Source organism: Zingiber officinale, chromosome 5A (assembly GCF_018446385.1).
Source record: "Zingiber officinale cultivar Zhangliang chromosome 5A, Zo_v1.1, whole genome shotgun sequence".
NCBI classification, from domain to species: Eukaryota; Viridiplantae; Streptophyta; class Magnoliopsida; order Zingiberales; family Zingiberaceae; genus Zingiber; species Zingiber officinale.
In genome coordinates, this window is record NC_055994.1 from 151,566,028 (window position 1) to 151,638,116 (window position 72,089).

The window sequence follows — 72,089 nt, forward strand, 5'->3', positions numbered from 1 at the left end:
CCTAATGGCTTAGTTGGAAGACACTCAGCGTTACGACAGACACAGAGTCCCTAGCTCCGTGCTAGCAATTCGCCTTACAACAGGCCCAGAGATTCATTTTCTAACTCCTTAGTTGGAAAACACTCAGGCTTTTGATAGGCTCAGAGCTCCTATCCCCGTGCTGATGATTCACCTTACGACAGACTCGGCGATTCTCTCACCTATTTTTCCACAACATCACAATCCAGTCAGTTGGATTTATAACTATTTTTTTTAAGATCTGCTATCTTAACGACCACCCTAATGCTGACCTTACGGATATGGAGGGAGGTAAATGCAGGTACATAGGCATTAGACACATGATAGGGGTAAACCCCAAGTCATCAGTTCTTAAGAATTGACCTCTGGTCATTACGCCAGGGATGTCATGCGTCCACCGTCTGTGCTACACCTTGAGGGCTGGACTTATGTCTCTTTTAACTGAACTTGAGGGGGAGACTTGTGATGCTAGGTGGATATGAAGTCACATGGAGGAGAGGTTTTTTTGGGTCATTTTCCACGGCCCTTTTTTCTTTAGGGTTGGGTTTTGGAACAAAGGAGGGGAGATTACCCACGCGAACGCCACTGCCACAGGACCCTCCTCGCACCATTGCTCTCTTCACCCTCGTTGCCAGCTACACGTCGTCTCCTCTCTATAGGCAGCCTCCTCTCTCCCTATGCCGCCGAATAGCCCTTCCTCACTCCGCCATTCCTTCCTCCTCTCCTCCTTTGTTCTCTTCCACGCCCTCACCATTGCCTTCGTCATCTTCAACTGCGCTGCCACGGTCGGCTGCTCCGTCCGTTGGCGCTGGCACGATGCCCACATGGAGGTCACCATGTGCAATGCCATCTCCCAGGGTTCTATCGTGCTTGTCGCTGCCTCCAGCTGCGTCTCCGCTGCCATCTCATGGCCCTGCCTCCTCTTGCCGCCAGTGCCACTTCCGCCACCTCCTCTACCTCTCTCGGGCTATGAACGTCGTTGCTACCAGGTTCTTCATAGAGGTCACAGGCTCGCCGAGCATGATCCCCTTTGTCACCGCCAGCCATGCTTCCTCCTCCCCTTCGTTGTCACCGACCACGTCGCCTCCTCTCCTCCCTCACTAACGGTTAGGCCTTCTCCACCTTCTTCTCTCTCAACATAGCCAACCACCGGTGCCGCTTCACAGTCCACACAAGTAGCCAACAAACCCAACTTCCAAGAGCTCACAGTTGCGCGCCCTTTGCTGTGCCCCGCCTCTGTAGCTGATTCGACCTCTAAGCCCTTGTTGTTGCACGCCCTCCGTCGTGCTCTACTTCTCTAGCCGATTCGGTCTTCGAGTCCTCACTGTGTCTCACCTTCTGTCGTGTTCCACTTCTCGAAGCCTTCTGTCTCCGATGACCTCGCCACTATTCACTTTGAGGCAGATTCCAACTCCGACATCCAGGGTCAGCTTCCCCAACTCTACTATACACTCGATTCTATCTAGCTCTCTGTTAAATATCAACTCCAACCCAAATAAAGGATAAAACTAATTATCCAATAAAAGATAAGAGTTATAGATAAGATTTGCTATTTAATTATTTATTTTTCTAATAGATAAAGATGACGACTTGGTAAAAGATAAAATTAAATGTGTGGTCAAGAGTGTTTTCTTCATTTCGTGGATAAGAATTAGAATTTCAATGGCTAGGATTTAATTTAATTGAACGGTCCAGATTGTATGAAGAGTACTATAAATACTCTACCTTGTATTTAGTTTCATTCATCAATCAAGTATCAATTTGTGAGTCAAACTTTTTTGGTTTTCTTCTTTGTCTTAGAATTGTGAGTGATCCACAAAAAGGGTGTTGTAGTGTTGTTATTGTTAGTGTAAGACAAGTAATTTATTTACTTGTTTATTGGTCCAATTTTCAACACTCTCCACTTGGTCTAGCCTACCAGACACTCAGTTTATCTCTAAATCCCGTCGTTCGAATGCCCAAACTCATGTCCCACTCCTTCCTACTATAAAAAATCCCCCCTGCGTCATTCCTCCACAGCTCCACCTTCTTCTCCTTGAGCGCAACCGACCACCAGTGCCGCTCCGTGGTTCACACAAGTAGGAAACAAACCCGACCTCCGAGCCCTCACTGATGCACGCGCCCTCTGCTATGCTCTGCCTCCATAGCTGATCCAATCTCCGAGCCCTCGCTGTCGAATGGTCTCCATCGTGTTCTGCTTCTCTAGCTGATTCTACCTTTGAGCTCTCGCTGCAACGTGCCCTCTATCGTGTTCCACCTCTCGAAGCCTTCTGGCTCTGATGACCTCGCCGCTATTTGCTTTGAGGCAGATTCCAACTCCGACATCCGGGGTTTAGCTTTCCTAACTCTACTGTACACTCGATTTAGATTAGCTCTCCACTTGGTCCTGCCCAGACTCACATCCCACTCCTTCATATTATAAAAAAAAAAGTCCTACCCTCGCGGGCCAAGGTATGCGCATATCTGTACATACGATTACATACACATACTTACTACTGTTCATCTTCTTCATTTACCTCGTTAGAGACTGACTTGAACATTAGAGTAGACGAGCCGGGCATACTAGTCTCTATTCTAACTCTCTCCTTCGCTACTCTACTCCACGCAGGTTCTTTAGACGATTCAGTTCTCCCTGCGTCACCTGGTGACTCCCTTCTATAGCTCCACAGACATCTTTGATGCCCCACTTCCCTCCAGCTCACGGCGACTCTATCAACACAAAAGACTAGTACTCATCTTTTTTTTAGAGACTCCATGACCTGACCAATATTGAAGACAGCTCACCCTCTTTTTCTTCTGGTTATGATGATTTCGTTAACATCGTTAACATCAAGGACAGCTCACTAGTGACTCTTGCAAACGGAGGTCCTTTCTTCATCTTCCTCGATTATCTCCAAGGAGTAATGCACGTCAGCAAGTTTGTTGACCGGTGGCTTAACCACCCATAATATTTTGATCGGAACAATAAGTATACTACAAAACCTGACACTAGATGGTTTCATCACTTGTTGCCTTTTTTTTTAAGATCATAAGGTAGTAGTGTATTGCAAGTATTCATTCAAGTTTCTTGGTGATCCATGCCAAAATATTTTATTTAGAAACAAGTAACACAATACGATAAAAAAAGAGAGAGAGAGATATACATGTTTTTCCTTTATATGTGTGTTACATGGACTTTCATCATTCAGTTCCTATCGACCAGCAATTTCAGTGATCGATACTTGGTTCACGGACTCTAACTCTCGAATATTGACATCTGAGCTTACAGATGATGGTCTTGCAATAAAAAAGCCTGGTTGTTTAGGTTCTGGTAGGAGAGAAATATTATCGACACTTACCAACATTGCTAATACCGAAGACATTGTTGGTCTATCTTCTGGTTTCTTTTGGACACATAAAAGTCCAACTTTTATGCACCTTAGTATTTGATTTTCGGATAACAGGTGGCTGAAATTTTTGTCAACTAAATCTATGTATTTTCCTTCTTTCCACTTGATCCACAGCTGAAAAAAACAATTGCAAAATGAATTATGAAATCTAAGAGAATCATGTAGTATGTAAAATGATAGTGACCATAGAGAAATGTATGATTTGCAAAGAAATAATTGTGCTTACATTTCCTAGAAGATTCAATTGTTCCATTGATTGGTCAGCATCTCTGTTCCTTTTACCACTTATTATCTCAAGTACTATTACTCCAAAACTAAATACATCGGATTTTATTGAAAAAATACCATTAATGATATATTCGGGAGACATGTAGCCACTGTCATAATTATAGAAATATAAAATAAGTATATGTGATATAATATTAAAAATAAAAATAATGATGATTAAAATTGTTTATGCTCACTAGGTTCCGACGACTCTCTTGGTAATTGATTCAGATTCTTCTCCTCCAAATATCCTAGCCATACCAAAATCCGATATTTTGGGATTCATATCTTTGTCAAGTAGAATATTGCTAGCTTTAAGATCCCTATGAACGATCCTTAATCTTGAATCATGGTGAAGATAAAGTAGACCTCGAGCGACACCGAGAATGATGTTGTACCTCGCTCTCCAATCCAGTAATACAGTTTGAGCTTCACCTGAACACAACAAGCATTCATTTAAATCTAAGCTATCCTTTCAAACAGTTTCAGATTATGTAAATTGACAGAGAAGTTCAACTAACCAAATAGGAATGTGTCCAAGCTTCCATTGAACATGTATTCATAGATCAAGAGTCTTTCTCCTCCTTGGATGCAACAGCCAAGAAGCTTAACAAGATTTCGGTGCTGCAGTTTCGCGATCAATGTGATCTCATTTTTGAACTCATCGACTCCTTGCGACGATGTCTTAGATAATCTTTTCACTGCTATTTGTTGATCCTCCCCCAATTTACCCTGCACAAAATCAAATATCAAACTTGCTCAAACAAAATTATGTGCTAGTATTAAACCCCCAAATACAGTATTCTGTACCTTGTATACAGGGCCAAAGCCTCCTTGACCAAGTTTGTTGTATGTTGAGAAGCCATCGGTGGCATCTTTAATCGTATTCAAGTCAAACAATGGCAATTCCATGTCCTTTTCTTCTGCTTCATAGTCAATATGAGAACCTTCATGCGCAACAAATTAATAACTTTTAGAATATTATATACAAGCCAATTGTAAAAGCAGAAAGGATGAGAATGAATGATACTTCTCTTCTTCCACCTCCAGATGGAGTAAGCAACAGAAGCAAGGAACAGAATTGCCAGAGGAAGAAGCACGATCATTAAGATATTACGATTAGAATGACTGCGTAAAGCTTCAGATATTGCTGATGCTGAAAGATTACAACAGATTATAACTGAGTAAATATATAAAAAGGTTTCAACATGTATAAATTTTGATATATTTCAGTTCTGACTTAGCTCACCTAAATCTGCCGCTGCCAATCTGACATAAAGATCCTGTCCCAGACCACTCCGATACACTTTGATATCAGTGAGATCATCTGTCCAGATCAAGCAGCCACTTTCAATTCCACTTATGTTGGATGGAGCATATGCTCTGCACGAGCAGTTGCTGAAGCACAGAGCCCTGCACTCCACCAAACTCAAGTTCGCATTGACTGTCGATCTGGACGTGTCGGGCAGTTTGGTGCCACTCAGTGTGAAGAATCCATCGGTATTATTCTGACAGTCCAAGGGCGTCGTCCTCGTGCAGCCGTCTGACCAGTCCCACAAATCCCAATTACGTTGGTTCCTTGGATGAAAAGCCGGCAAGCATGCGCACTGCGGCGAGGTGTTGGAGCTGCAGTAAGTGTTGGGGCCGCACGAGGACATTAGATCGCACGGGTCCTTGGGTATGTCCCAACAGACACTCCAGCGCTGCTCAGCCTCGATCCACACGAGGATTTGGATATGGCCTGAGGAGTCCATGATCTCCCTCACTATAACTGAAGACTGGTTGATGGCCGAGTAGGAGATTTGATTAATATTTTGTTCCACGTTGACGTTTATGAGCCAGCTAGCGTTCTCCGCCACCTTATAACGAATCCAAGAGATCGAATAATTAATCTTGAAAGAATCGATAATCAATCTCGATCGAATGGAAATTAATGTTTTTGTTGGATCGCATGCATGCACACCTCTGGGATGCCACTGAACCAGCGGCCGTTCCATGGGCCTCCGCGCCAGAAGGGTTGGGTCCCTCTCCAGATGAATACTTGGGGGTCGCCTTGCACGTTTAATCCGAGGGTGTATTGGCCTGGAGCGGGGTCCGTGGAGCTCATCCAGGCCGTGAAATTGATGTTGAGGATGGCCCCTGTGCGGAGCTGCTTCTGCCTCAGCACCATGCCCGGCAAGAACGTGTCCGACGGGAAGTCGAAGCTCTGCCATGCGAAGCTGTTAGGGTCGTCGTCGTTGCTGCCGGCCTCTTCGACGACGACGAAGTTGCCATCGTCGAGGATCCGTGCGACTGGATTCCTGAGGCCTGAGGCTGGCGACCCGGAAGACCAGATGGCGGTGGAATTGTCTTCGCCGGTGATGATGAGTGTACCGTTGTTGGTCAAAGAGAGGTTGCCGGAGAGGGTGGCGATTGGCTGTCGACGGTTGGCGACCCACACGACTGTTTGGATGGAGATTTTGTTGTACCATATGCCGACGTAGCGGTTGGTGGAACCGTTGGGGCTGAAGAAGCCCAACCGGAATCTGCCGCCGGAGGAAACCAAAGCGGTTGCTCCGTCATCGAGGAGAGGCCGATCAGGGGATAAGGTGTCTTCCCCACTGGAGACGGAGCAGGCAGGCCAGCTGAGGAGGAAGAAGAAGGAGAATAGAGCGGAGGAGGAAGAGCAGCTGATTCTTCTCCTCATTGTTGATTGATTAATAACAACAAAAATATGCATCTCAAAGCAAATTAAATGAAGGCAACTTATAAACTTGGATCATGCATTTTAAACATGTTTTCTATAAAATAGGCGTCAATATAATTGTAGATCTAGTATTTTTTTTTCCATAACGATTAATTAATTAATTCTCTTTCTTTTGACTGTTTTTTAAGCTGCCATATTCCGTTTACACCTGCTAATCCTAGGCCTGGATCGGTACGGTATACCGTACTCAAAGTCGAATACCGTATACCGTACCGAAAAAATCGGTATTCTAAGAAATGATACCGATATCGTACCGATATTTCGGTATACCGAATTTCGGTATACCGAAATATCGGTACGGTATCGGTAAAATACCATCATGCCGAAGTTATATATATATTACATATAATATATAAAAAATAATTCTCTTGTAATAAAGGCAGTGATCATATAAGAACAAGAGTTGGGATTTCGGACCCAAATATGCAAGATTGAAGATTAAACCAGTAGCTAGTGGTCCCAGGGTGATGGCTCGCCGGAGATTTGTCGAAATCTTGCCAGAAATAACTAAATGCTAGCTGGAAAAATAGGTGAAGCATATAGGCTTCAATCCCTACTAAAAATACCATAAATCTACCAAAGAAACAAAAGCTAAAACTCATCGGAAAATCGGACAAGAATTTGCACAAGCATAACTCTCAAAACAGAGCTCGGTGATTAGATTTCTTCAGATTCAATGAAGGGAAAAAAATATTAGGGATGGAGAAGAAGTTTCTAAGATGTTGTGCATCTTCTCCGGCGACTACGTGCGGTGGTCGACTGTGGAAGAAAAGAATTGCGAGTCGCGACGTGTGCACCGACGGCGCAAGGAGAGAACATGGTTTGAGGCTGTTTAGGGTTTGGTTTAGGCTTTAGGGGAATCTAAATTAATCATTTAATCTATAGTTACTCGGTATTTCGGTATACCGAAATATTTTAAATCGTTACCGTTACCGTTACCGACAAATTCGGTACGGTATGATATCGTACCGAATTTTTCGGTATACCAAAAATTTCGGTATATACGGTATTTTTTCGGTATGATTTTTCGGTATTTCGGTATTTCGATATTTTTTTTCCAGCCCTAGCTAATCCTACATTGATAGGTTCGAATTCGATTTCATACAAAATTTTCAACTATCTAAATCGAAAAAAGTCAGGGGCCTATCAACTTAGCGCATTCTTGAGTTAACCATTTTTTAAGAAATAAAATTTCATATATATTTTTCTAAGCCTAGATCTACTTTAGATCTATAAGATTAAGAGGTTACCTTTGATGCGAAGCCCTTCGTGTAATCCCGCTTGTCCTAAGTTCGCCGGATCTCGAGAGTATCAAGGTAGATACTCTTCTATGCGTATCCACACGAACAAATCGATGGAGGAGAAACTTTAGAGTGTGCTAGCACTCTATGAAGTTTCGGCCAAAGGTGGAGGAGAGGGAGAAGTGGATGAGAGGAGGAAGAAGATGGAGTTACAAAACAAAAAATTGAAACTCCACAAGCACTAAAGTGGCCGGCCACTTTTCATGAGGGGTTATATACTCCATGGAATTTCAAGAGTCAAAAACTCTTGATCTCCCTCATGAGGTGGCACACACATATGCTAGCCTTGATGATGTGGCACATCACCATTAGCCACTTAATGTCAACTCACCAATGAGGTGGCAAATGGTCAAGTCAAATTTGACCCTTCATCTTCCTCTCAAGTCAAGTTAAACTTGACTACTTCTCTCCCTTGGTTGATCTAATTTAACCATTGGTTCAAGTCAATTTTAATTTAATGAATTTCTATTCATTGAATTAAATTAATTAAATGAGTCTAAGTCCAAATTAGACTCACTTAACACATGAACTAAATTGAGTCCAACTCAATTAGCTCAATTTGGATTACTCTTAATCCAATTTGGTTCATCATATGAACCTAATCCTTTAGGTTCATCAAATGAACCTAATCTCCATCTAATTATCCTTTGTGTGTGACCCTATAGGTTCTTGTAACGTTGGCAATGCTCCTAAATCCATTTAGAAACATAAGTAATGAGCGGTATCTAGCAACACATCATTACTACCTAAATTACAAGAATATTGAGACCCAACATCACCTTGTGACTACTAATTATAACTCTTCATAATATATGACAAGTGTCCTTCTATCCTTGACATCTAGATTGATCAATATGAGACATAGATCGTGTCATTCTCTAATCAATCTAAATCTTGAACTCCAAGTAGACTCACTCAATCAAATGAGCTCAATATCTTATATTGACTCACTTGGGCATGACCATGCACTTAGTGGTCTCACTCTATCAAGAATATCGATGTCACTCCCGTCATATAGGAGGGATAGATCCCATCTACATCACTCACATCCCTCCGCATAATTTGTTACATACCCAGTAATCGCCTTTATAGTCCACCCAGTTACGGGTGACGTTTGACGAAGCCAAAGTACGTAACTCCTTATGTAGGGAACCATGGTGACTTCAGGTCCAAGGACTAGTAGTCATACTAATAGCCACATGAGAAAGTATATGACACTCATATAACGATCCATGATAATTTCTCATAGCGGGTCATTCAGTATACATTCTCCAATGCATACTCATGTGTCAACTTGATATCTCCATATCCATGACTTGTGAGATCAAGTCATCGAGTTGACCTACATGCTAGTCTCGTCACATTAACATTGTCCCTGAATGTTAATACTCAACTAGGAATGATTAAGAGTAGTGTTCCCTATATCATCTCACTATCGGTTCAACTAACCGATTGATATAGGTAAGAACCCTCTACTCAAGGACGCTATTATACTTAGTTATTTGGCACCAATACAAGTAAGTATAATAACCAAAACAAATGTCTTTATTTATATACAAGAATATGAGAAACTTATTTTGACAGTGTCCAGATTGTCCGGTTCTGACTTCGGATTTCACCTTCGGAAATCCTAGGTCGAACCAACGTCTATTGTTCCCTCACTGGTGAACGCGTCCTCACTTACTCTACTCAGGAGAGTTTACCTATTTGTCAGATTGATCCTCTAGATCAACTGGACTTTTACTCAGTGTCCGAATCTCCAGGACTTTCTGTTGGATCGAAAGCGCTAGAGGGGGGGGGGGGAGGGTGAATAGCGCTCGTGGCTATTTCACGTTTCGGAATCGTAAATCGTTCGAGTAATAAAATACACAGCGGAAAAATGAAAAGAAAATAAAGCAACACAGAAAGACACGAGGAGTTACTTGGTTCGGAGCTTGTAGCGACTCCTACTCCAAGGCCCGCGATCGTTGATCGCTTCCGATGGGCAACAACTATAAGTTCGAATAATAGTTACAGAGTTATTACAATCTACTTGAAATGAAAAAGTATACTGACAACAAGATTGTGTAATTTTGAAGCTTCGGGTCGTCGGAATCTCGTTGCAGCACTTCGAGATTGTCTCGGTAGCAGTTTGTAGCAGAAAGATCGCTTGGAAGTCGTTGTCTCAAGCTGCTGGTCGAAGTCCCCTTTTAAATAGTGCTGGAGGTGCCTCCAAGGCTGTCCGAGGCGCCTCCAATGAGCCGATTCAGCCGCGTAGATCAGCGCAGACTCCTTCTGCGCTTATCTTCCTCAAGGCGCCTTAAAGGCCAGTCCAAGGCGCCTTGAACCCCAGCTCTAAGGCGCCTTCAAGTCCATATAGGGTGCGCCTCCAGCGTTTCTGGACAACTGGCTTCGGCTAGCACCTGAGGTGCCTCCAAGCCCCATGGAGGCGCCTCCAAGGCCCATGGAGGCGCCTCGGACACTGTTCATCCAAGGTCTAAGTTGCTCCTTTATTCCTGCACATTGTGTTAGTCTCAAACACAAACCCTGCAAAACAAAGTTAGCACAGAAATAATATGATAGATAAACTTGATAGTCGTCGGACTATCCGGGTCTGACTTCGGATTTCCAACCGGAAACCCTAGGTCAACCCGACGCCTACTGCTCCCTCTACGGGGAACACGTCCTCACCTACTCCACTCAGGAGATTTACCTGTTGCCAGTGCGATCCTCCAGATCGACTGGACTTTTGCTCAACGTTCGAAGCTTCCGGACTTTTTGCTGGACTTCCTCTTCCCGGCTGGTCTAGTCTTTCACCTGGTTCGCGACACCAGGACTTTTCACCTAGGGTTACCCCCCTAGGACTTTTGTTTGAAGCTCTCGACCCTCCAAGACTTTCTGCATAGGGTTATCACCCCCTATGACCTAGGGTTACCACCCCCTAGGGTTTTCCACCTGCCTAACCGCAACTAGGACTTTCCTGAAACACTCAATCAAGTGCATTAGATCACAAAACAACTTAACTTTGAATTCCTTTTCCATTATCAAAACAACGGTCGATCGTCGAATACTTCCCACACCAACAATCTCCCCCTTTTTGATTATGACAACTGAAATTCAAAGCTAAGTAAAATAGATACATAAAGTTTAAGTAAGCAAGTTTAATAGATTTTAAATGCACGCATGGTTAAGCTAAACACTTAAACTTTGTCAAGCTCTCCCTTAATAAAGGCATTCTTAAAAATTTTATTAACCTTTCTTTTGAATTTCCCTACTCTCCCCCTTTGTCATTCATCAAAAAAATAAGCACGTTTGAAAAAAGTCTTAAGTCTTTGTGAAGATTTTTAGGAAAGAGAAAATAAATCTGAACTTTTTAAAAGGAACATCAAATTCACTAAGTTAAAACAATTTGAGCTCGAAGTTTGGTTTTTTTTTAAAAAATAAATTTTGCTGGAGAAAGAGTTTTTTAAAAGCAACATTTCTTGTAAGTCAAATTCACTAAGTTAAAACAGTTTGAGCTCGAAATTTGGTTTTCAGTGTTCGTTTCACGCCGGGTTCACCAGTAGTTTTGAAATATTAGGCTTTTAATAAGGGACAAGGTATTTTGGTAATACTTGGTTTTGTATAATATTCTTTAGCTAAGTGAAACCAAGGTCTAAGGAGTAATTTTTCTTTCAAAAAGCTAAAAAGTTAACTTTGAAAAGTACTTAGTTAAATTTTCAAAAGACTTTAGCTTTTTAAAATGGCCAGAATTGTGAAAGCTTAGTCTAAAAATACTTAGCCAGAATTTTCAAAAAGGTACAAAAAAATGATTCGAAAGTTTAAGGTTTTGAAAACTTAGCTTAAAGTTTAAATTTGAAAGAATTTTTATTTTAGTCAAATAATTAATTTAAAGCTTTTGAGGGCAAGGGAGGAGCTTTAATCCTTAATGTCCAAGCATGAGTTGAGTTAGATTGATTGTTAATTAGTTAATTTCGCTTTAAGTAAGGTATCAGAGCCCTAATGTTCATGCCTAAAAAAAAGTTTAAAAATCAAGTACTTATGTTCGCGGCCACATGTCTAACCAGTTAGCTACTAGCTGATTACCTAGAGGGCAATAGCTTTCACTTGGTTAGCCAAGTTAAGTCACTAGATCCAGTTAGATTTGACTAGTGCTGGAAGACTTGACTTGATTACTGTTGACTAGGTGTTTAACACCCAGACTCATATTGATGCACAGATATAAGCATTCTTGAGTCCAGGCTGTACCCTATGCATCTCACGTCATTCTATGTTTTTCAAACACAAGCAAGGTAAGCCTAGGTGTTTGTGAGATGCTCTGGCTGAATTCTAGGGGAGCAAGATTTCTAGGGTAGAGCCTAAGCTAATTTCATATTTTTGAAAGTCTAGTAAAATTGGAATTTTAAAAACAATATTTTCCTAGAATTTTTAAAACATACGATGATTTTGAAAACTGTACGAAGCTGATTTGAAAATCCTATTCTACCGAGCACATACCTATTTGCCTTCTAAGTATACTGAACTCAAGTTCAGGTAAGGGTTTAGTGAAAATGTCAGCTAGGTTTCACTTGGACTCAACATAGCTGAGTACAATTTCACCCTTAACCACATGATCTCTTACAAAATGGTGTTTTACCTCTATATGTTTGGTCCTGGAGTGGTGAATTGGATTTTTGGTTAAGTTAATTGAACTTATATTATCAATTAAATTTTTTGTATTTTTGTATTCTAGCTGATAATCTTTTAGTGTATGCATCATCCACAAAAGTTGGGAAGCACATTCTCCTAGTGCTATGTATTCAGCCTCAGTAATGGATAGAGCAACACAGTGTTGCTTTCTGTTTAACCAACTTACTAGGCACTGACCTAGAATTTGACATCTCCCACTTGTGTTTTTTCTATCTAACTTGCACCCGGCATAGTCTGAATCAGAGTAGCCAACAAGGTCATGGGTGCAAGTTCTAGAGCACCAAAGTCCTTCATTTAGGGTGCCCTTAATGTACCTAACTATCCTTTTAACATATGTTAGGTATGACTCTTTTGCACAGGATTGGTATCTTGTGCATATACCTACTGTAAATAAAATATCGGGACGACTTACAGTTAGGTAGAGTAGGCTACCTATTATACTTCTATAGTACTTTGGGTCTACTGATTTTCCGTCTAGATCAGAATCAATGTTGCTATTTGTTGCCATTGGAGTATTTATAATTTTTGAATTTTCCATGCCAAATTTTTTAATTAGTTCTTTAGCATATTTGGTTTGGTAAATGTAGATTCCATCTTTGGTTTATTTAATTTGTAAACCTAAGAAAAAATTGAGTTCCCCACCAAACTCATCTCAAATTCGTTTTCCATCAAACTAACAAATTCTTTTAAAAGTTTAGTGTTGGTTGAGCCAAAAATTATGTCGTCAACATAGATTTGGACAACAAAAATGTCTTTTTCTATGGTTTTGACAAATAGAGTCTGGTCTATTTGACCTTGGTTAAAGCTCTTAGATATTAGGTAATTAGATAACCGTTCATACCATGCCCTAGGTACTTGTTTTAGTCCATATAAGGCCTTTTTTAGTCTAAATACATGGTTTGGATGATCTAAATCCTCAAAACCTAGGGGTTGACCTACATATACCTATTTTTTAATAAATCCATTCAAAAAGGCTGACTTGACATCCATTTGGTATAATCTAAATCCTTTATGTGCTGCATAAGCCAACAACATTCTAATGGATTCGAGTCTAGCTACTGGTGCATAGGTTTCATCATAATCTAAACCTTCAACCTGACTGAAACCTTTGGCTACTAGTCTGGCATTGTTTCTAACTATTTCACCTTGATCATTTAATTTGTTCCTAAATACCCATTTCGTGTCAATTATGGACTTATCTATGGGTTTAGGTACAAGTTCCCAGACTTGGTTTCTTTCGAATTGTGCTAGCTCTTCCTGCATAGCAATGATTCAGTCTGGGTCTGGTAGGGCTTCTTCTATAGTCTTAGGCTCAATCTTTGAAATAAGGGCAATCTAACTCATATACGAGGATCTAGTTCTAACTCCTAAGTTTGGATCACCCAAAATTTGGTCAGGTGGGTGAGAAGTACCTATTCTTGTTGGTCTTACATTTATGTTAGGAGTTAGTTCCTCTGGTTTACTAGTTTTAAGTTGAATTTCATCGTCTTCTATAATTCTTGGGTTAATGTCAATATTTTGATCTATATTTGGTAGATTATTTTCTTCATCAAATATTACATTAGTTGTTTCTTCAACTTTTAGGGTATTTTGATTATAGACTCTATATGCCCTACTGGTTGTAGAGTACCCTAAAAAGATTCCTTGGTTTGATTTGAGTGTAAATTTTCCTAAGTAGTTTTTAGTGTTTAAAATATGAACTTTACATCCAAATACTTTTAAGTAGTTTAAGTTGGGAATTTTATTATAATAAATTTCATAGGGGGTTTTATTATAAAGTTTGTTAATTAGAATTCGATTTTGAATATGGTTTGCCGTATTTATTGCTTCAGCCCAAAATTGATGATTTAGATTATATTCGTTTAGCATGGTTCTAGCGGCTTCTTGTAAGGTTCTATTTTTTCGTTCTACTAGCCCGTTCTGTTGGGGGGTTCTAGGGCATGAAAATTCGTGTTTGTATCCGTTGGTTTTACAAAATTGGATAAATCTATGATTTTCAAATCCCCCCCATGATCACTTCTAATCCTTTTAATTTTAGTATTTTTTCCTTTTTCTGTTAATTTACAAAAATTACTAAAGACTTCAAAAGTTTCATCTTTTATTTTTAGAAATTTTACCCAGGTGAATCTGGAGTAGTCATCAATTATAACTAAGCAATATTGGTTCTTGCTTAGTGACTTGGCTCCATGAGAATCAAATAGATCTAGGTGAAGGAGCTCAAGTAAAGAGTTAGTTCTTTCTAGATTGGTTGAGTTGTGGGTTGACTTGGTTTGTTTTCCTTATTGACAGGGATGACAAATTGTATTTTCTAGATTTCTTAATTTGGGCAATCCTCTGACTAAGCCGTTTTGACTCATTTTTGAAATGAGTCTAATATGAGTGTGACCCAGTCTTCTGTGTTGGGACCAAAATGTAGCTAGAAGGGGGGGGGGGTGAATAGCTCGTCGCGTGCTTCGTTGCTTGTTCCTTCAAGGATGTGCAGCGGAAATACAAAGAAACAAAAACATACAACGCTAACAAATGGATTTTACTTGGTATCCACCTCACAACAGGTGACTAGTCCAAGGATTCACGCACACACACACCCTCCACTATGAATAACACTCCTTTATGGTAACTACCAAAGGCGGAGAAGCCCTTCAACACTCTCAATACAAGAAGAAGGAAAGGGAAACAAAACACAAGCAAAAGCTTACAAGTTATGCAGCAAAAACCCTAACCCTAACTTCTTGTTGTTGCCCGCCTCTTGAGCTTGGATCACTAGCAAACCTTGCTCCAAGAACTCTTCAAGAACTGGCGGTAGAGTGGAGAAGAAGTGTGGAGAGCTGCTGGAGAGGATCGGAGATGAATCGTAAAGTCTCTACCGAAGGAAACGCTCGCCTGCAGCTAAATATGACGCCAACGGTCGGATCCCGATCGATTGGATTGCTCCCAATCGATCAGGGAGGCTTTGGATCGATCAACCGATTGATCCAGAGCGCCTCTGTGCTCTCTAGAATAGCCTGGATCGATCGGTGGATCGATCCAGGGCTTATCGCGCATAAACAGCAGCTCCCAATCGATCAGATCGATTGGGACCTCTGGATCGATCCACCGATCGATCCAGAGGGGTTCTGTTCGCGGGGACTCACCGGATCGATCGACCGATCGATTGGGCATGATCCAATCGATCGGCTGATCGATCCAAATCTACTGGATCGATCCACTGATCGATCCAGATCTGTTGGATCAATCGGCTGATCAATCCAAATCTGTTGGATCAATTCAATCAGCTGATCAATTCAGATCTGCTGGATCAATCGGCTGATCAATCCAGATCTTGGTTTTTGCCCAAAACCAAATCCAAAGCTCCCTAAACCAACATCTAGTCAACCATGACTTGTTGGTACATAAGATCTAGCATCCGGTCACCCTTGACCAGCTAGGACTCTCTCACCAAGTGTCTGGTCAATCCCTTTGACCCACTTGGACTTTTCTCTTCTTGCCAAGTATCCGGTCAATCTCTCTGACCTACTTGGACTTTTCTTCCTCGTGCCAAGTATCCGGTCAATCCCTCTGACCTACTTGGACTTTTCTTCCTCGTGCCAAGTATCCGGTCAATCCCTTTGACCTACTTGGACTCTCACCAGATGTCTGGTCAACCTTGACCCATCTGGATTTCTCCTGCCTGGCTTCACTCACCAGGACTTTCCCAATTGCCTAGCTTCACTCACTAGGACTTCCTTCTGCCTGGCTTCACTCACCAGGACTTCCTTCTGCCTGGCTTCACTCACCAGGACTTTCAGTCAAGTATCCAGTCAACCTTGACCTACTTGACTTTCCTTCACAATCTTAACTGGTCATCTTTGACCAAACGAGAATTGTATCAACAATCTCTCCAAATGAACAACTGCACCTGCATTGTCCATATCATCTAAACCCAATATATTGTCAAACATCGAAACTCAAACCAAGACTCAGGCTTGGTTAACCAGGTCAACCTTGACCTAGGGAATATTGCACCAACAATCTCCCCCTTTTTGATGTTTGACAATACCTCTTGTTAAGTTAGGAAATTAGGCTACTCCCATAGCCTCAACTCCCTTCATGCCAATATATGAATGATGGTTCCCTTCATTATCCTCCTTTCCTAGAGGGCAAACTCCCCCTTTAGGTACTGAAGGCCTAACTTAACCATGCATTCTCCCCCTATTGACACACATCAACAACATGCCCTTATCTTTGGGCACACATCAAGAACAAACTCTCCCCCTGAAGAGTTACCCAACGTTGTTTACAACTTCACTCGTTGCTCATAACACAATAAGAAGGTCTCATACCCTTCATTATCATCAATTTGCTCATCCATGAGCAATAACCACTTAAACAATGAGGATATCCACTCCCCATTAAATCCCAACGCCCAACCTTGAGCATTTCCTCTAAAAGAAGGTTAACCATCTTCCAAGGTGTATGAAAAGTAATTTTCATTTCCTTAAAGAGTACCTCCCCCTAAAGACATGGTCGTACCTTCTGTCATTGCACAATCCCTAAACCTTTAGGAAACCCAAATTTAGAAGTTTTGAGGTTCATAAATTCAATAATGAAACCAAACCTCAACCTAAACTTCAATTTAGTCTTCCTCAACCAATCCATCCTTGTCTTCAACATGAAAACACTCTTTTTATGTATACAAATGTATTTTGAGGGGTTAGGAATGGTTTTCTAGACTAAACTTGGTTTGGAATACTGAATTCAGGCTTTCCCAGCCAAAATCAGCATCTTCAATCGATTGGAGTTGGGTCCCAATCGATTGAACTGTCTTGAATCGATCCACTGATCGATTCAGCCAGTCTGGATCGATCCACGGATCGATCCAGCGAGCTTCTGCTCGCGAGATTTGCCTTCTCAATCGATCGCCCGATCGATTGAGGCACTCCAATCGATCAGGTGATCGATTGGAGTTCTGATAGTTGCTGAAATTTCATTTCAGTCAATTTCAGAAACCCCTAGAAAATTCTACAAAAATCCAAAAATTGTGAAAATTTGTGTAGACACTATTTAGGACATGTATTATCATGGAAAAATAGTTTTCTAAGAAAATACTTTATATTTTCAAAGATTGACACAAATTAGAGAACTTGTAAAAACTTTAGTGTTTTCCTCTAGTTTGTGCCCAAATATTCAATGATGATTACTATCAAAAGATAACGTTCACCAAGGTTTTCCAAAATCATTTTTAAAAATATTTTCAAAACTAATATCCCATCATGTTCATTGGGCTTAATGTACATGACTTGTACATTAGCTTTCCCAATGATGGGAAAACACATAACTATGTGTTTTGATGAACTTAAAACTCAAAAGAATGCACTAAATCAACATCTTGAGTTTTGTTCATCATCCTAACATCTCACTTGTATCTAATGTGTACTAAAACACATACAAGTCACCTTATAGGTCTTTGTGAGATGTAAACTTTGGTTTTGCCCTAATCTAGGGATCATGCATATCTATCTAGGCATTTTGAGTGATGAATATCCACCAAGGATAAGGATGTTACTTGTTGATGATCAATTGTTGGTACCACTTGTTGGTAACCAATATGTTGATAAATGCCTTTTATCCTTAATTTTAGGGAAATAAAGCGATGCATGATGATGTTATGGCATACATAAAAAAGAAATAGCTTTCAAAAGAAAGATTCCTGTAGCTACATGATGTATGTATGACATGACATAGTATTTTTGTATTTTTCATAATAAATCATGAATGCAAAATACAAAACTAAATATGATGTCATGGCATATAATGAGCAAACAATCATGGCAAGGTTTAGCATTAATAAGATACCTAGATTACCTATCTAAGTATCCTAAAACCTATCTATGTGCCAAAACCTAACTTGGCATTTCTAATTCTCTTGATTAATTTATGCCAATTGAAATTAAGCATATTCCTTAAATGTTGGCATATTTCATATTTCCACAAGAGTAACACTTTAAATTAAGGCTCAAATTGCCTTTAATTTCCTAAGAACATACCAAAATCCCAACTTGGTAGTTCTTATGATTTCCCCAATATGTGCCATTTTAAAATAAAATCAATACTTCTCAAATTTTGGCACATTATATTCTTTCAACGAGTAAATGATAAATTTTTTTCATTTTCAAAGGTTAATAATAACCTTGAAAATGCTCCTTGAGTGTCAATTTCTTCAAAGTTGGGTTAACTACCCTTTTTCTTTAGAGTTGACACTCTCTAACCCATCTATGGGGTAGAGAAAATGCTCCTAGGAACCCAAAACCTATTGGTGCTCCTTGGATGCTCTAGGTATTCACTAGGGATAACTTCCCTAGATACCTTCCTAGTGACCTTGTTTGGCTTCTTAGAAGCCTTGGTCACTTTTTCTAAGTCAACCCTAGGGATTGCTTTCCTTGTGACCTTGTTAGTGACTTTTTTAGACTTCTTAGAAGTCTTAGTCACATTTATTGCAAAAATACTCTTAGGAATAACCTTCCTAGTATTTTTGACTTGACCACTAGACCTAGGGTTGGTTCCATAACTATATGGAACCCTATGGCAAGAGGGCATATCCTTCTTAGCCTTGGGTTTGTATCCCAAACCTCTATGGCCATTAGATGACCTTTGTGCTCCTAGACCTAGGCTATGCTCATTTTGCCCTTTTAGGATATTTTCCATCTTTTTTAGGGCCTTTTCCATTTTATCAAGCCTTGACCTCAAGACTTGATTTTCTATCATTAAATCCTTAGATTTTGATTTTTCATTACACCCATGAGCATTTTTGTTTCTAGGCTTATAACTATGGTCCTTAGTGTGATTGTCTAGATTTTTATCTATCTTCCTAATCCTAGGTGTGGTAGTCTTAGCATGATAAGCTACATGATTTTCTTTAATTTTATCATGCCTCCTATTTTCATGGTAAATAGCATTAAAATGATATAAACTTGAATTAGTATGCTTTTTACCATTATGCAAGGGAATAGGCTCAATGAAAGTTACCTTTCTTTTTACCTTAGAGGCTCCCCCTTGACTTGAGCTTCCTCTTTAAGCCTTGACCATCTTCTTCCCCTTGGGGCATTGACTTCGGTAATGCCCCTTTTGATTGCAAGAGAAACATATAATATGCTCCTTGCTCTTCTTTGTATTGGGGATGGTCTCCTTGGGCTTCACCTTGCCCTTTTGTGCCACTTGGCCCTTCTTCTTGGCCAATTTAGGGCATTTACTTTTGTAATGCCCATGTTCCCTACATTCAAAGCATATGATATGATTTTTATCGTTAATTGAAATGTTTATACCTTTGCTTGTAGGGGTGACATCTTCTCCTTTTGATCCGGAGGTAGAAGCTTCCTCTTGATCCGAAGATATTCCTCCATTCGATTTTGCTTGACTTGCGGAGGTGGAAGCTTCTTCATCCTCATCTTCTCTTGACCCGGATGTGGAGGATTCTTCTTGCTCTTGATCCGGTGTCAATGAAGATTGCTCCCCCTCAATCCTAGAGGTGGAGGCTTCACCTTCTTCTTCATCCTCTTGTACATGAAACAAGGAATATGCTCCTTCCTTGCTCTTTTGATTGCACTCCTTTGAGGATGAAGCTTCTTGGACTTCCTCTTCTTCGGAAGTTGAGCATCTCTCAACTTCGGAGTCCTCCTCTTGATCTTGCTCCAATGAGTCGCCCTCTTTGGATTCCTCTTGATTCGGTACAGTGGAGGGTTCTTCATGGGTTGTTGCCAATTTTCTCCAAAGCTCCTTGGCATCGTTGAATTCTCCGATTTGAGCCAAAATGTGGCTAGGCAACAAGGTGACCAAAATCTTGGTCACTTTATCATTTGCCTCGCTCCTTTGAATTTGCTCCAAGCTCCATTTGCTTTTCTTGAGAAGCTTGCCCTTGGAGTTTGTTGGAGCTTTGAAGCCTTCTATTAGAGCAAACCATTGCTCTATCTCCATCATAAGAAAATTTTCGATTCTTGATTTCCAAGAATCGAAGCTTGTGGATGTGTACGGTGGAGCCACCCTTGTGTCAAATCCAAGTCCATCTTGGAATTGCATCTTGAAGTTGAGCTTCTTGAAATCTTTGACTTTTGATGAATTTGCTTCAACTTCTTCACCCTCTAGCTTTGCTTGTTTTGTTTGCCCCTTCCGGCGATGATTCCGGTGAAGAGCGACCTTGCTCTGATACCGCTTGTTGGGATCAAAATGTAGCTAGAGGGGGGGGGGGGTGAATAGCTCGTCGCGTGCTCGTGTGCTTCGTTGCTTGTTTCTTCAAGGATGTGCAGCGGAAATACAAAGAAACAAAAGCATACAACGCTAACAAATGGATTTTACTTGGTATCCACCTCACAACAGGTGACTAGTCCAAGGATCCACGCACACACACACCCTCCACTATGAATAACACTCCTTTATGGTAACTACCAAAGGCGGAGAAGCCCTTCAACACTCTCAATACAAGAAGAAGGAAAGGGAAACAAAACACAAGCAAAAGCTTACAAGTTATGCAGCAAAAACCCTAACCCTAACTTCTTGTTGTTGCCCGCCTCTTGAGCTTGGATCACTAGCAAACCTTGCTCCAAGAACTCTTCAAGAACTGGTGGTAGAGTGGAGAAGAAGTGTGGAGAGCTGCTGGAGAGGATCGGAGATGAATCGTAAAGTCTCTACCGAAGGAAACGCTCGCCTGCAGCTAAATATGACGCCAACGGTCGGATCCCGATCGATTGGATTGCTCTCAATCGATCGGGGAGGCTTTGGATCGATCAACCGATCGATCCAGAGCGCCTCTGTGCTCTCTGGAATAGCCTGGATCGATCGGTGGATCGATCCAGGGCTTATCGCGCATAAACAGCAGCTCCCAATTGATCCACTGATCGATTGGGACCTCTGGATCGATCCACCGATCGATCCAGAGGGGTTTTGTTCGCGGGGACTCATCGGATCGATCGGCTGATCGATTGGGCATGATCTAATCGATCGGCTGATCGATCCAGATCTGCTGGATCGATCCACTGATCGATCCAGATCTGCTGGATCAATCGGATGATGAATCTAAATCTGTTGGATCAATCGGCTGATCAATTCAGATCTGCTGGATCAATCGGCTGATCAATCCAGATCCTGGTTTTTGCCCAAAACCAAATCCAAAGCCCCCTAAACCAACATCTAGTCAACCATGACTTGTTGGTACATAAGACCTAGCATCCGGTCACCCTTGACCAGCTAGGACTCTCTCACTAAGTGTCTGGTCAATCCCTTTGACCCACTTGGACTTTTCTCTTCTTGCCAAGTATCCGGTCAATTCCTCTGACCTACTTGGACTTTTCTTCCTCGTGCCAAGTATCCGGTCAATCCCTTTGACCTACTTGGACTCTCACCAGATGTCTGATCAACCTTGACCCATCTGGATTTCTCCTGCCTGGCTTCACTCACCAGGACTTTCCCAATTGCCTAGCTTCACTCACTAGGACTTCCTTTTGCCTGGCTTCACTCACCAGGACTTTCAGTCAAGTATCCAGTCAACCTTGACCTACTTGACTTTTCTTCACAATCTTAACTGGTCAACTTTGACCAAACGGGAATTGTATCAACAATCTCTCCAAATGAACAACTGCACCTGCATTGTCCATATCATCTAAACCCAATATATTGTCAAACATCGAAACCCAAACCAAGACTCAGGCTTGGTTAACCAGGTCAACCTTGACCTAGGGAATATTGCACCAACATTCTGTGCCACAAGTTGGTTTCCTCTTGTTGTGTCAAGAGACACTTAATTGAGGGTAGGTCAATTGTATAGATGTTATTTTTCCTATGTCCTTTAAGTCTGATTTTGGGGTTGTCAACGTTTTCAATTAAGCATCCAGAATTATCAAAGGTAACTAAGTGTCCACTATCACATAACTAGCTACTCAATAGATTGAAGTTAAAATTTTCAACTAATAGAACCTTTTGAATGACAAAATTGGAGTTAAGTTCGATATTATCTCTTCCGATTACCTTAAGTTTACCATCATTGTCGAACGCAACTGACCCTAGATTCTTCAGTTTGAGCTTAGTGAACTTCAACCTATCTCCAGTCATTTGTCTGGAGCATCCACTATCTATCATCCATTGATCCAATTCTACACATAAAGTAGTTGATTTGGATTTAATGGATAAAAAATAGTTTAATTGAAATAAGCTCTCTACTCGTACTAGGTTTTCAATAGTTAGTAGGTTAATTAGTTTGAAAAATATTTTAAGTTGATACAAATTTATTATTATTTAAGTTAATTAATTTTGACAAATAATTTAAGTTAATTAATTGAGAAATAATTTAAGTTAATTTTGACAAATAATTTAAGTTAATTTTGACAAATAATTTAAGTTAATTAATTGAGAAATAATTTAAGTTAATTAATTTTGAAAAAATAATTTAAGTTAATTAATTTTGAAAAATAATTTAAGTTAATTAATTAAAAAAAATAATTTAAGTTAATTGATTTTGAAAAAATAATTTAAGTTAATTGATTTTGAAAAAATAATTTAAGTTAATTAATTTTGAAAAAATAATTTAAATTTGAAAAGTAATTTAAGTTAATTAATTTGAAAAAATAATTTAAGTTAATTAATTTTGAAAAAATAATTTAAGTTAATTAATTTTTGAATTAATTTTAATTACGAATTTAATTATGAATTTAATTTTAAATTAATTTTAATTACAAATTTAATTTTGAATTAATTACGAATTTAATTTTCAATTAATTTTAATTGTGAATTTAATTTTGAATTAATTTTAATTACGAATTTAATTTTGATTTAATTACGAATTTAATTTTTTATTCCTTAGTCATCTCACCTAATCTAAATTTTCAATCAGGGAATCTTATAATTATTGTGAGATGAATTATGGTTCAATTTTAGGGTTTAGTTTAATTTTATGTTAGATTCTAGTTTAGCTTTGGGTTCAACAAGTAGACATTCTTTGGATAAACTTCTGGGCTATGGTGAGTCGCAAGGACATCATTAAAGTAATCATGTCTTCGAGGTTTTCCAAATAGTCCTACCCATTGAACTTAGTACAAAACCTTGGTCTAACTGGTTAGGATCCATAAAGGGTAGTTTTGGTCAGTTCCACTTAGCCAAATGCACTAGGTCGAAGCCATATCTTCCTAGACATGCAATGACTAAGTTTCCCCAACATACTATCATCCAATACTTCACCAGTACTGTGGGTCAAGTTAAACCTAGCCCATTTTAATCTAACCTTAATTACTCGGCCGGGTAGTCTACTCTTGTTTACCGTTATCGAGTGGATTAATTTCGGAGGTGCCAGCTATTCTGGAGCCTTCCTTTGGATTTTGATTTAGTTTGAATTTAGTTTGATTTTATTTGAATTTAATTTTAATTTAATTTAATTTGGACTTAAATTTAATTTAATTGAATTTTATTTTATTTTTAATTCAATTTGAATCTAGTTTTATTTTTATTATTTTTCTTCTAGCTCCCCCTGGATCATAGCCTCGATATGGTTTATCGAGGTAATGTATTTGATCCTTAGGGACCCAATATTGTCCAAGTCCAACTTGATTGATCAGGTTGGACTTGGGGACCCATGCTTGGACCATTTTTCTATTTGTTCTTTGTATAAGTGATAAATATGATTTATATTTCTTTTTCGATTTGAATCCTAGTCCAGTTCTATTGTAAATTGCCCTTTGTGTTCCAAGAAGTAGGTCAAGGTTCTTGGAACCCAAAGAGAATCATTCTAATGTTTTCTCCAGATCCTTAACCAGAGTTTTCAAGCTGGAATTCTCTTCCTCAAGTTTTTGGACTTGAGTCGAGTTTCTAGTATGAACTGGCTCAGTCAAAGATTCGGAGTTAGTCACTTCTTTAAGGACAGCTACTTCCTTTAGAAGTGACTTAATTCTAGGATTAGACTTAGCTAATTTTTGTAACAAATAATTAACTAGGTTGTTAAGTCAAGGGATACTTACAGAGGGATCGGGCCCTTCGGAAACGCATACGGATCCGTGGCTTCTTTTTGATTCTGCTTCCGACTTGCTCTCGCTCTCGGACACATCGATCTGGTCTCGGGCCATTAGGGCAAGAAGGCTTGTCTGTTCGAGCTCGTCGTCGGTATCCTCTTCTGAAGATTCTTCAAAGGTTGCTTTTAGTACCTTCTTCTTTCTTTGCTTCTTTGCATCCTTCTGATTGGGGCAGTTGGCCTTGATATGCCCCTTCTGGTTGCATCCGTAGCAGGTCACCTCAAACTTGACCTTTGAGCTCGGTTGACCCTCCTTGGATTGGACTGCCTTCTTTAGGTCTTTTTTGTTGAAGCCCTTATTTTTCTTGTAGAGCTTCTTTACCAAGTTCACGAGTTCGGTTGTTAGTTCGTCGTCTTCATCGTTTGAGTCTGGTTTTGGTTCCAACTCTGGCTCGGTTCTTTGTTTTTCTTGATACACACCTTTCTCGGGTGGTTGTGTATTAGTCTGCTCATAAAGTTCAAATTCAAAGAATAATTCGTCTAATCTAATGGAAGATAAATCCTTGGAGACTTTGTAGGCATCTACCATTGATACCCACAATGTGCTCATCGGAAAAGCATTAAGTGCGTACCTTATGATGTCCCTGTTCTCGACCTTTTGCCCGATCGCGTGGAGGGAATTTAGGATGTCTTGTATACGAGTGTGAAGTTGGCTGGCCGTCTCATCTTCCTGCATTTTCAAATTATATAATTTATTGAACAAGAGATCTCTCTTGCTTACCTTAGTGTCGGACGTGCCTTCGTGGAGTTCGATCAACTTCTCCCAAAGTTCTTTTGCGCTGGAGAATGGTCCAACTCTGTTGAGTTCCTCCTTGGTCAGTCCGCACTGGAGGGTGCAGGTTGCTCTAGCATCAACTTCCACCTTCTTGATTAGGGTCGGTTCCCATTTTTCACAGGGTGTTGGCTTGCCATCTTCATCGGATGACAGTTCTAGTCCAGTCTTGATAATCATCCACGTGTCGAACTGTGTCTTGAGAAAGGTTTCCATTCGCCCCTTCCAATATCCGAAGTCTTCTCCGGAGAAAAGTGGGGGGCGAACAGTGCTGAACCCTTCTTGTTGGGCCATTAGCGATATGCAACAAAAAAAAAAGAAATGTCCCAAGACTAGGTCTTGTATTACCAGTGCGGGAAATAGAGTTAAGAATTTGCGAGCTCGAGTGGTGTTGCACCAGTCTCGAGCAAAACCGATTTGAAAAAAAAAATTAATTAGAATATAGCTATTAAGCTAATTCTAATTGACTCCGTAAAACTGAAAATACCACGTAAAAAAAATTGCGAGATTGGTGGTTGCACCAGATCAATGCGACCCCGCTCTGATACCAATTGTTGGATCGAAAGTGCTAGAGGGGGGGTGAATAGCGCTCGTGGCTATTTCGCGTTTCGGAATCGTAAATCGTTCGAGTAATAAAATACACAGCGGAATAATGAAAAGAAAATAAAGCAACACAGAAAGACACGAGGAGTTACTTGGTTCGGAGCCTATGGCGACTCCTACTCCAAGGCTCGCGATCGTTGATCGCTTCCGGTGGGCAACAACTATAAGCTCTAATAATAGTTATAGAGTTATTACAATCTACTTGAAATGAAAAAGTATACTGACAATAAGATTGTGTAATTTTGAAGCTTCGGGTCGTCGGAATCTCGTTGCAGCACTTCGGGATTGTCTTGGTAGCAGTTTGTAGAAGAAAGATCGCTTGGAAGTCGTTGTCTCAAGATGCTGGTCGAAGTCCCCTTTTAAACAGTGTTGGAGGCGCCTCCAAGGTTGTCCGAGGCACCTCCAACGAGCTGAAGAAGTGAAGTTCAAGGCTCGGTTGGTAGCAAAGGTTTATTCACAGAGAAAGGGGATTGACTATTGATACGGGATCTAGCGAGCGAATCTAGAAGATGACGTTGTAGTCAAAGTCAAGGTGATGTGGCGGTCAAAGTCAGGATAGAGAAACATTTCGTACTTGGTCCTGTTGATCACCCAGCCTCAAAATTCTCGAGTCTTACCTGCGCGGCTCTGAAGCATGACGTTCAGATAAGGCTGGCCGGGTACACATTTAGTCGAGTATAAGGACTCTAGAATTTTACTCTGAAACTAAAGAAATAATAAGCTCGGTCAGTAAATAGTTGACCGAGTTCAAAGGAGAACATAAGGCTCTTTATGTAGGCCTGGTTGGACAAAGTCCGGCCGGACTCAACACCACTTAGTCTCACAAAGATCTTAATATACAATTAGCCGAATAAGGGTTGGTCGGGCAAAGTTCAGTCGGCATCTAAGACACTTAGCCTCACAAAGATGTTAATATATGATCAGCTGGATAAGGGTCGGTCGAACATAAGATTTTCTGTGTATGCCGGGTTGGGCAAAGTCCGGTCGGACTCAAAGACACTAAGCCTAACAAAGATCTTAATATACGATCGGCTGAATAAGGGCCAATCGAACATAAGACTCTCTGTGTATGCCCAATCGGGCAAAGTCTGACCGGGTTCAAAGATACTTAGTCTCACAAAGATCTTAATATACGATCGACCGGATAAGGGCTAATCGAATATAAGACTTTCTGTGTATGTCCGGCCGAGCAAAGTCCGACCTGACTCAAAGACACTTAGCCTTACAAAAACCTCAGTATACAATTGGCCGGATAAAAGCCAGTCGAACAAAAGGTTCTATGTGTACGCCCGGTTGGGTAAAGATCGAACAGGATTAAAGACACTTAGCGTCATAAATCTCTTTATACTAGATTGGTCGGATAAAGGTTGGTTGAACAGAAAGCTCTATGTATACGCCCGGCCGGTCATAGACTGGATGAGCTTAAAGACATTTATCCTTAGGAAACTCTACATATATGGTTGACTGGGCAACTGTCGACTGGGTTTAAGTTACATGATGTTATATTGTTCCTAAAATAAATAAAGACTCTAACATACATAATTTATCATATGATTCCTTGAATAGATCTTTGGCATACTATGGACATCATACTAGTCTCTGAACAGATCTTTGAAATATGTAGCACACAACAAAGCAGATTGATACCAATACAGGTTAAAGGTGCTTCATTTCATAGGGTTTACTATAAATGTCTAGCCAAATCAAAGATCAGCCTGAAATAGATTTAATTAAAGACATTCCAGTTAAGCAGCCGGCTTAAGGACCGGCTAAGATATATTTAGTAAACAAGTTGCAGACAACATTTTGATAGACTGTCAAAGTTGTTGGGGAATATTCCTTGGGGATTTCCTCATTAATTGATCCGTTACAATAGTATATCTCAACAACCTCATAAAGGCCTAAGGCATAAGCAACAAAAGAGGTACATCTGTGGATAGAAAAAAGATTCCTCAAACTATCATTGTCGATCACCTAGACTGTACTCTTTTCATCACCTAACAAACTCTAACATAAGGGGTCATCTCATGATCATGGAGGTTGTGAGAGGTGGTATATAAAGGGGGGTCCTCTCCGTTGGCAGGGTACGTAATTCCCATCATCTAGACCTTACTCTGATGCATATCCTCTACTATTCTTCCTCTTCACCCACTCGTCGAAAAGTGTACTGACTTGAGAGTCGGAGGGCCTTGCTAGTGACCCCTTTCCTGGTCTTTGGTCATTAACATCTTGTTGGATTATATGACTATGCGTAGGATAGGAGGAAAGTTTCATTCCAAGCTAAAGAAGTCATCCGTCGGTCAACAAATCATCCACCAGAGACAGCGCGCCATCTCCCTAGCTTTCAAACAAGATCAACTATGAAGAAATTTTTTTCTCCAGTAGTAAGACATACATCAATTAGAGCTATGTTGGCTTTGGTGGCACATCACGATTTATAGCTGGAGTAAATGGATGTGAAGACGACATTTCTTCATGGAAATTTGGAGGAGCAAATTTTTATGTCACAACCTGAGGGATTTAGTCAGTTTCAATAAGAGCGGTTGGTTTGCAAGTTGAAGAAATCACTATATGGGTTGAAAAATCTCCTAGGCAATGGTACAAACTTTTTGATTCATACATGATTCAAACGGGTATAGGAGATGTGAGTATGATTATTGCATATATGTGAAGAGCCTTGAAGATTAATCACTGGTTTTCTTACTACTATACATACATGACAAGCTCATTGTTGCAAAAAAGATGAAAGAGGTCGATAATTTGAAGAGGCTACTGAGCAATGAATTTGACATGAAAGATTTGGGAGAGACCAAGAAGATTCTTGGGATGGAGATTCATAAGGATAGAGCTGCAGGAAGATTATGGTTGTCTTAATCCAGCTATGTGGAGAAGATGCTGGATAGGTTCAACATGAAGAATACAAAGTCAGTGAGCACACCTCTAGTGCATCACTTCAAGTTATCTAATATACAGTGTCCAAAAACGGATGATAAGATCCAAGCGATGCCAAAGGTTCCTTATGCAATGCAGTTGATTGTCTAATGTATGTCATGGTTTGCACGAGACCAGATTTTACTAAAGCAGTTAGTATAGTAAGCAAGTTTCTCTCAAATCTTGGTCGACCATATTGGGATGCAATGAAGTAGATTTTCAGATACTTGAGAAATACAACTGATTATGACATCATATTTAGTAGACAACCAAAAGATCTTTCAGTTGCTAGGTACATAGATGTGAACTATACAGGAGATTTAGATGATAGAAGATCTACTACAGGATATGTGTTCACTGTGGCAGGAGGACCTATATGTTGGAAATCTATGATACAATCTATTGTTGCATTGTCTACTACGAAGTCGGAGTACATGACAGCAACTGAAGCAGTTGAAGTAGTGAAGGAAGCTTTATGGCTTCCAGGGTTGGTCAGAGAACTAAGGCTGCGTTTGGTAGGACGTAATCTACCTTGTAATGTAATCCTGATTACATTACAAGGCAGATTATTTTGTTTGTTTCACTTTTAAACTTGTAATGTAATGTAATCTGGATTACAAAATGTAATGAAGTTTTGTAATCTGGATTACAAAGCAAATGCTATGTAATCCGATTACATTACGAGGTCACCGTCCCACCAAAATTTAAATACCGAATATACCCTTAGTCCACCGTCGGCCCCCGCCCCCCGGCCGCCGATCGCCACCGACCGCCGCCTGTCGCCAACCGCTGCCGGCCGCCGCCGACCGTCGCCGGCCGTCGACCGGCGACCTGCGGCGGCGGCGGTCGACGGTCGGCGGGCGGCGGCGGCCGGTAGCTGCCGCAAGCTCCGGCAGAAATGCGGCGACCGTCAATAGAGGTCGTAGGACATTTTTGTCATTTTATAATAATACAAATTACATTCCTGATAAAAAATAATAGATACCAAACAAAAGAATGTAATCATCCTTGTAATCAAATATTACATACATTACATTTCCAAACGTAGTAATGTAATCAAGATTACATTACATTACATTACAAATTTGATTACATTACAAGCTAGATTACATTACACCCAACCAAACGTAGCCTAAGTGTTCAGGAAGGCGGAGTCAAGTTATTATGCGATAGTCAGAGTGCTATCTATTTGGTGAAAAATTAGGTGTATCATGCAAGAACCAAATACATTGATGTGAGGTTTCACAAGATCAGAGAGCTGATTGCTTCCAGGAAAATTTAACTTGAGAATGTTTACACTGCAAACATACTGACAAAGCCAATGACCACAGAGAAGTTCAAGCATTACTTGAACTTGATCCATATCTCTAGATGTTAGAGGAATAAAGCCCAGACTCATAGATCTAAGTGGAGTTTTGTTCAAATATTCGTGTTCTTCGAAGAGGTGAATATTTGTCAAGGTAGAGATTGTTAACTAATGGTTCATATTTGGATGAAGGCCAATGTAATGGATGTCATAAAAGAAAAATCTATTAAGATTTTTCATAATAAAATTCTATTATGATTTTATATAACATAATTCTATTACGATTTTTTATAACAGAATTTTATTGTGATTTTTCATAACAAAATTCTGTTATAATTTTACTGGGTCTGAGGTTTATGCACTATTTATAGGAATCATTGTAAATCTATTGTACAATCATGAAAATCATTGAATGTGATTCTCTTGAGTAGAGAGAATTCTAATAAAGCTTCGACCGTTTTTGTGGAGTCGGCACACTGCCGAACCACGATAACTCTTCTTCTTCTTCCTTGTGTTTGCTCCTTTCTTGTGTGTCTTTGTCTCGTTGTTCAGCGCAATCTCTTCTCTCTTCCTCTTCTTCCACATTAGAGGTTGAGAGGTGTTACCTCCTCTTTACGCAACATCTTTAGTTGACACTGTGTATCTAAATTTTTTAATTGACTAATCTTGCGGTGATCGACCTGGCTATATACGGAAGTTTTCCACCGACTAGTAGGGTAAATTAGAAGTACTTATGGAGACTCATTAAAATTATCAGTGTTCTTAGATCTTCTTCTCACTAAGAAAAAATCTCCTACAAGCACGGTCGCTCGCACTACCCAATGAGGTAGTGTCATGGCTGTGCAAGGTAGCAGCCGCCTTGCAAGGTTGAGACGGTGGTGTCAGCGATCGAATGAGCAATGGCGGAGTTAATGAAGAACTCCGACGAGATGAAGCGAGTGCAAGAAGTGTTGGTGGCCATTGTTGGCTTAGACCGGTTGGTTCAAGAGAGTGACCTCGATAAGCTCCCCCATAGTTTGCAAAATCACAATCCGGATCGTAGGATCGTACGATCCTATGATCCAGAAACCCAAAATCGATCCAGGATCATGCAGAATCATTTTTGCAGTAGGATCGCAGCAAGATCAGTAGGATCAGAACAGAATCGGTAGGATCAGAACAGGATCGGAGCAGGATCGATGGAAGCTTTGAGAGGTCATAACTTTTGATTCGGATTGAACCACGAGACCTATAATATATCAAATCAAAGCTCTTTCAGAGATCTTTAATAAATTTAAAGTTTATCCTTAACCACCCTATTTCAAACCCAAAAAATATCATTTAAATCCTTTTCGGATGTCTAGAAGATTTTATCTTTTTTTTTATTATCTGCTTTTCATCTTATTAGGGTTTTAAATTATTTAAACATATGTTTAATTATTTTTGAGTTAGTTTTTTATCAATAATATTCTGTCATTTCTTTTCTCCAAGATAATGAGTTTTTGGATGCCTATTGTCTAGTATTATGTGACATCAACCAGTCTTTAGAAGATTATTTTCGGTGTTTTAATAGCTTATGTTATATACGTTAGGTGTTTTGTTGCCTTTAAATTAAATTATCTTATACAAAGAAATATTTTTGACATTAATGTGTTATTATTATTGTATTAATAGAAATTTTATATTCTTTCATTTTATGATATGAAAATATAAATATTATTACTATGCGAAAATGATAGTTGAATTACAAGTTAATTTAAATTTGTATATGTAGTAATGTAATTTGAGGTATTGAGTGTAAATGATTGCATATATATACAAAATTAGTTATTTATTTATATGTAAATGAGTTTTTTATGTATTTTTTTCTAATTATTAATTATGTACGATAAGATTTTAAGGCTTTTTGGTAGGATCGTACGATTCTACGATCCGATCTTGACCGATCCCATCCTGACCCTAAATTGATTCTGTGTAGGATCACGATTCTACAAACTATGAGCTCCCCTACCTCAAGTGCACAGTGAAGGAGACGTATGCTCCACCTGCACTAGTCAATTCCGCTGCTACTCCATGAGACGGTGAAGGAGACTCAGGTGGCAAGGTACTTGGTTCTGATGTGGTGTATGGGATGGTGGTCAACGTGTGGATGATCGGACAGCAAATGTCGGTGTGGAAAGAGGTGGGAGTGTTCAATCCCACCCACACCATTCCCTAGGGTGGTGAGGCGGTGTTGGTGGACTTCAAGAGAAACTTCTTCGAATTCTTATCCTTCGGATTGGGGCAGGGGTCCTGCCTGAAGATATAGTTGGGACATTACATAGACCCGACCCCGGTCCGGGTCTGGCCCGGACCCGGCCCGGGCCCGTAACTGGGTCAACGGGCCGATTGCCCGTTGACCCAGTTCACCGGGTCGAACCGGAACCGGCCCAGCAAGTTGCCGGGCCGGTTCCGGTTCATTGATTGTAAAACCGGCGAACCGCCGGTTAACCGGCGGGTTGAACCGGCGGTTCAGCCGCAATTTTTTTTTTTTTAAAACGGCTTGAACCGCCGGTTAACCGGCAGTTCATAGCCGTTGGAACCGCCAGTTAACCGGCGGTTCGTAGCCGTTGGGAGGGTTTTTTGGGTATTTTTTTTCAACGGTTAGGATCATTTGACCGTTTTTTGATCAATGGCTATGATTTAGTGTCCGTTACTATCAAAACTCTATAAATAGAGAGCTCATTTCATCATTTTTCACACACATCTTCTCTACTCTTAATCTCATTTTCGTATTCTCTAATCTCTACACGCTTTCATTTTCAATTTTCAATTACAATGGAAGGAGGCCGCGGAGGTGCATCATCTTGAGCTCGGAAGGGAAAGCAAATAATGAATCCGCGGGAGGAGGACCCCAACATTCAATCCACCGATGATGAGATCGAGCAACTTCCGAATCCGACACCCGAAATACAAGGAAGTACCGATGCAATTACTTCTAAGGTTCGGGAACTTTCTCCTCTAAAGTCTTCTATTTTTACTAAACATTTTGAGAAGGTCACTCTTTCGTCGGGAGAAATGTGTGCAAAATGTAAGCACTGTAATGCTTCCTACAAATTCCAAGCCGGCGACGGCTATGGGTTGTTGAAACGACATGTAGAAACGAAGCACCCGATGGAATATGGACTCGACCGTTCTCAAACACAATTATCAAGATTTTCTTCAACTAGCGGTAGTACCGATTCAGGTTTATTTTTATATTCGGATAATAAATTAAGAGAATCATTAGCTAAATTTGTTTCCGTAGAACATCTTTCTTTTAGTTTTGGATCTAAATGCACATTTGAAGATTTTTGTAAAGAATCTCTTAATCCATGTGCTAAACGTGTTCCTAGGACTACACTTACTCGTACAATTAAAAAATTAGTAAAACAAGGAAAAAAGAATTTAATTGATGAATTTAGTAAATTATATAATAAAGTTTCTTTATGTTCTGATATTTGGAGTGATCATTGGCAAACACATTCGTATATGGGTGTGACTTGCCATTGGATCGATAACTCTTGGAACCTCTAAAAAAGATTATTAGCTTATAGAGTTTTTGATGAATCACATAATGCTCATAATATCGCACAATTATTATGTTTAATTTTAGAAGAATATGGTTTAACTCATAAAATATTTTCAATATCACTAGATAATGCTAGTTCTAATACCGCTTGTATAGATGATCTAAAATTTGTTTGTCAACCTATTATTGGAGGTTTATTTTTTCATATTCGTTGTGTATGCCATGTTTTAAATTTATGTGTTCAAGATGGTTTAAAAATTTTAGAAAGTTATATTAAACCAATTAGAATTGCAATTTCTTATTTATGGTCCCATCTATAATGAAACAATGGGGTAGGTTTTGTAAAATTAATGGAATGAGACCTAAAAAATTTTCACGTGATGTACCAACACGTTGGAATTCAACATACCAATTATTACAAGATTCATTTCAATATAAAGAATTATTATGTTCATTTTTTTTGCACAAAACACTAATACTAATATATATTTATTTTCACAACAATGGAATATTTGTAGTAGTATTTGTGAAATTTTAAAAGTATTTAATGATGCAACCGAACAACTTTCCGGTGTTTATTATCCCACTGCTCAATTAGTTTTAGAAAATTTTTCTAATATAGTATTAATTTTAAATGAACATATTAATAATGAATCTTTATCTCCTTACATCTTAGCTATAAAAACTAAATGGGAAAAATATTTTTATTTAATTCCTGAAATTTATTTAATTGCATTTGCTTTAGATCCTAGATTTAAATTAGAAGTTTTATAAGAAATGTTAATTTTATATTATGACGCTTTAATTCCAATTAAAGATTCTTCTTCCCCTGATCCAGTTAATATTATATATAATGTTAGAATTTATTTATATGATATTTATAATCAATATTATGTAAAATATGGAACAGAAATTAATATTTCTGAAATTCAACAAACTACTAGTAGTAATTTAAAACTTACAAAAGCACAACTCTTATTAAAAGAATGGACAAAATGTCCACGAGGATCCTCAAGTTCCACACAGGAACTTGAGAATTATTTTACGACTTCTTTTGATTTTAATGAAGCAGATAGCGAAAACTTCGATATCTTAAAGTGGTGGTCACAGAAGGCTCAAAGCTTTCCCGTTCTCTCCGTGATCGCAAAAGAAATTTTAGCTTGTCCAATGTCAACTGTTGTTGTGGAGCAGACGTTCAGTGCCGGCGGTAACATATTAGATGAACGACGATCAACTTTGTCTCCCGACTCATTAGAAGCCCAAGCATTACTGGACGATTGGACCAGAGCGAAGAAAAGAATCCAAGGAATACAACTTTCAAATGATGAAGTTGAAGATTTTGATACTGAAGGAACAAATACGACAAGAACAGAAAATGGAAGTGAATGAAAATGTAAAAGGATAAAAATATAAAAGAACTACATGGGCTTTGATTCTCCTAAAAGGATACGTAGGCAACTTAAATAAGTGCAAGCCCTTTTTTCAATAAATTTTAATTTCTAATTTTTAATGTTTAATGTTTAATTTTTAATTTTTTTTAACATATTAATCTTGAACCGTGACGAACCGTGACGAATCGTGAACCGAACCTTGAATCGGCGGTTCTGAACCGTGAACCGTAATCGTCTTGGACGGTTAAGGTTAAGGGTCGACCTGCCTGGAATTGTCGAACCGACGATTTCGAACCGTCGAACCGTTAATTTCGAACCATGATTAGATCTAACATTACAGGGTGGAACTGACAGTGGCACAAATGGCCCACTGCTTCTAGTGAGCACTGCTCGATGGCATGGAGCCTAGTGAACTAGACATAGGAGATGTTTCCAGGCTGACTTCAATCAGGGAGGCGGCTGATGGCCATCCCCACTCACCTGCCGTCTTTATTGATATTAGTGAGGATCATAAAATAGAAAATATCACAAATATGGTTTTTATAAATAATGATGTGTATATATATATATATATATATATATATATATATATATATATATATATATATATATATATATATATATATATATATATATATATATATATATATATATAATAATAATAATAATTTATTTTTATTTTGTGGCCGGTGTCAAAACGATGTTTACTCGTGAATATATTTAAATCTCAACTCGCTCTTCCGGGTATCTCATAATAATTAAATAATTAATCTTTGAGTTTTCAAATTCTCCACAAAAATGTCAAGAAAGATTGTACTGTATTAAGAAAGACATGACTTCATATCCATTGAATCTATCTCCTTCCAACTCATGCACGCTCCGTCCAGTTCACACACTGTGTGGCATTTTGTGTTTTTTGTACTCCATACTCCATAGATTCAATGTCACTGTTTTTTTACTATTAGACAATGATCTTTGATAGTTTAATTTCTTCGAAGTAATGCATAACATGTATTATCTTTGAAGTAATGATCTTTGATTCGTTAGTGTTCTCTTAATTATAGTGCAAGTTTGATGATGGTGCTCTAAATTACTGCACGATTTCATTAACAAATCAAATACACATGCAATCCTAATCTAAATGTTTACTTGAATATCAAAATCTTATCATTAAAGATGTGATTGCTTTGGTAGAGTGTTTTAAACCATCACGTTGCCACCTTAATGACTTGATTTTAAGGGAAATGAAGAAAAGTTAAGTCAAAGAGGCTTATACATGTTTTAGGTCTTTTCTTATTAACTCAGTCCGGCTATGTTGTGTTACATGCTAATGTTGCATGTCATTATCAACAAGAAGAAAAAAAAAAGATCATCAGTAGTTGCCATATTATAAAAATTACCGAAATTTTAATTAACTTTTCTGATTAAATTGAAAATGGAAGGTCAAATTAATTTCAAACTATTTTAGCGCATTCTTCTTTTGATTGGATGAAAATTTTTTATTAGTTCAAATTATTAGGCAATTTTTTTAACATAGACAATAGGGTCATCAATTAAATTTAGATACATGCCGAACCAGTCAAAGAATCCAACAATTTAATTTAATCATCCATGACGATCAAAATAGTGAATGCCGACTCCTTGCCCAAAAGGTTGATGCTTCTTTTCAAAATTGATCGTGAATCCGTATTAGTGAAACCTACAAAGATCACAAATTTTGTTAAACTTAAGCAATAAATTAAATATCAGAGCAAATTTCAAATAATTAAGAGTAAGATATACTATTGTCGAGGCATAAAACTCATAATAATATTCTACTATATAGAATGAGACATTTTCCTTTGGAATAAATAAAGCATGTAGCGGGAGTTTTTCCAAAAGGAAAAAACAAAATTTATTAATGCCGATCATGAAACTATATTTAACTTGACACATGAAGCAAATATATATATATATATATATATATATATATATATATATATATATATATATATATATATATATATATATATATGCTGCCACCTTTAATTAGTACACGAAAAATATGTTAGATACATAATAATAATAATAATAATAATAATAATAATAATATTATTATTATTATTATTATTATTATTATTATTATTATTATGTTGCCGGAGATTTTATGGATTATTAACTGAATTTAAATTGCACTGAATTAAATTCAATTTATAGTAAAGATGACATGAGCGGATAATCTCAGACTGCCAGCAGGGGTTGGTTTCTGCTCCGAGCCTAGAAGATCGGTTGATCCACTAGTCTATGTTGCCGAGCAGGCAGATCGACCGAGTAGAGGGCAGATCGGCCAAGCAGATCGGTCGAGATGAGGTCGGTCGGGTCAGTGTGTCAGTCGGTTGGCCAGGTCGGCGGGTCGGACGGTCGGCCGGGTCGATCGGTCGGATCGGTCAGCCGGGTTAGTCGGCTAGTCGAGTCGGTCGGTCAGCCGGGTCGGTCGGCCGGCCGAGTCGGTCGGTCGGCTGGGTCGGCTGGGTCGGTCGAGCAGCAAAGCAGGTATTGACAGAAAAGAAGACCAGGTCTGTAGAGCAATCTCGACATAGCAACATGTCTTGACAGAGTAGTAAGGTCGGGCAAAATCCCGACCGGGCAAGCTGACCGAGGCCTGCAAGTAGCAATTTCCTTGAAACAGATTCGTCCCCACCTCCAGCTGTGCTTCGAGGCTTATTTGGGTGGTCTGTTTGCCAAGATACAACGGTCTAACTGTGAACTCCACCAAGCACCGGTAGTCAGGGCGAACTGAGTGGTACCCGAATACTACAGCGGGCAATCTTCCGAGCAGGAGTTGCACGACAGAGAAGGGGAATGAGGAGGAGAGATTCTGTTTGCTTTCGCTGTGTTATCAACGTAACCTTTCTTTAATGCATCCGTTACACAAGCAGCAAAAAGATATATGTGGCAAAATATTGGTTGTTCTGCTTAGGCAAATTTTGTCCCGACCGGTCCGGCATTCATGTGTGCAGGTCGCGCTCGCGCACGAGTCAACTTGGTTCAGTGCAATCCGGGCCCTGGATTTGCACCCCTCCTGCACACCCACGCGTGAGAGAGAGCCTCTCCCCATGCATTTGTTCACATCCTCAATGTATGTGAATCAATATAAACCAACAAAGATGCCTAGAAACTCCCAATGTGGGACTAAAGTCCCATGCACAATAGAGCTTCTTCTCTTCCTCCTCTTCTCCATTCACACTTATTCAACAATCCCCCACATGAATGGAGATAGGGTATGTGATAGCATTCAGCAGTCGAGTCAAGTATAGGATAGGTAGGTTTTACCCTTTGAACCTTCCCTTGTGAAGATTTGGTTGCTTACTGGCTGATAGTAGACACGATATCCTTGAACTATACTGCCGTCTATGTAAGCAGTGACAAATCTCACCCAAGACTCTCCCTGATACAACTCAATTCTCATAAGTGCGTTCGTTCTTGGCCATGAACACGTCTAGTTCTGTGAGAAGCTCTAAGAATTGTGCCTCCAATTCTCTTCGAAGCGGCCCCACTTCTTTCTCACATAGGTGATCCCTCAAGAGTTACCATCTACTCTTTTTGATCATTAAAAGCCCATCGGCTTATCCTGCTCTAGTCACTGTTTCATTGGGCTACCTCCCACAGTGTGTCTAGTCAGTGCAGATTAGTTGTCCCTTTGAACCTAGTTCTTGGGATCTCCAGTCAGCATAGGTTGGGTGTCCTCTGCACTGATCGCTGACATCGGCATCAAGCCGATTCCTCTTGATAAGCTTACAACTAACTCTCTATTTAACCCCTTGGTTAGCGAATCCACTAGGTTATCCTTTGACTTCACATAGTCAACAGTGATAACTCCCATTGAGAGTAGTTGCCTAATGGTATTATGTCTACGACGTATATGTCTAGACTTACCATTATACAGATGACTTTGTGCCCGACCGATTACTGATTGACTATCGCAATGTATGCAAATCGCCGGCACTGGTTTCGCCCATCGTGGAATATCTTCTAAGAATTGTCGTAGCCATTCAGCCTCTTCACCACATTTGTCAAGAGCTACAAACTCAGATTCCATTGTGGATCTGGTTATTACGGGTTGCTTAGAAGATTTCCAGGAAATAGCTACACCTGCTAGAGTGAAGACATATCCACTCATAGACTTAGAGTCTTTTATATCAGATATCCAACTCGCATCGCTGTATCCTTCGATCACAGCAGGATATCTTGTATAGTGCAGTCCATATTCACGAGTATACCTCAAGTACCTCAATACTCTTGTTATCCCTTTCCAGTGCTCAACACTGGGATTACTCGTATATTTACTCAGTTTGCATACTGCGTAGGCTAAGTCTGGTCGTGTACAACTCATCAAGTACATCAGACTTCCAATTACTCGAGAGTACTCTATCTGAGAGATACTTTCACTTCGATTTTTGGATAGATGTTGACTCGTATCTATCGACGTTCGTGCCAACGCAGTATCACCCTTGGTGATTTCTCAAGAATCTTGTCCACGTAATGGGACTGACTAAGAACAAGTCCTTCTGTCGTTCTAAAAATTTTGATTCCTAGAATCACATCAGCTAGGCCCATGTCTTTCATGTCAAATCTTGAGTTCAACATATCTTTAGTGGATTTGATTATCTTATCATTGCTCCCAATGATAAGTATGTCATCTACATAGAGGCACAAGATGACATAGTCACTCTCTGTGGCTCTCATGTAGACACATTTATCACATTCATTGATCTTGAATCTGTAGGACCGTTGTGGCCGGCTAGAAGGAGGGTTGGATAGCCTGTAAAATCAAAACGAACAACCCTTCTCGAACTCTTAAGCTAACACTTGCATAAAGTAAATTAACAGTAAATAAAATAGAAAGAAGAGGCTCACAACTTGACTTGGTTACAACCAAGGAGGTTGTTAATTCAAGGAATGAACGTGCACTAAAATATCTCCTTCACGCGGAGAAGCCTCTTACAGCAGTGAAAGAACAAAAGACAGAAGCTAAACTAGAACAGGAGCGCACAAGTGTTTGGAATGTAAATTTCTGAGTTTATTCAAAGCTTCTGGACCAATGCTATATTTATAACCTTGGTCGGGGCGTCTGGAAGGGTTCTGAGCGCTCTGAGGGAGATAAATTGTATCCCCCAACGTTCAGATCGAGTCAAAGCTCGATCCTGTCAAAATTCAGGTTCCGGGCGCCCTGGGCTGGTCCGGGCGCCCCGGACAGTTTCGGGCGCCCCGGACCCTAAGACAACTCCGGTTGACTTCTTTCACCTCGGTCCGGGTCTTCAACTTCGGTTCCGTCGCTTGGGTGATCTCTGCCATCCGGATTAGGGCTCACCCGAACCCAAGTTCTGGTCTTCTCGAGCGGGCTTCCCTTCGGCTTCTAGTCCCTCAGAATCCCTGCGTGTTTCCTTCTCATCCGCCGGCGTACTCATCCGCAGTCTTCGTCCCTCGGACGCACCGCGTGCCGTCCTTCTTGCTAGTTGCATCTCTTGCTCCCCGAGCAATCTTCCGCTCCAGCTTTCGTCCCTCGGCCGGTGTACTCTTCTGCAGCACCTCGTCCCTCGGACTGCCGTCCTTCACGCTAGCTGCGTCTTCCACTCGACTACCTGTGCTCCTAAGCTCCTGCACACTTAGACACAAGGTTAGAAACACACAGGACCTAACTTAACTTGTTGATCACACCAAAACATCCTTGGGGTTCCAACAATCTCCCCCTTTTTGGTGTGATCAACCCAAGTTAAGCTAGGGTTAAAATAGACAGTAAATAAATTTAAGTAAATTAACTTAATTTGTAATTTAAGTGCAAAAAACAAAATAAGTTAATATTTTGGTCTACCTCCCCCTAGACTTATACTAATCTTTCTCCCCCTTTGATCACAAAAAAATGGGGTTCCAAAACAATCTAAGGGTTAAAAATTTAGTAAATTTGAAAAAAATTCTAAGTAATTTGAGCATAAATTTCTAATTTAAAAAATCTTTTAACTTGAGAGAAACATAAAAAAATTTATAAGTAAAGATTATTTTTGAAAGAAATTTTCTAACTTAATCATTTGAGAATTTTTTAAAAAAATTTCCTAAGTAAAGAAAAATGACTTAGTCAACTTAAAAAATTTTAAGTAAGTAAATTTCTAAATTGAAAAAATGTTTTGAATAACCTTTTTAAAGCACTAATTAATTCTTGTATTAATGCTTCATTAGTAAGTTAATTAAATATTTATTTCAATATTTTGGCTTCCAGGTCGTGGTGAGGCACTAGGCCTTCTTGGTTATTGGAGCAACAACCACTTCCTTGACAAAGCCTAATAAGGAAATTTTTTGTTTAATGTTCTCACTTAAAGCGCTAATTTTAATTTTTAAAATTAATTTAAGCATGACTTCGGAACCCAATATAGGTTTCAGCCTACTGGATTAACCAAAAAACTTTTAGGGACATATTTTCTTGAAATGTTCTTAATTTGTCCCGGGTGATATTTAAAGTACCAATTTAAATTATTAAATTTTCAAAAATTGGTTTTAGATGAGCATGCATAGTTTTTCAAGTTATCTACTTGAATTTCAAATCATCATTTTCAGGTTTCAATTTTTCATTTGCTAGTTTTAATTTATCTAATTCTTCTAAGGGACAAGACTTAGCTAGAATTACTTTAAAATTTTTATTTTCACTTTCTAATTTGCAGCAATCTTTTGTTAAAAGTTTAACGAACTTAAACATTTTATCGGGAGGAAGAGATCGTACCTGACTTACCTTGTCGATCTCATTATCCGTTTCTCCCCCTGAGCTGCTACTTTCTTCCGACGAAGCTCCCCCTTCATCGATGCTTTCGATGCTCATCTTGGAGGAACTTGAATCGCAATCGTCGTCTTAATGACTCGCCATCAGTACGAGTCCGGAGAATGCTTCGACTTCCGATTCGGACGATGTATCGTCCCACGTCGCTTTTAGGGCTTTGCGCTTTTGAACAGGCTTTTTCCCTTTATCTTTATCCTTGTTCTTTAGCTTGGGGCAGTTGTCCTTGATGTGCCCTTCTTCGTCGCAATGGTAGAAGCGGATCGTTCTTTTCTTTCTACCATGTGGATGGTTAGTTTTTCTAGAATTGTATAACTTCTTAAATCGTCTTACCATCATTACCATTTCCTCGTCGTGGAGAGAAGATTCCGACTCAGGTTCGTCTCTCGATGCTTTGAGGGCGATGTTGTTCTTAGGCTCCTTCGAACCTACACATCTTGATTCATGCACTTCAAATGTCGAGAAAAATTCTTCTAAAGAAACTTTTTCTAGGTCTTTTGAAATATAAAAGACATCTACTAGTGATGCCCATTTTGAATTTCTCGGAAAGGAATTTAAAGCGTACCTAAGCGAATCTTGGTTACTTACCTCTTCTCCGAGATTCGAAAGTCCGGTGATGAGCTCCTGTATCCTTGAGTGTAGATGTGCAATTGTTTCACCTTCTTCAAGACGGAGGTTGGTGAGCTGGTTGCGAATTAAGTCCCGTCTTGCAAGCTTGGTTTTGGATGTTCTTTCGTGTAGTTCAAGGAACTTCTCCCAAAGCTCCTTTGCCGAGTTGTAAGTGCCGACACGGTTGACTTCTTGTGGCGGAAGTACGCTTAGCAGATGAAATTCTGCTTTCTTGTTTGCCACATACTCGGCCTGAGTTATTTTTCTTTGTTAGAATTCCAAACACAAGAGACATTAGATTCTAGTTTTTCGGATTTATTATTCGAGTTTGTGTTTTTTTTTTTTGTTTTTTGAATTTGTTATTCGATTGTTTCTTTTGGTTAAACCTAGAGTTATAAAAGGAAATTAAATATTAGATTTCCTTAAAAGCCTTTGTCTAGGCAGTGGTGGATGCTCCCATACCCAAGAAGGTCATGTGCCTCGCCATGCAGTCCTGAAAGCCAATTTTAGAAATTAATATTTAATTAAATTTATTACAAAGGTGGATTTGGATCAATAGTGTTAAGTTCCGCTTGCGATCCAAGTCTAAACCATTAAGAACAGATAAATTAAATTTGGAATCAATAATGTTAAGTTTCGTTTGTGATTCCTAATTTAACTTCTAAAGAACACAATAGGTTATTTAGGAAAGGTTCGACACTTGTACAAAATTTTTATATAGTGGAACTGGTACGATCTTCCTAGGACTAACCAAAAGAACCTTGTTGCTCATCAAAGTTGTCTCGAAGAACTCGATGTGGATATGAATAGAGGCAAGGTTCGTGGACGTCACTAAAGTTGATGCCCTTTCCTTTATGCATCATTCGTAAGGTACGCCTAGAATAATTGTTGTACTTAAGTTTTATTTTATGATTATGTCTACGTGAGTTGTATCCTGCATGTGTGTAGTGTGTGTCTTGTAATAAATTTAGTTTTATTATCATCTTTATTGCTTTCACTGCATGTTTTGTGAAATATGTTAAGCACACACCGAATTGAGCATCACAACACTAATCCAATCAACTAGTTGTATGAACAATACAAGTTCACATTGTAGTAGCTATGAGCCGTAGCTGCTATAATATTATAGCAGCTGGCGCCGTCTGTGGGAACGCTCCTGTATCCGATCGAAAGCAATGGACGAGGCTGGACGACCGCACACGGTGATGCTCTCCACGAAGGAGCCCGACGCTCTAATTAAGGAAAGAGCAGCTAAGCTCGTGGAGCAACAGAGAGAGAATGCGCAAGCCGAGCGGCTGAGCAACAAGCGACATTAACATCAAGGAGCCGAGCGGAAGCACCGACTACCACAATCTCATTTCCCTCAAAAGCAGATACTTCATCTCCCGAATTCAACTTATAGCAAGCCCCTCCTTCTGGAACCTCAAGAGCGGGAGTTTGATGTCAGGCGATGGATCGACCACAAAGGAGGAAGTTGGGTGGACGAGCTACCGAGTGGATGAAGATGGATTGGGACTTGGATCAACCATGAAGCGCAAATTATCTCCAGCCTTTCCGAGGTAAGGTGAAAGGTGCACCAATGTAATGTATGCTGCGTATTTTCCGTTTGGCTGTATATTCGAAATGCAGGAAGCAAAATGTTAAAAAACGCAATTGGCATTATCGGCCGAGCGGCCTATCTCCATAATATATAAGATCCGAGCCACCGACTCAAAGACGAAGACCCCGTGCCGATCGGCCGGGCGTATGGTTACACAAGTCAAGCTCGATGGCGAAGATCCCGTGTCGTTCGGCCGGGCGTAAAAATTATCCGAGCCAAGTCATCGAAGACGAAGACCCCTCGCCGCTCGGTAGGGCGTATATCAGCGGTGTTAAAATTAGCCTTTAAGGCCGTCGAGCTCCGACGTTAAATATCGAGAGACGAGCCGACGTCTATAAACCATCCAAGCGGAAGACCGTCGAGCTCCGACGTTAAATATCGAGAGACGAGCCGACGTCTATAAACGTCCGAGCGGAAGACCGTCGAGCTCCGACGTTAAATATCGAGAGACGAGCCGGCGTCTATAAACGTCCGAGCGGAAGACCGTCGAGCTCCGACGTTAAATATCGAGAGACGAGCCGGCGTCTATAAACGTCCGAGCGGAAGACCGTCGAGCTCCGACGTTAAATATCGAGAGATGAGTCGGCGTCTATAAACCATTCGAGCGGAAGACCGCCGAGCTCCGACGTTAAATATCGAGAGACGAGCCGGCGTCTATAAACGTCCGAGCGGAAGACCGTCGAGCTCCGACGTTAAATATCGAGAGACGAGCCGGCGTCTATAAACGTCCGAGCGGAAGACCGTCGAGCTCCGACGTTAAATATCGAGAGATGAGTCGGCGTCTATAAACCATTCGAGCGGAAGACCGTCGAGCTCCGACGTTAAATATCGAGAGACGAGCCAGCGTCTATAAACGTCCGAGTGGAAGACCGTCGAGCTCCGACGTTAAATATCGAGAGACGAGCCGGCGTCTATAAACCGTCCGAGCGGAAGACCGTCGAGCTCCGACGTTAAATATCGAGAGACAACCCGGCGTCTATAAACGTCCGAGCGGAAGACCGTCGAGCTTCGACGTTAAATATCGAGAGACGAGCCGACGTCTATAAACCATCCGAGCGGAAGACCGTCGAGCTCCGACGTTAAATATCGAGAGACGAGCCGGCGTCTATAAATGTCCGAGCGGAAGACCGTCAAGCTCCGATGTTAAATATCGAGAGGCGAGCCGGCGTCTATAAACCATCTGAGTGGAAGACCGTCGAGCTCCGACGTTAAATATCGAGAGACGAGCCGGCGTCTATAAACGTCCGAGCGGAAGACAGGCGAGCTCCGACGTTAAATATCGAGAGACGAGCCGGCGTCTATAAACGTCCGAGTGGAAGACCGTCGAGCTCCGACGTTAAATATCGAGAGACGAGCCGGCGTCTATAAACCATCCGAGCGGAAGACCATCGAGCTTCGACGTTAATTATCGAGAGATGAGCCGGCGTCTATAAACGTCCGAGCGGAAGACCGTCGAGCTCCGACGTTAAATATCGAGAGGCGAGCAGGCGCCTATAAACGTCCGAGCGGAAGACCGTCGAGCTCGGCGTTAAATATCGAGACGAGCCGGCGTCTATAAACGTCCGGCGGAAGACCGTCGAACTCCGTTAAATATCGAGAGGCGAGCCGACGTCTATAAACGTCCGAAGGAAGACCGCCGAGCTCGACGCGTTAAATATCGAGAGCGAGCGGCGTCATAAACCATCCGGCGGAAGACCGTTGAGCTCGACGTTAAATATCGAGACGAGCCGGCATCTATAAACCATCCGGCGGAAGACCGCCGAGTCCGACGTTAAATATCGAGAGACGAGCCGACGTCTATAAACGCCCGAGCGGAAGACCGCCGAAGCGACGTTAAATATCGAGACGAGCCGCGCTATAAACGCCCGAAGCGAAGACCGCCGAGCTCCGGCGTTAAATATCGAGGCGAGCCGCATCTATAAACGTCCGAAGCGGAAGACCGTCGACTCCGGCGTTAAATATCGAGACAAGCCGGCGTCTATAAACGCGTCCGAGCGAAGACCGTCGAACTCTCCGACGTTAAATATCGAGACGAGCCGGCGTCTATAAACGTCCGAGCGGAAGACCGTCGAGCTCCGACGTTAAATATCGAGAGATGAGAGGACGTCTATAAACGTCCGAGCGGAAGACCGTCGAGCTCCGACGTTAAATATCGAGAGACGAGCCGGCGTCTATAAACGTCCGAGCGGAAGACCGTCGAGCTCCGACGTTAAAAATCGAGAGACGAGCCGGCGTCTATAAACCCTCCGAGCGGAAGACCGTCGAGCTCCGACGTTAAAAATCGAGAGACGAGCCGGCGTCTATAAAACCTCCGAGCGGATAGCCATCCACGTGATACATTCCGGCGGTAAGAGCCGACCGACGACAGAGCCTGTTCTTTAAGGCCAACATACGGCCGAGCGGCTCGCTTAGCAAAAATATATGGAAAACCCCTTTGAGGTAAGGTGCAAAGCAAAAGATGGTTAATAAGAATTAAAGATGTGAGCACGTGAACGAGTGACGTTCACGCGCCGAGCGGCTACGCAGTCGGATGGCGAAAGACGTTTTTTGAAGACAATCGGCTTGAGTCCATGTTAGAGTATGAAGCCGAGCGGAGGAGTTTTAAAGAACACTTCAAACATGACGAAAGAAAAATTTCTTGCCAGAACAAAAGTTGCAGGAACGGAAAGATGATCTATGTACGCTAAACGCTGGGCAAACAAAAGAAGTTACAGCAAAAAAAGTTTTGCCGAACGGTGAGGATACAAAAAAGTTGATAAAAAACACTCCTCACGCGTCAAAATCAAAAAGAGCATCAGGAATGGCGCCCATTACGGTAGCCAGATCCTCTGGGGGGATGGTCAGCTCGGCGGGAAGGTGGCCTTTAGTTTTCAAGTAATCCACCGCTGCCTTAATCGCCTCTTCGAAAGTGAGGGAAATCTTGTCGGTGAATTTCTCTCCGAAGTCGTCCGAGCAGACAAATGCCTTCCTCACTTCATCAGAGCGAGCCGACTCCCCCTCCTGATACTCTTTGAGCGCGGCTCGGGAAGCATCGTTGGCGGCATGGAGATCCTTCAAGTCTCCTTCAAATTTAAGCAGATCGGCCGAGCGGCTCTCCTTCTCGGTGGCCAGAAGGGCATCCAGATCCTTGACGCGTTACTCCAGCCCTCTGATCTCCACCTTCATTAGGTCCATGCCGTCAATGGCCTGGCGCTTCCGAGAGGTCGCCGTCTTGATCTCTTTATCCCGTTGTTTGACCACAGCTTCAAGCCGAGCGACCTCGCTCGCCAGATCGGAAGCGTGTTTCCGTTCAGCTTCCAAAAGCTTTTTGCTCTTCTCTAGAGCAGCCGTGGATTGCCCTTGGTTCGCCTCCGAAAGTTTGAGTTTTTTCATTTCATCCTCCAACTCAGCCAGCCGATTGCTGACTGCAATCTGCTCTACCCAACTCTGCGAACAAAGGCAGTTAAGTTAAAAGCTAAAATAAAAAGTATCAGTAAAGCAGAAAGGCATACCCCGGTCGCCTGCTGCAGGTTACTGTCCCCGAGCTGACTAGGGGACATGAGCGCGACGCGTACACGCGCGTCTTCCCAAACTTTGGCGAGTGGACCGGTGAGGGTGATCTGTTGTTCGGGAACCGATGGCCGATTGGCGGACAGTAGGTATTCCTCCGAGGGAAATCTTAGGACAGTTTTAATCACCCTCGGGCCGCTCGAGTCATCTTGAGATGTAGCAGCATGGCCAGAAGACTCGTCGATCGGGACCGGACGGTCGCCCAGTCGTCTAAGACGACGTAGAGTCCTAGAGGGGGAAGGTTGCGCCTCAGATATGGTCGGCGGCAACTCAAGCTGAGTCGGAGTGTGCTCCGAGGAGACCGCCTCAAAAACCACATGAGCATCATCGCTCCACTCGGAAAGCTGCTCTCCTGGTGGAGGCTGTTGAGCGGCTCGTTCTAGCCTGCGGCGTTTACGAGTCACCAGAGGGATTTCATCAGCCGATCGGCCCTCCTCCTCGGCATGATCAGTAGTAGTAGGATCGAGTGCGGCGTCATCAGCGGAGATAGGGGCGGCCGGATCAGTGGGAACCATCTGAGTCCCCCCATCCCCTTCAGTTGTCGAGCTGGCCAGAACCAAACCTCGTTCGGCTACCTCTTTGTCCTTCACCGCCTCAATATTGGCGGCTTTCAGCTTGAGCTTTTCGGTTGCCTTAGCACGCCACATAACTTCAGCTGCAGAAACAAAGAATAAATCAGTTAGAACAAAAGAAAAAGGGGGATAAGAATCGCTTACTCATGCTACAAGGCAGATCGACTTGGATGGGAGACAAGCCAAATATGTACATTACTCCAGGAGGGAGCAACTTGTCGATATCGTAACGTTGGCCGACCAGCTGGTTGGCCGCATGAAGATACGTCGGATGGCTCTTGAATTTGCCAAGACCCGGTTGATTCGGCACCGCCGTCTGCCACTTCGTTCGGAAGGCCGGCCGTTCGGGGAGACGCATAAAAAAGAAATGCTCCTTCCAATGCTTATTGGAGCTCGGCATGTTGGTAAATAGGACGAAACCCGACCTAGATTGAAATATGAAGGTCCCCCACTCGGATTGTTTGGGGTAGAAGAAATAGTGGAAGACTTGGGGGTCCAAGGGGATATCATTCAATTTGAAAAGGACTATCACCCCGCTCAGCAACCTAATCGAGTTCGGGACTAATTGGCCGAGCGGGAGGCGAAAGTGGTTGCATATTTTGATGATGAACGGATGTGGAGGAAAGCGCAGCCCGGCCAAAAATTGATCACGGAAGAGGCAAATGGTATCGGGCGGTGGGTCATTAGGCCGATCGGAAGGACTAGCCACAACTATCTCATGGTCAGCCGGAATTTCATACGTTCGAATGAGACGTAGTACGTCTTCTTCATCGAATCGGCTCTCCATAGTCGTATACCAGAGACTAGGAGTGCCGACTGTAGGCGTAGAAGTACTCGCCATGGTCGAAACAGAAGAGATATGGACAGAAAAACTAAAAGAAAATGCCGACAGAATGAAAAAGAAAGCAATACAGGAGGAGGGAAGCTGAAAAGGAAGGCTTACGGGTACGAGAAAGATCGAGGAAAGGAAGAAGATGGCGAGCGTACCAAACAGGCGGGGAGTAAGGATCGCCGGAGCAGAAAAGGTCGATGAAGAAGAAGGCGGCGGAGAGAGGGGGTCGCGAGATTTATAACGTTTGCCCCGTACGGCCTTAGCCGTCCAATTCAGGTCGTGAAGAACGAGGTCATCATCCAGCAGTTCATTTCAAACGGCGGCTGCCCCATCGGAGGTGACGCCACCGCCATACCCTGACAAAAGAAAGATTGGCACGTGTCAGCAAGATACGAGTTACATTTAATGAGCGCCCTGTATCGCACGCAACGCACGTGGTTGGCAGTAGAGAAGAAGATTCAGCATAAATTCCCAGGCAATACAAGGCACGGGCAAGATACCGCCGAACGGATGAGCATCCCTGAGCCTGGCCGAACGGACTAATGTATCGGTCGTTACTCAGTCAGATCGGAAGTCCAGTCAGTCGGACTTCGCCTCCTTCGACTAGACTTGAGGGGGAGGCAAGTGATCCGGCGGTTAGAACAGGGGACCCCCATTCTGAGGGGTCAATGCCACGCGGGAGTCAAAAGGCCAGGTGGCATCTCCCGGCAGGCCGACCGGTGAATAGCCGATGGCAAAAGTTACCCCGACAGAAGTCAGGGTTCCGACGCTCAATTGAACAGTTGCAAAGAGCCGAGTGGAAGGTCTAAGAGAAGGTGACATACTGCTAAACAGTCCCTACATAGCACCCTACCGAAAATATCCCCAGCATATCGATGCCAACGGCAGGCCGGACGTGATGTGAGTGTCGTCCGGCCGGAGCGTAAGATGAGGGCTGGCCGGACGGACTCCCCGTCCAGCCGGCCTGCCGAACGCCCCGGCCTGTGGTCGGTAGAGAAGGACAAGAACATCTTATGACAGCTGTCAAGTCCTATGGCTAGGCCATACTCCAAGTCTGACAACGAGGTGTTCTGTTGTCCCATCGAAGACGTGCTTGGACTGTAGCAGTATGACGTCAGGTAAGCTTTCTGACAGACACATACCGAGGTATGGGCTACGGACACGTATGCGCCTCGGTGGACGTGCAGGAACTCTTTCACCGCTCTATATAAAGAGCCTCATACTTCGCCGGAGGTTCGTCGGAGTTTCGTACGACTAGCCGGAGATCTACATCAGCGACTCAGAGAGCGCCACGTGCCCAGTGTCCATTGATTCGGCTTTCGGACAGGATCAGCAGCTATGATTTAATAACTTGTACAATGTAAATGTTGTTGGACAAGATAAATCTGTTTCATATTTACTACAATGTGAATGTTGTTGAACAAGTTAAATCCATTTGACACTGTATTTAATGCATGTGGTAGGAGATAAACCGAGCACTGTATTTAAAGACAACCTTATTATTTTATAGGGTAGGACTGTTAGGATGTATACTAAAAGTCTAGCTTTTAGTATAAACATTTATCTAGAAATAAAAATCACATTAGTCAAATGTCTACATTTATGATAAATATAGTTATTCAATTAATTTATATTGTAGATAACATGGTGTGTGGTGTCACACACAGAAGATCATGTTATCGGTTCTTTATAAATTATAAACAGTAGCTCACGACCAAGATGGAAAGGAACAAACCATTGGTAGATCATAGTGTAATTAGGTATTAGTTTATCTTAACTATATAATTATACTAGTACACTTAATTAGAGTGTATTGAGTAGGACCATTAGAAGTCGTTTCTTTTTATACTGACTTTATAAAGGAACAAAGACCTCAGCTATTATGGAAGTGTGTGCTCTTAATTCTAATATAATAACAATCACATATATTTGATATTTATTTCTTTAATTTATTAATGGGTGAGATTTAGTTCGATAAATCAATAAGCCCGATAAGTTGGGAAATGATATCACTTATAGTGTGTGTTATTGATTATAGAAGGAAATTGTGTCTTAGTGATCCAGGTTGATAATGCCCCCAAGAGGAGCTCATAAGGATTGTCATGTTAAACCCTGCAGGTGGACTTAGTATGACATGACGATAAGGTTGAGTGGTACTACTCTTGGAACTAGATATTAATTAAGTGAGTTGTCAGTAACTCATTTAATTAATTGACATCTGATATCTTAAACACAAGGAGATTAACACACTCATAATAAGAAGGATCCCAAAATATAATTTGGGACTGGTGCGGTAGTTCAATAATAATTCTTTAGTGGTATGAATTATTATTGATGAAGTTAAGTTGTGTGTTCGGGGCAAACACGGGAAGCTTAATTTCATCGGGAGACCAAAACCAATTCCTCCTCTCGGTCCCTATCGTAGTCTCTTGTATATAGAGATTTATACGCACCACATACCCACCTTCTTACCCACTCTTTAGTGGTCGGCCAAACTAGCTTGGAACCCAAGCTAGGGCCAGCCAAGACCCAAAGGTTGAGCCAAGTTAGTGGTCGGCCAATGCTTGGAGTCCAAGCATGATGTGGTCGGCCACATCATATTAAAAATGATTTTGTTTATAAATTTTTTTGTATGTGGATTTCATAGTTTTAAAAGAAAGTTTAAAATTTAAATCTTTCCTTTTATAGCTTTCTACAAAAGATTAAGAAAAGATTTGAAATCTTTCCTTATTTGTAGATTAAAAGGTGGGTTTTAATTTTAAGAAAACTTTCCTTTTTAACCATGTTCATGATTAAAAAAAGAGTTTAAAAATTAAATATTCTCTTTTATAAGTTTCTACAAAAGATTAAGAAAAGATTCGATATCTTTCCTTATTTGTAGATTGAAAGAGATTTTAATTTTTTAAAGATAACTTTTTTTTTATCCACATGTTTAAAAGAAAGATTTTAATTTATAAAGTTTTCTTTTTTATAATCCACCATGAAGGGAAAAATTATTGGAGAAATTTTTATAAATTTCCGGAGACAAATTAGAAAGTTTTAATTCTTGTGTTAATTAAAACTCTCCTTGTTTTGGAGATTAATTTGGCCGGCCATAATGTTTAATGAGAAGAAAATTATTTTTAATTAAATAAATTTTCCTTTCCATGGCAAAAGAATTAAGGAAGTTTTTTATTTAAATTTCCTTATTTGCCAAGACAAAGGATTATAAAAGAGGGGGTCGAGGTGTCTTCATAGCGCCTTCAAGTCCATATAGGGCGCCTCTAGCGTTTCTGGACAGCTGGCTTCGGCTAGCACCCGAGGCGCCTCCAAGCCCCATGGAGGCGCCTCGCACTACAAGGAAAAATGTCTATTATGACATTTTCTTAATGACTCTTATAAAAAATTGTCATTAAAAAATATTTATAATGACACTTTTTACAATTGATTATTTTTTTATAAAAATAATCATATTAGACCTCCTATGGTAAAATGTTTTATAAATGTCATTATAACGTAAACACTATTAACCTACGCTTTCCCTTCCCACCCGATTATTTCCTTTGTCTCCCACCTCTTCGTCTTTCCTTTTCTTTCCTCTATCACCGCGCTAGGTTTCCTTCATCTCCCACCTCTTCATCCTTCCTTTCCTCTTTGCAACGTAACGTAGCCAAGTTCTTATTTCTTCCCTCAACACAGCACCGCGCGCAACCTCACCAGGCGACGAGGGTCTGCTTCACATTGCCACATTCTGACGGCGAGAAGGACGAGATGGTGTCGGAGGAAGAGGAGATCAGCCTGTCTTCCTCTTCTGGCTCCCTCCCCATATCTAAGGATGTCGTTTTTAAACACTGCTGTCTCTTTCCCTTCGTCTACTTCGGCAATGGCGGAAGAAGGAAAGATCGCTCCCTCCGATCCCCAACTGAAAATGCCTAACGCAGATGATTTTGGTTCTGATAAGCCACTGGTGCGTGCGATCTCTGGTAACCCTATGATTCCGCATCCTTGATTTGATAGTTCATAATGGTTTATTGGAGCTAGGGTTTCCCTCCTATTGATTTGAAGATCAAGCTCTAATTTTTGTTTTCGTAATTGTTGTATCTCGTAATTGGATGCATAGATTTCATCTCTTTAATTTTGGATCGACAGTTTCGGTTGATAGGTATCAGGATTTGAGAGTCTTTGTTCTAAATTAGCTATTCAGCATCTTTTGTATTATGTTTATGCTGGAATCATATTTCTTTTGCAATTGACAGAAGGAACTATGAGGATTGATTTAGCTTCGACAACTGCATCCTGCTTTGCACATAGTTCAGCAGAGTATCTTTCCAAATTTTGCTGCTCAGATAAAAGATCAGCTCTCTCACTTGCGAGATTATCATACATTTGATCAACTTCCTCTTTTAGACATTTTTGCAGTTTTTCCCAACAGGTGAGTGCTCCTTTCTCTTTTACATAGTCAATTAGACTGTCATTTAGAGCTTTTTTCTCATCCTCCATACTGAGCAATGGCCTCATCATTCACTATTATCTTATGAAAATAAGTCTAATTGTGTGAACTATGCTAACACTAAAGACAATAAATAATTGCATTATGATAGTCATCCAAAACAACTTGATTAGACTACATTACCACATACATAATAGATGAAATTATATTAGCATTTACCACATACATAATAGATGAAATTATGTTAGCATTTAAAACCAATGATGTGAAATAGTGAAAATGCATTTCATAATAATCCACGTAAATAGCTACTCATAAAATAACTTAGCATGATAAAATGTATAACATGCAGTTGTTATATAACCAGACACTGTAAAGTTTCACATATATGCAAATCATCAAAAATTAACAGTAGTATGGATAGAGAAGGTATAAAATAGAGAGATAGCAAAATGACCCAAACTAAGAGAACAAGGAAAAAAAAGTAGACGCCCCAGGTACCCCAGCCATAATTATATATTAGGCAATTATTTGTGTTTACACAAGTCCTTGGTGTAGTTGATATCATAGCTTAATTCCTAGGAGGTCTGAAATTCTGTGGGAACTGTTTTGTGTTGTTTTGGCTTCGTACAAGACTACAAGTGATTATTTTTGTTGGATTAGTGTGCTTCAGAAAACACATCCCTCTAGGATTCACAAATAATTTGTATGCAACAACATTCATGCTTAGGATTGACTCCATACTTTTTCTTTTTGTAAATCACCCTAGTCTATTTTTCATTCACTGAGTTCCCATAACAGTTGTAAATGAATATGCAATTCAATCTCTTTTTTAATAATTACAGACCTCATAAGCATGTGGCTTCCATGTGATTTCAGGATCCTTCTTTTACTCTCCGTAAGGCATTGATTTATAAAATACATAAGTTGCTAAATGAACAAGCAATGCCTGATAGATATGCATGTGCTTTTGCATTGGCTTCAATGGATTGTTTGGGACAACTTCGAGATGATGTTAGTTTTCTTCTTTTAAGGTCATTGAATGCAATTTATTTGATTTCTCTGTTGTGTAGTTCTAATATTCCCCTTTAATTTTCTTAGTCAATGAAGTTCCTCAATGAATTCTTGAAAATGCGGAGCAGACAATGTAGCACAAAAATTGATGATGTAGCACAAAAGAGAGATGCAATTGCAAACACAAAACATCTAGGATATGTTGTAGTTTTCCTAATCCATGTTCTCGCCCATGATAAAAACTTTCCTCTTGACAATTGCCAAGACTATGAAGCTTATGTTGAGTTCCTTAGGTAATAACCTTCCTCATACTTGCCTTTCTTCTGATGTTTTTCTTTCTTTATGACTGATAACAGTCATAACGGGAAGTCACCATTTTTGTTTTTCTTTTCTTGCAGTCCACTCATTATCATGTTACAGGCTTTAGTACATTTGGGTGATAAACAGAATGATGTGAGTCAAATAACATCATATATGTTGGGTATTTTCTCTGCAATTCAGAAGGCTGATGATGTTGTTGATGCTATATGTACCCATGTAGGTTACCTTATTTTGTCCAAACAACCAGAGATTTTGTTTTTTTGCCCTTCACTTTCTTTTTCTAGATATTGATCAGCTTTTTCTGTGCAGAAATTGCATGTTTTGTCAAAAATAGGTTCTCTTGCAATAAAACATCTGACTATGCATTGCAAGATTTCCTTGGATGCTTCCCATCTTGTGTTGCTACCATCATTATACTTCAAGGTTTGCCATGATGCAAATGACCAAGGGGTCAGTAGAGCATGCACTTGTTTCATTACTTTAGTTTAATCACTTGGTAGTATCTCTTTTTTTGACAAATGATTGGTTATTGACTCTTGTACTTACTTTTAACAACATCAGAGATCAACGGCCACTGATAAGTTATTGGAAGGAGGCTTTGTGAGGCAGATTCTCAGTATATTTGAATCTTACATAAATCAGGTGGCCTCCATTGCACCTCTAAATTCATCTCATGCAGTTGTATTTCAAAGCATGTTGATTGAACTATGCTGTGATAAATTGTTATAATCAGGCCTTGCTGCTGGTGGAATGCAAAAACAGGCTGAGAAGTAATCAGGCCTTGTTATAATCAGGCTGAGAAGCAAAAACGGGCCTTGTTATAATCAGGCTGCCTCTGAAGGCTCAATGACAGTTTCTGCTGACCTTGCTGCTGGTGGAATGCAAAAACACCAAGTCCAAGAGGTAAGGTTCTGTTGCATAGTTCTAGTCTACTGGTGCAAAACATACTCATAAAAACCTATCCGAACTTATTTGCAGGGTGAGGATCCAAAGCTTATTGAACGTTTGAGCAACAAACAGTTGCTATTAGAGAATATTGACTATGCGATCGACTTATTTCTTATCTATGTTTTGACACTGTCCCCTGGATTCTTGTCTGAGACACAGGCTCCCACAGCTTGGGCTCATGGTAAGGATTCTCATAACTCGAATATGCAAGTGATCTTGACATTGCAATTGTAACTTCGTGAAGCATCCATAGGAAGACAGATACATTTAGATGTTTTTAGCAGCAGTTGCATTTGAATTTGCTTCAGATATGCACTTGTGCTGATCGCCATGTATAATGTGTGGGATCTCATTGGAAGATACATTCCTCTTCTGAAACCGTTGGTGCTATCATCTAGGAAAGGTCTCATAGCTGCAATTCTTTCAGGATTCCTACTCATTCCAGCCTTCTACTTCACCGTCAAGTACGGGGACCAAGGATGGATGATCATGTTAACTTCATTCTTAGGGCTAAGCAATGGTTACTTTACTGTCTGTGTTCTTACTACCGCACCAAAAGGATATAAGGTTTATATGTCAATTTCCTTGTTTTTCTTTTCTTTCGATAATCAAAAACATTCTTTCAAAGAGACTAAATGTGAATAAAGTTAGCTCTATTAAGTTTGTGTAGTATGCATTTTCCCTAGTTGGTTTAAGTGATAATGAAAGGACTGATTACTGTGTTAATTGACAAGTAAAGTTTGTTGATTTATTTTGTTACTAATGATGTTTGCTTTGTTGGTGCACATATACTATTATGGAAACAAAAACTTTTCATTGTTTGCTTTGGTGTTTGTAGTTAACAGTAAGCGAAGACTACTATTAGGTGCGTATGGAATGATATATACTTTGCATTTTTCTCGTTTGGTATGATATATAATATTTTGAATTATTTTTATTAATTTTGTATCTTCATTGTTTTATTTCACTTATACAAATATATACATTGTATTTACAGGTGACAGGTGCTTGGATTTTTATGAATCAATATAATGGTTGAAGATGATCCATCTAATCGAGTTTTTATTTTACAAGACTTTGTTAGTATTAAAATTTAATATTTTGAGTGTATTTGTAGGTTGTTTTGGATGTAAAAGATTTTTTATTAGTATTGCATTTGTAAATTTGACTCAAATGAGTATTGGATGAATAAAAATATCTATTAGCCCTTTGAATTTTGTTTTGTAATTTTTTCTATTATAAATGGTCAATGAATTGTGATGATGTGTAAAACATTGAATTCAAGTTATATATTCTAAATAAATATTAATGATAATTTTTAATGTATTTATAAATTATTATAATGATATTTATTATGTCATTATAAATTAGTTTAGGTGACATTTATAAATGTCCTTAAAATATGATTTTTTTCATGACATTTTTTATTGTCGGTATATTCCTATATTGTAACACTTTTAAAGTTAGCATTGATATTATATAAAGACATCATAAAATGTCAGGAATGCGAGGAGGTCTAAGACGACATCACTTTATAGGGCGATTTTCGGTGATGTCACTAAAACTTAAGTGTCATCAAAAATATACTATAAGGACATTTATGTGTGTCATTATAGACCTTTTTTCTTGTAGTGTCGGACACTGTTCATCTGAGGTCTGAGTTGCTCCTTTGTTCCTGCACATTGTGTTAGTCCCAAACACAATGTAAAACAAAGTTAGCACAGAAATAATATGATAGATAAACTTGACAGTCGTCGGACTATCCGAGTCTGACTTCGGATTTCCAACCGAAAACCCTAGGTCGACCCGACGCCTATTGTTCCTTCTATGGGGAATGCGTCCTCGCCTACTCTACTCAGGAGATTTACCTGTTGCCAGTGCGATCCTCCAGATCGACTGAACTTTTGCTCAGCGTTCGAAACTTCCGAACTTTCTGCTGGACTTCCGCTTCCCGACTGGTCTAGTCTTTCACCTGGTTCGCGACACCAGGACTTTTCACCTAGGGTTACCCCCCTAGGACTTTTGCCTGAAGCTCTCGACCCGCCAAGACTTTCCGCATAGGGTTACCACCCCCTAGGGTTTTCCACCTGCCTAACCGTAGCTAGGACTTTCCTGAAACACTCAATCAAGTGCATTAGATCACAAAACAACTTAACTTTGAATTCCTTTGCCATTATCAAAACAACGGTCGATCGTTGAATGCTTCCCGCGCCAACACTTTCTACTGGATGTTCGCTCCACGACCCGTCCAGTCTTCCACCCGATTTGCGACATCAGGATTTTAACCTAGAGCCCTCGACTCTAGGGTTTTTGCCTGAAGCCTTCGACCCGCCAAGACTTTCCGCCTAGGGTTACCATCCCCTAGGACCTAGGGTTATCGCCCCTTAGGGTTTTCTACCTGCCTAACCGTAGCTAGGACTTTTGCCTAAGTATACTTAGGACTTTCCTGCAATCTCATTCAAACTCATTAGACCACAAATAACTTTAACTTTGAACCCTTTGCCATTATCAAAACTCAAGTTCTATCGTCGGATGCTTCCCGCACCAACAAGATCTACCCTTCCTAGGCGTGTGTTTCTCCTTCTTGGGATTATTGCCTAGGTTCTCCATTGTCTTCTTCTCCTTAGGTAATAAGAATCTAACTTGTGTATGTATAGGTAGGTACCTTAGGCTTAATTCTGAAATTTACTCTACTTCTATCATGATACCTAAAGGCAAAATTCTTCATTGCTATATAATGATAATTATTATCAATCCTAGCATGTTTGGGAAAATAACAATTTGAATTACAATTCAAATTAAGGTATACCTTCCTTACCCTTGAAGCTCCCTCTCGACTTGAGATTCTCTTCTTCTCTCATTTCTTCAAATGCGCTAGCTTCTTGATTTTCCTCTTCTTAGGGCACTTGGTGTGATAGTGACCTTTCTCCCCACACGTGAAGCATACAATACAAATTCTCATCCTTTTGGCTTCTTCATTCCTAAAACCCACATTAGCATCTAAAACAACTTGAATGGGTTTAGGATTTACCTTCTTCTTACCAATTGGAAACTTACTCTTGTAGTGTCCTTTCTCATTGCAATCGAAGCAAATGATGTGGTTCTTTGACTTGACTTTGATGGAGATGCTTGCAAGGTTGACTTTTAAGACTTCCTCTTCATTGGTCTTGGATTCTTCTTCAACCCTTGAAAATGTGGACGACACCTCCTCATATTCCTTCTCCTTGGAAATTGAATACATGTTAACTTCCGGTTGCTCCTCCTCCACCTGAGCCACTACGTGTCTTTCCTCATATTTTTCTTCTTCGTGTGTAGGCTTAGGTTCTTCGCTTAGAACCATCTTTATCTTGCTCTACAAATCATGGGAGTTCTCGTACTCACCTACATCACTCATCACGTAATTAGGCAAAATATCAATCAAAGTTGATATTACTTCTCATTTGCCTTTGATCCTGAGATTTGCTCATGGGTCCAATAACGTGGTTGGAGTCTCTTTCCTTTATTGTCTCTTGGAGCTTCAAACGATTTCTTGATAACCATCATGGTGTCCCAATCCGTCTTGAAGAAGTTCTCCATTTTCATCATCCAAAAGGTGATATCCCATAGACTTTCCCCTTCATACTTTGGCGGAACAATAAGCTAGTCATCCTTAGCTTCCTCGGTAGTTAGTTCAACAAAGAGCATCCTCAGTCTGATATCACTTGTTAAGGATAATGGCCTAGCTAGAAGGGGGGGGGGGGGGGGGGAATAGTTGATCACTTCAAATTATTCACTTCTATGTATTCGTTAGTGCAGCGAAATACTAACCAAATACAAATACGAAAGCTAAAATAAAAACCAAAGACAAGAAATGCAAACCACAATGACACATCAATTTATGTGGTTCAGAGATAAAGCTCGTACTCTATGACTATCCATAAGGTGGACGATCCCTATCAGTTGGTAGATTAGTCCCCGAAAACTTCGGTTAGCATAATCCTCCTTGTTAGTGGAGAAATCTCACCACAACTCGATTAAGAACACACGGATTGCTATGAAAGCTTGGAGACTCTAATTAGGGGTTAACCATCTCTAATTTCGTCACTAAGGCCAACCACCCCAAACTCTATTATAGATTGGGAAAATCAGTAAGTTGATTTTACCATTACTAGTCAATTGGTCCTTGCACCAGTCAACTAGTGCCGGCCAACGACACTCCACAGAATTCATGATTCTACTAACGACTCTTTACCAGTCAACGGTGTCTCAGTCGTCGGACACAGAAACATTTTATGCCCTGCCCCAGTTGACTGGTCCAATTTCCAGTCAACTAATAAAACCCTAAACCTAGGGTTTCCCTTCCTGAGTACACTTCTCTCGCACTCGGACCCTCAAGACTCACTTGACTCTTCCTCGTAGCCTTAACCTCTTGCCTTCAAGCATCTTTTTTTTGGCTCTCGTTCCTCGGATGCATTCAAGCCTGCAGCTTGTCCTCATGTCATCCTTCGCATATGCCTCGAAGTGCACTTCCCTTGGCTTTTCCTTGCTACCTTGTCCACGATCCCTTAGTTGCTCCATCCTTCACTGGACCCGAAGTCATCAAGCTAAGTCATATGTATATATTACAAAGTTGCACAACTCAAATAAACATATCAAATACAAGGGTAAACCTAACTTAAACTCTTTTCCCAAATATCAAAACTCATGGTGACATTGGACTCTTAAGATTACTTCCAACAAACCCAACCATAGTGAAGTTGACACTTTAAAAAATTTTCAAGGTACTATATATCTTAAAAATAAAAGTTGACTTTTACTCTTGAAGAGTAAAAGTTGTGACAATCAAATTTTTGAAGTATTGAGCTTGATTAAATTGGAAAAATAAGATATAATTCAAAGGAATGCCAAGTTAGTGTAGGATCAAAAAGAATTTAAATATCTTCATAATGGTATGATATTGTCTACTTTGGGCCTAATCCCTCATGATTTTTGTTCTTGGGCTCTACCCAAAAGGCCTCATGTCAATGGAGATATCTTTTCTCTTATAAACCCATGATCTTTCCCATGTATTTTCAATATGGGACTATGTTTGCAACCTTGCAACCCTAACAATCCCCCCTCAAACAAAGGACCACAGGCTTTCCACGTCTGATCCTCGACCCACCAGGTCTTCCTGCTCATCGGTCCACCCGACCTACTAGGACTTCCTTGCCTAGCCGCAACTAGGACTTCCTACCTAGTGGCTGGTCCTCTTGATCCAAACATAGGAGTCCCCACTTTCTTTGTTCGAGGTCAATATTGTACCCACATGGCTCAATTAGACCATAGCTCTTGTGCACAATCGGTGATTAAACCTTCTGGCAGTCCGGACTGTGATACCAATTATAGGATCGAAAAGAATTTAGATATCTCCACAATGATATGATATTGTCCACTTTGGACCTAAGCCCTCATGATTTTTGCTCTTGGGCTCTACCCAAAAGGCCTCATGCCAATGGAGATATCTTTTCTCTTATAAACTCATAATCTTTCCCATGTGTTATCAATGTAGAACTATCTTTGTAACCTTGCAACCCTAACAGTTGGGACTTTAACATTTTTCTAAAGGAGATAAGGGCAACTTGGGCTTATTATGACTTAGTAATTAGTTGAAAAATACTTAGATAGGAAATCTATGTAGTTTTTCTTGTGATCTATAATTGTCATATTTTGTGTGCCCTATCACATGCCATGATATCATATATTTCATTTATATTTTTTAAAAAAATATTATATGTCACATCATACATACATTATTTAGCTATGATAATTTTTTTTTGAAAATATGTATTTTGATATATGCTATAATCATTATCATGCATTGTTTTTAAGATTCCTTATAATTAAGGACAATGACATAAATTGACGTCCTAGGTAGGATGATTAAAGTTAAAATACTTAGATAGAAATGCATGATCTCTTAGTTTAGGAAAAACCTATTTTACATCTTACAAAGACTATATAGTTGACTTGTATGTGTATGAAGACATATTAGATATAAGTGAGATGTTAGGAGGATGAACAAAACTCAAGATGTTGATTTAGTGCATCTTATTGAGCTTTAGTTTCATCAAAATAAATGATTATGTGAAGTCCAATTATGGGGAAAGCTAATCTATAAGTCATGTGCATTTAATCCATAGATCATGGTTGAAATTTTATTTTAAAAAATATTTCATAAATATTTTAGAAAACTTTGATAAAGTCTATATGTTGATAGATATCACCATTGATTAGTTAGATATAAAGTAGAGTGAAATATTGATGTTTTCAATGAATTCCAATTTTGTGTCATTTTTTAAAAATAGGATGTATTTTCATATAAATCTATTTTTTTCCTAATAGTATAAGACATAAGTAATGTCTACATAAAATTTTATAATTTTTTTTGATAATTATAGAATTATTTATGAGTTTCTAAAATTTGATCTGAATTTGAATTCAGAAATAAAAAAAAAACTCTAATTGACTCAACACTACGCCTAATCAATTGGATGTGGTGTAATCGATTGGTAGCCAACGACAATCAATTAACATTGGCTGAAATCGATTGGCAGCTAAAACCAATTGATTAGTTGTGCTATTTTAGATGAAATAGTATGATTTCAGTCTATTAAGCTACGTTTAGTCAATTTAACTATCTTCAACTCTCTGAAGTGCTTAGGTAAGCATTTAAGGGTAATTTTTTTAATGAAAATAAGAAATGAAAGGTAAAGGGGGCTAATGTGAAGTTAAGGAGGAGGTTTAGATTCAAGTATGAATTTTTAACCTCATAATTTTAATTTTTGGATTTCCTAAAGGTTTAAGAACTCCAAATCATTGTTGGTGCAATGATAGAAGTTGGATCATATTTTGAGTGATATGAGATTTTTTTATAAGAATGAGAAGATAATAGAAGGTTGGAAACCTTCATTGTGATGAATACTCTAGGTGGAGCATTAGAGATAATGGAAGATTGAGAATCTTCATTGTGATGGATGTATGTTCAAGGTTGAGCATATAATATAATGAAAGGTATGAGACTTTCATTAAGTTATTTTGAACGAATTGACTCTTAGGAAGAGTTTTTGATGTGTGTTAAAGGGGGATAAAAATGTAGGGTTCAAGTTAAGAAATCTTCATTTATCTTTGACATCGAATGAAGAAGGGGGTTGGGTTAATATGGATTAGCCTAATTTAAACATATTATCAAACATCAAAATGGGGGAGACTGTTGGTGCAATTGTCCTTGGGTCAAGATTGACTAATTTGATTAAGCTAGAATTGGCTCGAGCTTCAGTTTTGATATTTGACAATATGTGAGAGAGAAGTCAAGTAGGTCAAGGGAAGACCGGATACTTATCCAGGGAAGTCATAATTGGAGGTTAGATAATAGAAAGTCCTAACTGAGGTTAGGTAGGGTAGAAGTTTACCAAGTGACTAGTCCTAACTAAAGTTAGGCAAAAAAAAGTCTGAGTGGGTCAAGGAAGATCGTACATTGGCAAAGGAAAACCCTAACTACAGTTAGGCAAGAGCAAGCCCTAACTAAGGTTAGGTAGAGTGAAAGTCTATCGGGTGACTTGTCCTAACTAAAGGTTAGATAAGAGAAAAATCTAAGTGGGTTAAGGAGGACTGCATTTGGTGATCAAAAGTCCAATGTGATGTTGGCAAAAAGAAAGTCCAAGTGGATCAAAGGTTGACCGGATATTTGGCACGAGATGAAAAGTCTAAGTGAGTCAAAAGCTGACCAGACACTTGGTGATTGGAAGTTCAATGGGAGTTGGTAAGGAAAAGTCCAAGTGGGTTACGAAGGACCGGACACTTGGTGAAGAAGTCCTGACACTTGGTGATGCTAGGCAACAGGAAGTCCCTAACAGGTCACAGTTGACCTGATGTTGGGCAAGAGAACCCTAGACACGGATTAAGTGAATTAGGATTGGGTAATCGATTAGGGTAATTGATTGGCCCTAGGCCAATTGATTAGGACAATCGATTGGGAGGTTTTCGCGAGAGCACAGGGAGATTGAGAATCAATTAGTCAATCGATTGGGTTGAAGTTCAATCTATTGAGGCAATTGACCAGTCTATTTTCGTGAGAGCACAAAATGACTGTGAATCAATTCGGGTAATCGATTAAGCTTTTTCCAATTGATTAGCCTAATCGATAAGGGCCTTTTTGTGAGAGCACAAAGAGTTTGGAAATCCATTGGGCAATCGATTAGACTGCTTTCTCTAGCAAACAGAAAGCTTCTGAATCGATTGAGGTAATCGATTAGAAGCTGCCGAATCGATTAGTAAGATGTTCAAAAAAGAATCATTCTGCAAGTTTGAACAAGCAAATCCTATGTGGAAATTTGTAGGGGTAAACCTAATCGATTGGAAGGCGTCGAAGAACCCTAGAACAAAGTTTTCATGGACATTTCAAACAACAATGGTTTACTTTTTTTAATCATTTTATTATTGATATTAAAGTATTTATTAATATTTTCTACTTGACTTCACTTTGAATAAGTGTCTATTTTTGTTTTTTTATACCCAGATAAATATTTTGAAACTATGATTATATATTATATTTAAAAACTAGGTGAAAGAACTGAGAAATAAGAATACATTTATAAGAAATAGATAAATAATAAGAGGGGGAAAAAGTTTAAGGGATAATCAAAAATTCATTTATCAATCTTTACCTTCAACCAGTAATCGTACACGGACAAAAATTTTCTTGAACAGGGACACTAAAGGGTTCCTTAGTTTGATTTGGCTAATAAGAGATAGTTGGCTCCAATTGTGAGCGATGGTGGATAGCAACGCTTGCTGCATTGAACAACAAGCAATACTCCGAGTAAGGGGAGCAGAAGGCTGAAGGGACTGCTATGCACAAATCATTGTTACTACTGTGAAAAGAGGAATTGCTACTGTGAAGAGAGAAAACAAAATCTTACTGCTCTTGACGCTTGCTATTGGTGACTGGAGTTCGTTGGGTGAAAAAGAAGAAGAAAACAACATTGTTGTCGTCGTCGAAGAAGAATAGAGCCGACGGAAGGAAGAAAATAAAAGAAGGAAAAAAAGGAGAAAAAGTCAGTATCGTGGGGCGGTGGGTTACTTGGTGAGGAGAGAAAAAGAGGAAAGAACCTTTGAGTTCTGTGGTTCTATTTCAATTGAAAAGGGAGTTCTACAGTCTACTACAATCGTTAACAGTCCTATGAATCCAACAGTTTGAATCGCTAAGGCTGAAGGATTTGTATGTTTGAATTCAGAATTCAACAGTTTGAACTTCTAAAGCATGAACTTGATCGAATTTTGGCTCGTAATGCTCATTAAATGGAGAATCAAAGATACAACATATAATGAACATATATTTGAAATAAAAAATAAGATTTTAGTGAACATAGAAAGAGGTCATCAAAACATGTTTAGAGGTTCAAGAATAAACACTAGAAAAGACTAAGACAATCATAAGAAGAGGCTACCTACCAAGACATGCCTATATATTTGGTATTCAAACTAAACATAAGCATACTAGAGAATCCGGCGCGAGATGGTTTCGGCTCTTGTTGCCTTTTCTTAAGATCATAAGGTAGTGCACTACAAGGTATTCATTCAAGTTTCTTGTTGTCGACAGATATCCTTGCCAAAATATTTGAATTTGAAACAAGTCAAATAATAAGATTAATTAGGATAGTTATACATATTTTGTCTATACCTACATGTGTTACATGTGCTTTCATCATTCAATTCCTATCGACCAGCCATTTCAGTGATTGAAATGTGATTCACAGACACTAACTCTTGATTACTAAAATCTGAGCTTAGAGATGACAGTGCTGCAATAAAAAAGCCTGGTTGTTTAGGTTCTGGTAAGAGAGAAATATTATCGACACTCACCAACATTGCCAACACTGAAGACATTGTTGGTCTATGTTCTGGTTGCTTTTGAACACATAAAAGTCCAACTTTTATGCACCTTAACACTTGATTTTCGGATAAGAGATGGCTGAAATTTCTATCGACTAAATCTAAGCATTTTCCTTCTTTCCACATGATCCACATCTGAAAAAACAATTGCAAAATGGATTATGAAATCTAAGAGAATCATGTAGTATGTAAAATGAAAGCAACCAAAGAGAAATGTATAATTTGCAAAGAAATAATTGTGCTTACATTTCCTAGAAGGTTCAATTGTACCATTGACTGATCAGCATCTCTGTTCCGTTTACCACTTATTATCTCAAGTACTAGTACTCCAAAACTAAATACATCAGATTTTATTGAAAAAATACCATTCATAATGTATTCGGGAGACATGTAGCCACTGTCATAATCGTAGAAATATAAAATAAGTATATACGATAGAATATGAAAGATAAAAATAATGATGATTCAAATTGTTTATGCTCACTAGGTTCCGACGACTCTTTTGGTAATTGATTCAGATTCATCTCCTCCAAATATCCTAGCCATGCCAAAATCAGATATTTTGGGATTCATATCTTTGTCAATCAAAATATTGCTTGCCTTAAGATCCCTATGAACGATCCTTAATCTTGAATCATGGTGAAGATAAAGTAGACCTCGAGCGACACCGAGAATGATGTTGTACCTCGCTCTCCAATCCAGTAATACGGTTTGAGCTTCACCTGAACACAACAAGCATTCATTTAAATCTGATCTATCCTTTCAGATATATAGTTTCAGATTATGTAAATTGACAGAGAAGATCAACTAACCAAACAGAAAGTTGTCCAAGCTTCCATTGGACATGTATTCGTAGATCAAGAGTCTTTCCCCTCCTTGAATGCAACAGCCAAGAAGCTTAACAAGATTTCTATGTTGCAGTTTCGCGATCAATGTGATCTCATTTTTGAACTCATCGACTCCCTGTGTGGATGTCGTGGATAATCTTTTCACTGCTATCTCTTGTTCCTCACCCAATTTACCCTGCACACAATCAAGCGTGCGTCAAACTTGCTCAAACAATTATGTGCCACTAGTATTATAAACTCCCTAGACAGTATGTTCTACCTTGTACACAGGGCCAAAGCCTCCTTCACCAAGCTTGTTGTCTGGCGAGAAGTCATCGGTGCCGTCTTTAATTGTATTCAAGTCAAACAATGGCAATTCCATGTCCTTGTCTTCTGCTTCATAGTGAATCTGAGAACCTATAATTGCAACAAATTAATGAGTTTAGAATCTAATTGCAACAAGCCAAGTGAAAGTAAAAGTAAAAGTAAAAGTAGTGAGGATAAGGATCGGATGAACAATACTTCTCTTCTTCCACCTCCAAATCGAGTAAGCAACACAAGCAAGGAACAGAATTGTCACAGGAAAAACCACAATCATTATGATATTCCGGTTAGAATGACCGCGCAAAGCTTCAGATGCAAATACTGAAAGATTGCAACAACATATAACTGAATAAGTATAACTGTTGATGATTGATATACAGTTTTGACTAGCTAGTTAGTTGCTCACCTAAATCTGCCGCTGCCAATCTGACATAAAGATCCTGTCCTAGACCACTCTGGTACACTATGATATCAGTGAGATCGTCTGTCCAGATCAAGCAGCCACTTTCAATTCCACTTATGTTCGATGCAGCATATGCTCTGCATGAGCAGTTGCCGAAGCACAAAGCCCTGCACTCCACCAAGCTCAGGTTTGCATTGACTGTCGATCTTGACGTGTCGGGCAACTTGGTGTCGCTCTGTGTGAAGAATCCATCGGTATTATTTACACAGTCCAAGGGCGTCGTCCTGGTGCAGCCGTCCGACCAGTCCCACAAATCCCAATTACGTTGGTTGTTTGGATGAAACGCCGGCAAGCATGTGCACGGCGGCGAGTTGTTGGAGCTGCAGTAACTGTTGCGGCCGCACGAGAATATTTGATCGCAGTGGTCCTTGGGTAGGTTCCAACTGACACTCCAGCGCTGTTCAGCCTCGATCCACACGAGGAATTGTAAATGGCCGGAGGAGTCCATGGTCCACCTCAATATAACTGATGGCTGGTTGACGGTCGAGTAGGCGATTTGATTTTGTTCCACGTTGACGTCTATGAGCCAGTCATCTTGGTTCGTCACCTTATAATTAATGAATCGAAGACATATCATGTATATATTCTTCATATGTTAAATGGAAATATATTCATATGCACACCTGTGGGACGCCACTGAACCCGAGGCCGTTCCATGGGCCTCCGCGCCAGTAGGGTCGTGTATCTGACCAGATGAATATCTGGGGGTCGCCTCTCACGTCTAATCCGAAGGCATATTGGCCTGGACCGGGGTCCGTGGGGCTCTTCCAGGCCGTGAGGTTGATGTTGAGGATGGCCCCTGCGTGGAGTTGCTTCTGCCCCAGCGCCATGCCCGGTAACTGCGTGTCCGTCGGGAAGTAGAAGCTCTGCCATGCGAAGCTGTTAGGGTCGTCGTTGCCGTTGCTGCTTGCCTCTTGGACGACGAAGTTTCCATCTTCGAGGATCCGTGCGACTGGATTCTCGAGGCCTGAGGCTGGCGACCCGGAAGACCAGATGGCGGTGGAATTGTCTTCGCCGGTGATGATGAGTGTGCCGTTGGTGGTCAAAGAGAGGCTGCCGGAGAGGGTGGTGATGGGCTGTCGACGGTTGGCGACCCACACGACGGTTTGGTTGGGGATGTTGTTGTACCATATGCCGACGTAGCGGCTGGTGGAACCGTCGGGGCTGAAGAAGCCCAGCCGGAAGCTGCCGCCGGAGGAGACCAGAGAGGTTGCTCCGTCATCGAGGAGAGGCCGATCAGGGGATAAGGTGTCTTCCCCACTGGAGACGGAGCAGGCAGGCCGGCTGAGGAGGAGGAGGAGGAGGAGAAAGAAGAAGAAGAGAGCGGAGGAGGAAGAAGAGCAGCTGATCCTTCTCCTCATTGTTGATTGATTAACAACAACAAAAATATGCATCCCCAAGGAAATTAAATGAAGGCAACTTGTTGACTCGGATCAAGCATTTTTACATATATTTTTTATATACGTTTGTCCTTAGGGCATCCACAGTGGTTAGAACTCATTGTAAGCTCCTTCATTGTCACGTCTATGCCACATCAAAATTTAAAACCTCATACCTCTTTCCACTATCAAAAATCTCTCAACAACTCCCTCATGGGTCTCACACTTTTCATTATATATAATTCTTATTTCTCCTTCATATTTTACATTATACACCATTAATTTTTTGTAAAATTTAAATTTATAAATTGCTAACATGAAACAACATTAATTAAAAAAATACATAAATATTACAATGCATCAAATAAAAAGACATAAATTATAATAATATATAAAAATAAACGTAAATTCATCTACACCAAGCCATGTCTTTAATTTTTTCCACCATTTTTTCATGTAAATAAAGTTATCCTGGTGTCATCTCACTAGTATCCTTTATCAGAATTTCATAATCCTTATGAAAGATCTCGGCTTCCCGCAAAGCTATTTTTTGGATTTAATAATCTTTAATATCTTGTCATTCTTTGTCGATGCTATGTTCCATTGTGTCGTCCTCTCTGACTTTAGATGACCCTTTCTCTTCGCTGCCTTTTGCCCTATAGGACGAATGCGGACTTCAGAGTCATCTAAATTAACACTTATATCTGGATTTGATGTTGAAGTGTTTCCCCCTGATTCGAATATCCTTGCCTTCTTATTAGAGTAATGAGCAACTGATTGTGGAGTATATTTCTCATATTCTTTGAAAACCCTCCACACATGGATATACTTAAAATCCTTGCCTTTGTTGTTGACTTGCCACATATTCAATGCATTCTCCAACACATTCTCGTCACTCCAACCGCTTTGCCGATGAGTATAAAAATTATTATAAGTTGCAGAAAATTCATTTACCATCGGTGCAAACGTATAATAATGTGATTTCAGCCGCTAATAACTTCTCGTCATAGATCCAATGGGACGATGTTTGTTGTAGTAATCAGCTATACGTTTCCAAAAATCTTGATCCTTCTGGTCATTACCAACGATTGCATCAGTGCTTATAGTTACCCATGACTTCGCAAGGACCACATCTTCATCGAGAGACCAAAATCTCCGTTTCGATTCATTTTCCTCCAGCTCAACTTCACGCTCCTCTTGTGATGAGTGTGGTGGCAACTAAGTTGAATGAACAAATGATGGTGTTAGAGATTCTTTGTCGCTGATAGATGGATCAATAGTTACCCTTCTTGATTCATTCGAATGTATGACAGATGGTTGAGTATGAGAAAATACGTAAGGATAAGGCATCCTAAGTTGGCTACCAATTGCTGACCAATCTTGGGATGGATATATACCAAATGGAGCTGGGGCGGCGCTACTTGGATTCCACGTCTATAAAAAATTTTGAGAACTTTGGGAATTTGAAAAATTTTGAAGAATATTGTGGAACATATGAAATATTTTGAACATTTGGAGGATATTGTGGGTGAGAAAAAATATGAGGATATTGGATATTTGGAGGAGCGCGAGTATTTTGAGAAGATGTATTTCTTTCCGTATTTGAAGAATTCAAAAGATTCGTAAAGAAAGTATTGAGATTTTCATCCATCTCGAATACAAATAGGGAATGAAAGGAAGAAATGAGTTGAGAGTAAAGATAGCAATGGAATGAATGAAATAGATCTCATATTTATAGATTTTTTTATATATTAAATAATTAAATTAAAACGTTGAACAACGGCTAAAAATTAGTTGTTGTTCAATGGCATGCAACCTGTAAATTAGTCGTTGCTCTCTTGTCTTTTTTTTTTTTTAATTATTAAAAAAATTAAAATATAAAAAAAAAATTAAAAACCAAGAAGAAGCGGCTCCGTAACCACGGAGCCGCTTCTTCGTGTAAAGGGAAAAGCCTCCCTCCACTATGGGAGGAAGGTTTTTCCCTGTTGCCACATCACAGTGGGAGCTCCTTCGTGATGTAGCATAAATGAGAAACCTCCCTCCCATAGTGGGAGGGAGGTTTTTCATTTACACGAAGAAGCGGCTCTGTGGTTACGGAGCCGCTTCTTCGTGTGTTTTTTTATTTTTTTATTTATTTTTATTTTAATAGTTATAAAAAGATAAAAAGTGTGTATAAAAATTATTTTTTTAAAAATTATTAATGTTATTTCAGGTTAACAATTTATAAATTTAAATTTTATAAAAATTTAATGATGTATAATGTAAAATATGGAGGAGAAATGAGAATTATATAATGAAAAGTGTGGGATTCATAAAGGAGTTGTTGAGAGATTTTTTGATAGTGGAAAGAGGTATGAGATTTTTAACTTTTGATATGGCGCAGATGTGACAATAAAAGAACTCTAAATGGGTTCTAGCTACTGTGGATGTTTTTAGTATCCTTATCATAAGATCAACATGAAGAAGATAAATCACGAACGATTATTAATTTTTATAATTATATTTTCTATAAAATGTGCGTACGTGACACGGACATGAATACAATTATTGTAGTTCTAGTAATTTATTTATTTTTCTTTAATTATCTTTCCTTTGACTTTGAATGCAGCAATGGCGGCGTATAATAGATTTCATTATAGTTCTTGTCAGGATCCTTCATTGATGGAAGTCAACCGATTGCTTTTTAGTACTAGTTTAATAAGTCCAACTATCAAAAAAAAATATAGCCAGTGACGCTAGAGCTTCACCTCAGAGCCATTTACTTAGATTTATTTGATATGTAAAATATGGGACTTAGACTCTACGTCCTAGAGTTTGTTGGCTCAGATACCTGATATAAAAAATATATATATATTAAAAAATGTCTTGTCATGTGGAATTAAATTAAGATGTAATTCAGCCAGTCAATTTGACCAGGCTGCTGGTCTTCCCCGTTAATTACTTTGTGAAATTAAATACTTCACTTGACTTTGACTTCCTACTTAAGTCATAGTTGGCAAAAATCAATTTATACAAATCATCAACCAAAAAATCAAAAGCTGATCCCGCCAACCATTTTATCCTCAAAATATCTCTTATCTAAAGTTTTTGTTAGCAACTATCGAGTAGCTATTATAGCATTATTCTTTACTTTAGTGTATTATAGCAACTATGTAATCTTGTATAATCCGTAAATGCATAATTTTATTATAAATAATTAAAGATATTGAACTCACAGGTATTAACTTAAGCACTAGAGATTTACCATAGTAAATTATCTAAACGATCGAATGTTATAAATTTATACACTAAAAGAGAGGAGAAATAGAGAGAAAAGAATTGGGAAGAAGATTTGATCGAGGAAGTTGGTTAAGAAATGTGTTTTAGGTATTTAGTTTCATTGTGGTGATAATTAATATACTATGAATTACCAATCTCTCATTCTCTATCCTTATACTCATATAGGAAGTCTAATCAAATACTGATACTCCCTGCGGTGGTAGTATCATAGTGTTAACCCTAGAAGAGGTAATCTAAAAAGTCTAGTTAAAGAGATACCCTTTGTCACTAAGGACTGTCGGGTCATACA

The 72,089-nt window shown here is 39.8% G+C and overlaps 4 protein-coding genes across 4 annotated transcripts; 1 reads left to right on the forward strand and 3 right to left on the reverse strand.

The window, feature by feature from the left end:
- Nucleotides 1-3,166: 3,166 nt before the first annotated feature.
- On the reverse strand, nucleotides 3,167-6,360 carry LOC121980204 (G-type lectin S-receptor-like serine/threonine-protein kinase At4g27290). The gene is made up of 8 exons (XM_042532160.1): nucleotides 5,638-6,360; nucleotides 4,924-5,533; nucleotides 4,705-4,830; nucleotides 4,485-4,621; nucleotides 4,196-4,406; nucleotides 3,872-4,109; nucleotides 3,634-3,784; nucleotides 3,167-3,521 (listed from the first exon to the last, which is right to left on the reverse strand). Exons 1-8 carry the CDS (start codon nucleotides 6,358-6,360, stop codon nucleotides 3,210-3,212), a joined length of 2,508 nt encoding a protein of 835 aa, XP_042388094.1. The 3' UTR covers nucleotides 3,167-3,209.
- Nucleotides 6,361-6,966: 606 nt separating this feature from the next.
- LOC121980205 (60S ribosomal subunit assembly/export protein loc1-like) lies at nucleotides 6,967-48,015 on the reverse strand. The gene is made up of 3 exons (XM_042532162.1): nucleotides 47,629-48,015; nucleotides 47,210-47,377; nucleotides 6,967-6,993 (listed from the first exon to the last, which is right to left on the reverse strand). Exons 1-3 carry the CDS (start codon nucleotides 48,013-48,015, stop codon nucleotides 6,967-6,969), a joined length of 582 nt encoding a protein of 193 aa, XP_042388096.1.
- A 7,499-nt stretch (nucleotides 48,016-55,514) lies between these two features.
- LOC121980206 (equilibrative nucleotide transporter 5-like) lies at nucleotides 55,515-56,346 on the forward strand. Its single transcript, XM_042532163.1, has 4 exons — nucleotides 55,515-55,571; nucleotides 55,647-55,846; nucleotides 55,925-56,183; nucleotides 56,287-56,346. Exons 1-4 carry the CDS (start codon nucleotides 55,515-55,517, stop codon nucleotides 56,344-56,346), a joined length of 576 nt encoding a protein of 191 aa, XP_042388097.1.
- Nucleotides 56,347-65,993: 9,647 nt separating this feature from the next.
- Nucleotides 65,994-68,065, reverse strand: LOC121982524 (receptor-like serine/threonine-protein kinase SD1-8). Its single transcript, XM_042535651.1, has 6 exons — nucleotides 67,766-68,065; nucleotides 67,086-67,689; nucleotides 66,878-67,000; nucleotides 66,636-66,772; nucleotides 66,341-66,551; nucleotides 65,994-66,250 (listed from the first exon to the last, which is right to left on the reverse strand). The coding sequence occupies exons 1-6, from the start codon at nucleotides 67,970-67,972 to the stop codon at nucleotides 66,012-66,014; spliced, it is 1,521 nt and encodes a 506-aa protein (XP_042391585.1). The 5' UTR covers nucleotides 67,973-68,065; the 3' UTR covers nucleotides 65,994-66,011.
- Nucleotides 68,066-72,089: the final 4,024 nt, after the last annotated feature.

Coding starts and splice junctions, on each gene's coding strand:
- LOC121980204 (XM_042532160.1), bottom strand. CDS start 6,360: ATGAGGAGAAGAATCAGCTGCTCTTCCTCCTCCGCTCTATTCTCCTTC. Junction 4,110..4,195: donor CTTGGACACATTCCTATTTG/GTTAGTTGAACT, acceptor TGTTGTGTTCAG/GTGAAGCTCAAACTGTATTA. Junction 3,522..3,633: donor AATTGAATCTTCTAGGAAAT/GTAAGCACAATT, acceptor TGTTTTTTTCAG/CTGTGGATCAAGTGGAAAGA.
- LOC121980205 (XM_042532162.1), bottom strand. CDS start 48,015: ATGGTTCCCACTGATCCGGCCGCCCCTATCTCCGCTGATGACGCCGCA. Junction 47,378..47,628: donor ATGACTCGAGCGGCCCGAGG/GTGATTAAAACT, acceptor CTTTGTTCGCAG/AGTTGGGTAGAGCAGATTGC. Junction 6,994..47,209: donor CTTCCGATCTGGCGAGCGAG/GTCGCTCGGCTT, acceptor TTTCTTTGGTAG/ATTTATGGTATTTTTAGTAG.
- LOC121980206 (XM_042532163.1), top strand. CDS start 55,515: ATGACAGTTTCTGCTGACCTTGCTGCTGGTGGAATGCAAAAACACCAA. Junction 55,572..55,646: donor AAAAACACCAAGTCCAAGAG/GTAAGGTTCTGT, acceptor ACTTATTTGCAG/GGTGAGGATCCAAAGCTTAT. Junction 56,184..56,286: donor CCGCACCAAAAGGATATAAG/GTTTATATGTCA, acceptor AAGTTTGTGTAG/TATGCATTTTCCCTAGTTGG.
- LOC121982524 (XM_042535651.1), bottom strand. CDS start 67,972: ATGGCGCTGGGGCAGAAGCAACTCCACGCAGGGGCCATCCTCAACATC. Junction 67,690..67,765: donor GGTTCAGTGGCGTCCCACAG/GTGTGCATATGA, acceptor ATTAATTATAAG/GTGACGAACCAAGATGACTG. Junction 67,001..67,085: donor ATTGGCAGCGGCAGATTTAG/GTGAGCAACTAA, acceptor GCAATCTTTCAG/TATTTGCATCTGAAGCTTTG.